The sequence below is a fragment of the Tamandua tetradactyla genome, chromosome 8, assembly GCF_023851605.1.
Source record: "Tamandua tetradactyla isolate mTamTet1 chromosome 8, mTamTet1.pri, whole genome shotgun sequence".
In the NCBI taxonomy this organism is placed as follows: Eukaryota; Metazoa; Chordata; class Mammalia; order Pilosa; family Myrmecophagidae; genus Tamandua; species Tamandua tetradactyla.
Window position 1 is genome coordinate 74054781 of NC_135334.1, and position 71713 is coordinate 74126493.

The window sequence follows — 71713 nt, forward strand, 5'->3', positions numbered from 1 at the left end:
CCTAAGAAATCCCGCAGGGCTAACCATAAAGATCCGAATCCCTCAGACCAGGGCCTGTGCCCTGGGACCCCTCACTCCCCGTCCCCGCAGCCCTTCCCGGCCAAGGGTAGGGGCCCTTCCCCCTCTCGGCCAAGTTCCCTGGCATCACTCCCCCTTGCCCGCAGGGCCAGCCTTGAGGGGTTCAGCAGTCCGAGACGAGGAGGCCCCTCCTTATCCCACTAGAAGAAAGTTCCCCCAAATCCCCGACCTCTCCCCAGAGACCCGGCCACCTCGCGCAGGCCCCCACCTCCGGGCTTCTCCGGTGCCCCTTCCCCGGGAAAGCGGCCCTGGACTCTCAGCGGCCACTTAAGATGGCCATCCGCCGCCGCCGCCGCCACAACCCCCCACCCCCCGCCTTCCGCCCCGCCCGCTGCCCCGCCCCCGCGGCTCTCGGCGGAGACTGTGGGTAGGACGCTCGCTCCGCCTCAGCCGGGTCGCGATCTCGGCCCCGGAGCCGCTGATCGAGTGACCTCGGGCAAGTCACCGCTCCTCTCCGAGACTCGGCTTCCAGCTCTTTAAAATAGGGAAACTGTTAGGAGCGCAGACTCAATGGGACGGTGCTTGTAAAGCTCTCGGCACAGGGCCTGGCACCCAGCAGGCGTTCCCGAGCGGCGGCTATTTTTATTATTAATTAAGGAGTAAAGAAGGTGACAGCTGTGTAAACTGTAAAGCGCGGCTGCGGAACGAACGGGTATTATTAGCACCCACCCCCACCCCGGCTACTCCCTCCAAGTCAATAAACTTGCTCCCCTGTGGGCCGAACGCCGAGCTGGTTGCACCCAGGACTCGGCACGCTCCGACGCCCCCCGACTTACCCGGCCCCCTCTGGCGGCGGGCTGGGGGAGAACGCGGCCGCCGGAGAGGGGGCGGGGCGTATAGGAGGGTCTAGCCCTCCCCTTCCCAAAAAAAGACCTAGCCTTTGGCGGCGTCTCAGGGGAGTCCGCTTCCTGCCCCGCCCCTCCTCCCCTGGCTCCTTAAAGGCGCAGGCACCCAGCCGCGTGCTCAGTAGCCAACTCCTTGTCCACCGAACCCTTCGACGTCTGAGAGAACTTTCCTGTTGCTAAATTAAACCTGTTGACGGAGTGCGGGTCAGTCCTGACAAGATCCTTCCTCCATTTCAAATATCCATTGGGTTAGACCCGCGGGAACAAAACCTGCGACGTGGAGGGAGCTTTGTGGAACCGTTCAGACCAGATAAATATGATAAAGTAAGAAATTTCCGCTCCCACCCAGCAATGTCTCCAGACCCCACCAATCAGTACCCGGCTTCCCTCGTCAGTCACCTCTTCATATGAGGAAAGGTGAGCCTGGTGTGCGGGGGCAAGAGACCTGGACTAGAAACGTGTGTCCTAAGATGGCCACTCACCTCAGCAGGTCCCTGCGCTCCACGGGGCCTCTTTTCCACCCATAGAACTGTGGTCAAGGTGTGGAGACAAAGACTTCCTCTGGGGAGAAAGGGAAATGGAAGTTCCAGAGACCAATTCAGGCCTAGCCCCTGGGGGCTGAGAAGAGACGCAGCAACTCTCCAAGACAGGTATATCTACAGAAACCAGAAGGGGAGAAGGTGTCCAGGAAGGAGGCCTTCCCAACTCTCTGGGAAGGACCTAGCAGGGCTGGACCAGTTCCAGACTCTTGAATATTCCCTCCGCAGTCCACTCTCTCCCTCCTCTGAAGGTCCCAAGCCCCAGCTCTGCCCCTTCAGTCTGTCTACATGTTGGGCAGTGTGAATTTTTTCACCACCACTGGGAGTTCAGATCCGTCCCTGGACTCCTATTCCCAGCTGTGCTATTGCAGACTGAGTGCAGGGCCAGGCTGACTAGGGTTGGGGGAAAGGAGAGGTTTTGGAACCAATATAAATAATGAAGCCTTCGTGCTGCAAGAGCGACAGAACAAGGACTAGGAATGTGCAGGCACTGGGCTCCCATGCTTTCTAGGCAGCAGCTCCTTTCCCTCTCTATTTCCCTCTCTATTTCCTATACCACAAGGAAATAGAACGATGACTTGACAAATTTTTTTTCTTTCTTTTTGAAATATTTTGTGTTTTGAAATATGACATACATACAAACAATAAGTTTCAAAGTACATTGTAACAAGTAGTTATAAAACAGATTTCAGAGTTTGATATGGGTTGCAGTTCTACAATTTTAGGTTTTTCTTTCTAGCTGCTCCAAGACACTGGAGACTAAAAGAACTATCAATATAATGATTCAGCAGTCATACTCATTTGTTAAATCCTATCTTCTCTGTTATAACACCTTCTTCTCCTTTGATCCTTCTCCCAGTTTTTAGGGGTATCTGGGCTCTGCCTATTCTTTTTCATGTTGGAAAGAGGTGTCAATAGTATGGGATAGGGGGATGAAACTAGTTGATGTTTTTGAAGAGGCTGGCCTCTCTGGGTTTCAGGATTAATCTGGCCTAGGAACCATTTGGAGGTTGTAGGTTTCTTGAAAGTAATTGTAGTATGTAAAACTTTTTACATACATAATGTAGTATGTAAAACTTTTTTGAGGAACCTCAGATAGAGCCCTAGGTGTTCTTGAGGGTTAACAGGAATGGTTTTCATTGGGGTTTGGCAAACCGTGGTAATTAGCGGTATCTAGCTGAAGCTTGCATAAGAGTAGCCTCCAGAATAGCCTTTTGACTCCATTTAAACTCTTAGCCAGATACCTTATTTTGTTGCATTTTCCCCCCTTTTAGTCAGGAAGGCGATGTCGATCCCACAGTTCCAGGGCCAAGCTCATCACTGGCAGTCATGTTCCACGTTGCCAGGGAGACCTGGATGACATGTCCCACGTAGGAGGGAGGGTAATTATTTTACTTACAGAGTTGGGCTTAGAGTGAGAGAGTCCACATCTGAGCAATAAAAGAGGTTTCTAGAAGTAACTTTTAGGCATAACTATAGGTAGGTTTAGCTTCTCCTCTGTAGGATTCGGCTTCATAGGAGCAAGCGCTCAACTTCGCCTATTGACTTGGGAGTGCCTAATGTTTGACACAGTATCAGGAGTTTCCCAGGTGGTAAAGTTTAATAGTTCAATATTTTTTCTCCAGTCCTTCAGGGTGCTTTGCCAGTCCTTTTTAATTATCTGCCCACCATAGTCTGAGATATATCAGGTATTACATTAAGCTACACAGAATTACAAGCCCTCATTCCCACTCTGGGCTCCGTGTGTTTGGGTTGTTTAAATGAGCTATCCAGACAAGTTGAGTTTGATTATATGCTACAGAAAATGTAGATATTGGACAGAATAAATCTCTCTTCCTTTGATCTTATACATTAGGTGTAGTTCTAAGTAATGCCATCCTTACCCCTGTATTCTGATTTACCTTAGTCCCAACCTGTTTGACTTTGTCCTTATCGCTAAGTGAAGCCTGATCTCTTTTTTGGTGTCTTTAACAGTTGTTTTATGTAGCCGTGTTGGCTTTTCAGAGCTGCCGAACTCCAACACTGAGTCTTAGGTGTCATACAGGTAGCCAAAGTTCCACGGAAATATTCCGTTATACACAGCATCTCGAAATCTAGGAATAACATTTATAGCTCCAGACTGAATGTAACTGCTATGTGAGCTTACAATGTAGGCCCCAATTTTCTTATCAGTATTTTCTAAAAAAGACCGTACAACATTTTTTCTTTTGTTTCTGGCTTATTTTGTACCACATTATGTCCCCAAGGTTCATTTATCTTGTTAGATGCCTCATGATGTTGTTGCTTTCTGTAGCTGTTCAATATTATATCATATGTTTATACCACAGTTCACCATTCTACTTCTCAATGAATGTATCCTTCAGCCCCTCCATCTATTGGGCATTGTGTATAATGTCCAAAGTCAACAATCCATGTCTCACATTATCCTCACTTAATTGTACAATCATCAACACTCTCAATTTTAGACAATTTTCATTGCTCCAAAGAGAAAAATAACTGAAAAACACACCCTCACCAAATAGAAAATCCGAATCTCCCCTTACCTCTTGTCCTTCCCCTGCCCCCAATTATTTACTCCTGGTTTTACTGTGGTACTGTTGATGTCTTCCTATTAAACATAGACCATAGCATGCAATAGTTGTTTTTCTCCATACCCCTCTATTATTGAGACTTTGTACAATATTCATACTTTTGAAGTAGTTCATTTATATTTGTGGTGTTAATCAGTAGGATACATGGTTCTATACAACCCCTCTCAATCATGTTCACCTTCAATATGGCAGTGTTACTTATAAACCCACTAATGAACTGCCTTCACTTCTATCCATTCCCTTATATTTAAGTTTAACCTCATTAGCTAACCTATTCACCCATCTCTAGCTTCTATGTATCTGTACTTCCCCTATTTTCTTTATCATGAGCCTCTGATTTTACCTTTACATAGTAGTGAAATCATAACAGTATCTCTCCCTTTGTATTTGGCTTATTTCACACGGCATTATGTCCTCAAGTTTTATCCATGTTGTCATATGCTTTAGGACCTCATTTTGCCTTACTACTGCATAATATTCCATCATATATATACATACCACATTTTGTTTATCCACTCGTCTGTTGATAGGCACATGTATTGTTTCCATCTTTTGGCAATTGTGAATAATGCTCTATGAACAGTGGTGTGCAAATATTTGTTTCTGTCACTATTTTCATCTCTTTTAGGTATAAACTAGTAGGGGTATTTCCAGGTCATAGGGCAACTAGATATTTAGTTTTCTAAGCAACTGCCAATCTGTCTTCCATATCAGCTGTACCATTATACATTCCCACCAGCAGTACATAAGTGTTCCCATTTTGCCACATCCCCTCTAACATTTGTAGTTTCTGTTTGTTTAATAGCAGCCATTCTTACAGGTGTGAGGTGATATCTCATTGTAGCCTTGATATGCATTTCCCTTATTGCTAATGAAAATGAGCATTTCTTCATGTGCTTTTTAGCCATCTGTATTTGCTCTTCAGAAAAAATGTCTATCATATCTTTAGCCATTTTATGATTTGGTTTTTGTTCTTTGTTGTTAAATTGTATGATTTCTTTATGATACAGGATATCAAACTTTTATCTGATATGTGATTTCCAAATACTTTCTCCCATTGAGTTGGCTGCCTCTTCACCTTTTTGAGAAAGTCCTTTGAGGCTCAGAAGCATTTGATTTTGAGGAGTTTCCATTTATCTACTTTTTCTTTTGTTGTTTGTGAGTTGGGTATAAAGTTTAGGAATCTACCTCCTATTACTAGGTCTTAAAGATGTTTCTCTGTATTTTCCTTGGGGAGTTTTATGATACTGGCTCTTATATTTAAGTGTTTGATCCACTTTGAGTTAATGTTTATATAGGGTCTGTTCCTGTTTGCTAGCTGTGGGAATGTGATATACCAGAAGTGGAAGGATTTTAAAAGGAGGAATTTATTAACTCTCAAGTTTACATGCTCTAAGGCCATGAAAATGTCCAAATTAAAGCAAGTCTATAGAAACGTCCAAAAATCTAAAGCATCCAGTGAAAGACACCTTGGTTCAAGAAGGCTGATAATGTTCAGGGTTTCTGTATCAACTGGAAAGGCACATGGTAAACATGGCCATATTGCTAGCTTTCTCTCAGAGCTTCTTGTTTCATTAAGATTCCCAGGGGGCGTTTTCCGTCTTCATCTCCAAAGGTCTCTGGCTGTGTGAGCTCTAATGCTTTTTCCAAAATGGTTCCCTCTTAAAATGCTCCAGTAAGTAACCCTACCTTGCATGGGTAGAGACACATCTCCAGGGAAACTATCTAAAAAGTTACCACCCACAATTGGATGGGTCACATCTCCATGGATAATAAAAAAAGCTTCCTTCCAGCAGTATTGAATGAGGATTAAAGAACATGGCTTTTTAGCAGGTTACAAGATCAACATTCAAAAATCTGTAGCATTTCTATACACTAGCAATGAACAAACTGAGGGGGAAATCAAGAAACGAATTCCATTTACAATTGCAACTAAAGGATAAAATACTTAGGAATAAATTTAACTAAAGAGACAAAAGACCTATACAAAGAAAACTACAAAAACTGTTAAAAGAAATCACAGAAGACCTAAATAGATGGAAGGGCATACGGTGTTCATGGATTGGAAGACTAAATATAGTTAAGATGTCAATTCTACCTAAATTGATTTACAGATTCAATGCAATACCAATCAAAATCCCAACAACTTATTTTTCAGAAATAGAAAAACCAATAAGCAAATTTATCTGGAAGGGCAGGGTTCCCCGAATTGCTAAAAGTACCTTGAGGGAAAAAAATGAAGCTGGAGGTCTCACGCTGCCAGACTTTAAGGCATATTATGAAGCCACAGTGGTCAAAACAGCATGGTACTGGCATAAAGATAGATATATCGACCAATGGAATCGAATAGAGTGCTCAGATATAGACCCTTTCATCTATGGACATTTGATCTTTGATAAGGCAGTCAAGCCAACTCACCTGGGACAGAACAGTCTCTTCAATAAATGGTGCCTAGAGAACTGGACATCCATATGCAAAAGAATGAAAGAGGACCCGTATCTCACACCCTATACAAAAGTTAACTCAAAATGGATCAAAGATCTAAACATTAGGTCTAAGACCATAAAACAGTTAGAGGAAAATGTAGGGAGATATCTTATGAATCTTACAATTGGAGGCGGTTTTATGGACCTTAAACCTAAAGCAAGAGCACTGAAGAAAGAAAGAAAGAAATGGGAGCTCTTCAAAATTAAACACTTTTGTGCATCAAAGAACTTCATCAAGAAAGTAGAAAGACAGTCTACACAATGGGAGACAATATTTGGAAATGACATATCAGATAAAGGTCTAGTATCCAGAATTTATAAAGAGATTGTTCAACTCAACAACAAAAAGACAGCCAACCCAATTACAAAATGGGAAAAAGACTTGAACAGATACCTCTCAGAAGAGGAAATACAAATGGCCAAAAGGCACATGAAGAGATGCTCAATGTCCCTGGCCATTAGAGAAATGCAAATCAAAACCACAATGAGATATCATCTCACACCCACCAGAATGGCCATTATCAACAAAACAGAAAATGACAAGTGCTGGAGAGGATGCGGAGAAAGAGGCACACTTATCCATTGTTGGTGGAAATGTCAAATGGTGCAACCACTGTGGAAGGCAGTTTGGCGGTTCCTCAAAAAGCTGAATATAGAATTGCCATACGACCCAGCAATACCATTGCTAGGTATCTACTCAGAGGACTTAAGGGCAAAGACACAAACGGACATTTGCACACCAGTGTTTGTAGCAGCATTATTTACAATTGCAAAGAGATGGAAACAGGCAAAATGTCCATCAACAGACGAGTGGCTAAACAAACTGTGGTATATACATACGATGGAATATTATGCAGCTTTAAGACAGAATAAACTTATGAAGCATGTAATAACATGGATGGACCTAGAGAACATTATGCTGAGTGAGACTAGCCAAAAACTAAAGGACAAATACTGTATGGTCCCACTGATGTGAACCGACATTCGAGAATAAACTTGGAATATGTCATTGGTAACAGAGACCATCAGGAGTTAGAAATAGGGTAAGATAATGGGTAATTGGAGCTGAAGGGGTACAGACTGTGCAACAGGACTGAATACAAAAACTCAAAAATGGACAGCACGATACTACCTAATTTTAATGTAATTATGTTAAAACACTGAATGAAGCTGCATCTGAGCTATAGTTTTTTTTGTTTATTTTTGTTTTTTTGTTTTTTTATATATTTTTGTATTTTTATTTTTATTTTTTCTCTATATTATCATTTTATTTCTTTTTCTGTTGTCTTGCTATTTCTTTTTCTAAATCGATGAAAATGTACTAAGAAATGATGATCATAAATCTATGTGATGATATTAAGAATCACTGATTGCATATGTAGAATGGAATGATTTCTAAATGTTGTGTTAGTTAATTTTTTTTAATAAAAAAAAAAGTGAAAGAAAAAAAAGAAAAACTGCTGTTAGGGTGGGCCACAGTGGCTCAGTGGCAGATTTCTCACCTGCCATGCTGGAGACCTGAGTTCAATTCCCAGTGCCTGCCTATGTTTAAAGAAAAACCTGCTGTTATTATTATTATTTATTTTGTATGATGCAGAGTGAGGGTCACATTTCATTCTTTTTCCATGTGAGTATCCCATCATTGCAACAGCGTTCGTTGGATTATTTTGTTTTGTTCTGTTTTTTTTTTTTGTTGGTTGGTTTGTTTTCTGGGGGAAGTGTATGGGCTGTGAATCGAACCTGGGTCTCCTACCTGGCAGGTGAGAATTCTACCATTGAACTACCTTCGCACCCTCTGCTGTTATTTTTTATCAGATGGACATAGAGATATACAGTGAGAGATACATATAGATAGGAAACCAGACAATAAACACAGACATGCAAAAAATAAAAAAAAATAATAAAAAAAAGAACATGGCTTTTCTGTGGTCTACAACAGATTTGAACCAGCACATTCCACCCTTTGGTTCCCCAAAAGACATGTTCTTTCCAGATGCAAAATACATTCATCCCATCACTGTATCAGAAAGCCTTAAACCATTTCTGTAACATTATGCAATACAAAGTCAGAAACAGTACAGAATCTCACCAAAATCAGCTACAGGCATGGTCTGTCCTAATTCCCAAATTCTCCTCTGGCCCTGGACCTTTAAAAGTCAGAACAAGTTATTTGCTGCTAACATATAACAAAAAGGGACAGTTATAACGTACATTTTCCCATTTTCATAGGGAGATATTGGAAGAAACACAGGGATTACCTGACCCAAGCAGTTTCGAAAAACTGCAGGGCAAAGTCCATTAGATTTCAAAGTCTGAGTGTCATTTATCTTCCGGGTTTTAGAAAGCAGCAGTCCCACCCTTTCCAAGGGCCTATGCAGCGACCCGCCTCTCTCTAAATGCAACCTTGGGGGACATTGGGGAGAATACCTTTGTGCTGGTTTGAAAGGATGTATGTCCCCTAGTAAGGCCATGTTTTAATCTAAACCCATTTCGGAAAGGCAGTATAATCCCTATTCAATACTGTATGTTTGAATCTGTAGTTAGATCATCTCCTTGGAGATGTAACCCAGTCAGGAGTGGTTGTTTAAACTGAATTGGAGGAAGTATGTCTCCACCCATTTGGGTGTGTCTTGATTAGTTTCTGAAGTCCTATAAAAGAGGAAACATTTTGGAGAATGAAGGATTCAGAGAGAGCAGAACAGAACGACATAGCCACGAGAAGCAGAGTCCACCAGCCAGCGACCTTTGGAGAAGGAAAAGGAAAATGCCTCCCAGGGAGCTTCATGAAACAGGAAGCCAGGAGAAGAAGCTAGCAGATGACGCTGTGCTCGCCATATGCCCTTCCAGCTGAGAGAGGAACCCTGACTGTGTTCACCATGTGCCTTTCCAGATGAAAGAGAGACTCTGGCTGTGTTTGCCATGTGCCCTTCCACTTGAGAGACAAACCCTGAACTTCACTGGCCTTCACTGGCATCTTTTACTGGATGCCTTAGATTGAACATTTCTATAGACTTGTTTTAATTGGGACATTTTCTCGGCCTTACAACTGTAAACTAGCAATTTATTAAATTCCCCTTTTTTAAAGTCATTCTGTTTCTGGTATATTGCATTCCGGCAGCTAGCAAACTAGAACAACCTTTTTCTCGGCTCCACCCTCTCCAAGTATGGGGCCACACCCAGGCCCTCTGCCATCTGTGGGGCACTTGCTCAACCCCTCCATGTGGTGGCAGCCAGGTTCTCCTTAATCCCCAAGGAATGTACTCCACCCTCTCCAAGGCTTGAGGCAGCACAACTCTTCTACTAAAAGGAGATGGAAGGCCCAGCCTCTGCCTTCTGGGCATATTCACCTCTCTAAATGCATGGGTGGGTCTGCTCTCCTGGCTCAAGTTCTTTTAACTTCAGACTTCAGAGTCCATAGTTCTGCCTCTGAAGTTATTTTACCTTTACTTTATCCCTTTCCCGGGACTTTTAGTTCAGACTGCAGTGGTTGCGTTTATACAGATCCCACAGCATTCTGTTGCCTTTCTGTGCAGTAGGCTTGGATCATGCCCATCAGACAAGGAGTTTCCACAGATCCTTCCTGGGTAACTCCATCTCCAGTCCTGGCTTTCTCTGAAATACAGCTAACTGGTTCCATATCCTCACGTGGAGCACCATTCTCTGGGGTCTCCCTATGTGGAAGCCCAGAATTTTCTAGAACATCACCTTCTGGTTTCTTTGTACCCAAGAGTTCAGTTCTCAGCTTATCTCTTTCCTATTGCATTTCACTATAAGCTGCAAGGAGAAACCAGGCCACACTTACCACATTTAATTTGGAAATATCTTCTGCTAAATATCCAAGTTCATGGCTTTTAAAATCTGCCTTCCAGACAAAGCCACTAGTCAATTTGGCCAGATTATCTGATATTTTAAAACAAGGATCACCTTCCTTCCAGTTTGCAATCACACAGGCCTCATTTTTGTGTAGAGCCTTGTCACTAAAGTATCTTTAGAACCCACATTTCTACTAACAGTCTCTTCAAAGCATTCAAGGCCTTCTCCATCCGGTTCCTCAAAAAGCTAAATATAGAATTGCCATATGTGCTGGCAATACCATTGATAGGTATCTACTCAGATGACATGAGGGCAAGGACACAAATGGACATTTGCACACCAATGTTTATAGCAGCATTATTTACAATTGTGAAGAGATGGAAACAGCCAAAATGTCCATCAACAGAAGAGTGGCTAAACAAACTGTGGTATATATATACGATGGAATATTATGCAGCTGTAAGGCAGAATTAAGTTATTAAGTATGTAACAACATAGATGGACCCTAAGGGCATTATGCTGAATGAGATTAGCCAGAAACAAAAGGACAAATACTGTATGGTCTCACTGATATGAACCGACATTAGGGAATAAACTTGGAGAATTTCGTTGGTAACAGAGACTATCAGGAGATAGAAATAGGGTAAGATATTGGGTAATTGGAGCTGAAGGGATACAGATTGTGCAACAGGACTGAATATAAAAACTCAGAAATGTACAGCACAATACTACCTAACTGTAATACAGTTATGTTAAAACACTGAATGAAGCTGAATATGAGAATGATAGAGGAAGGAGGGCTGGGGGCACAAATGAAACCAGAAAGAAAGAAATGGTAAAGATTGAGATGATATAATCTAGGAATGCCTAGAATGTATAATGATAGTGACTGAATGTACAAATTTTAAAAAATGCTTTTGCATGAGGAAGAACAAAGGAATGTCATTACTGCAGGGTGCTAAAAATAGATGGTAATTAATATTTTAAATTTTCAGCTTATGTGTGAGACTTAAAGCAAAAAATGTTTATTTGGTACACAATTTATATTTTGACTAGTGCGTTTCCTGATATAATTTATGTATACAGCTTAATTGAACACCATGAGTACATGGAACCTTGAGTAGGACATGAGATTTTGTTGGTTTGTCCAGAGAGATGCCCCCATAAATCCCAGAGTGATTTGAACAATGAACAAAAAAGTATTTGCAGAGTCCCCTTCGGGGAGTGGTGAGAACGACGGAAAATTCAACTTCCCCAAGTTGAATTCTTGATATTCTCACAAGCAGTGTGGATAACCAAAGCTATAGGCTGAGCCCCCAGTCTTGGGTTTGTTCATACGAAACTTAACCCCACAAAGGATAGGTCAAGCCTACAAAATTAGGCCTAAGAGTCACCCCCAAGAGAGCCTCTTTAGTTGCTCAGATGTGGCCTCTCTCTCCAGCCAACACAACAAGCAAACTCACCACCCTCCCCCTGTCTGCATAGGACATGACTCCCAGGGGTGTGGACCTTCCTGGCAACGTGGGACAGAAATCCTAGAATGAGCTGAGATTCAGCATCAAGGGATTGAGAAAAACCCTAGAATGAGCTGAGACTCAGCATCAAGGGATTGAGAAAACCTTCTTGACCCAAAGGGGGAAGAGTGAAATGAGACAAAATAAAGTGTCACTGGCTGAGAGATTCCAGAGTTGAGAGGTTATCCTGGAGGTTATTCGTATGCATTAAGTAGATATCACCTTGTTATTCGAGATGTAATGGAGAGGCTGGAGGGAAGTGCCTGAAAATGTGGAGCTGTGTTCCAGTAGCCATGTTTCTTGAAGATGATTGAATAATGATATAGCTTTCACAATGTGACTGTGTGATTGTGAAAACCTTGTGTCTGATGCTCCTTTTATCTACCTTGTCAACAGACGAGTAAAACATATGGAATAAAAATAAATAATAGGGGGAACAAATGTTAAAATAAATTTAGTTTGAAATGTTAGTGATCAATGAATGGGAAGGGTAAGAGGTATGGTATATATAATTTTTTTTCTGTTTTCGTTTTATTTCTTTTTCTGAATAGATGCAAATGTTCCAAGAAATGATCATGATGATGAATATACAACTGTGTGACGATATCGTGAATCACTGATTATATATGTAGAACGGAATGATCAAAATAGGAATGTTTGCATTTGCTTGGTGTTTTTTGGTATTTAAAAACATAAAATAAAAAAAAAATTTTTAAAAAAGGCCTTCTCCATCAAGCTCCTCACAACTCTTCCAGAATCGTCCCCTTATCCCTTTAAAAAGCCATCCCAACATGTTTAGTATTTGAAAACCACAACAGCACCCCACTCTGAGTACCAAAATCTGCTCAAGTTTGGAAGATGTTGGAATGTGATATACCAGAGACGGAATGGCTTTTTAAAAAGGGGAATTTATTAAGTCTCAAGTTTACATGCTCTAAGGCCATGAAAATGTCCAAATTAAAGCAAGGCTATAGAAATGTCCAATCTAAGACAACCAGGGAAAGATACCTTGGTTCAAGAAGGCCGATGATGTTCAGGGTTTCTCTCTCAACTGGAAAGGTGCATGGCAGACATGGTGATATCTGCTAAATTTCTCTCAGAGCTTCTTGTTTCATTAAGCTCCCCAGGGGAGCTTCTTCATCCCCAAAGGTGTCTGGCTGTGTGGGCTCTAAAGCTTTTCCCAGAATGGTTCCCTCTTAAAGTGCTCCAGTAAGCAAACCCACCTTGAATGGGTGGAGACACATCTCCAGGGAAACCATCTAATCAAAAGTTGCCACCCATAATTGGGTGGGTCACATCTCCATGGATAATCAAAAAGTTCCCACTCAGCAATATTGAATAAGGATTAAAGGACATGATTTTTCTGAGGTCCGTAACAGATTTGAACTGGCACAGGGTTTAAGGTAAAGGGTCCTTTTTCCTTCTTTTGACTATTGATATCCAGTTCTCCCATGCCCATTTATTGAAAAGACGATTCTATCCCAGTTCAGTGGATTTGGGGACCTTGTCAAAAATGAATTGACCATGAGATTTTTTAGGTTTGTCCAGAGTGATGCCTCGATAAATCCCAGAGTGAGTTGAACAGTGAATGAAAAAGTATTTGCAAAGACCCCTTGGGGGAATGGCGAGAAAGGGGGAAAATTCAACTTCCCCATGTGGAGAATTCCTGATATTCTCACAAGCAGTGGGGACAACCAAAGCAATAGGCCAAGCCCTCAATCTTGGGGTTTGTTCATATGAAACTTATCCCCAGAAAGGATAGGCTCAGTCTATTTAAAATTAGGCCCAAGAGTCACCCCCAGAGAGCCTCTTTTGTTGCTCATAAGTATGATGGAGTTAGGTTCCAGATTTAGGAAGTCATAGATAGGTTTTTCATTCATAGTTTCAGCAAATATTTTTGAGGCCCTTCTATGTGTCTGATACTGGCCTAGCCCTGGGGGACACAGATCCTAATACATGCCCAGAAGAATAACTGTATTCAACATAAATTACTACATGGATCACTCCTTCCCCCCTTTAAGACTTTGCTTGTGTGATTGTGAAAACCTTGTATCTGATGCTCCTTCTATCTACCTTATCAACAGACGAGTAAAACATATGGATTAAAAATAAATAAATAATAGGTGGACAAATGTTAGAATAAATTTAGTCTTTTGAAATGCTAGTGATCAATGAAAGGGAGGGGTAAGGGGTATGGTATGCATGAATTTTTTTCTTTTTCTGAACTTATGCAAATGTTCTAAGAAATTATCATGATGATGGATATACAACTATGTGATGATATTGTGAGTTATTAATTATATACCAAGAATGGAATGATCATATGGTAAGAATGTTCATGTTTGTATATTGTTATGTTTAAAAAAATTTTTTAATTAAAATACATATATATATTTAAAAAAATAGAATACCAAATCCAAATTAAAAAAATCAATTGACCATAGTTTTGGTGATCTTTCTCCACCCTCTCAATTTGATTTCATTGGTCAATACTTCTATTTCTGTGCCAGTACCATGCTGTTTTGACCACTTTGGCTTTGTAATAGTTTAAAATCAGGACATGTTAATCCTCCTACTTTGTTCTTTTATTTATAGCTATTAGAAGTCTCTTTCCTTTCCACATGAATTTCTTTTTTCTTTTCTTTTTTCTTTTTTTTTTTCTGGCATGTGCAGGCTCCGAGAATCAAACCTGGGTCTTCAGCATGGCAGGTGAAACTCTACTACTGAGCTATCCTTGCACTGCCCCTTACAAATGAATTTTGGGGGCATGGGAAGGGACCAGGAACCAAACCCCCAAATGAATTTTGTAACTAGCTTTTACAAATCTTCAAAGTAGGTGTTGGAATTTTTATTGGTATTGTGTTGAATTGGTAGATCAATTTGGGTAGAATTGACATCTTAACTACACTTAACCTTCCTATCCATGAGCAGGGAAGGTCTTTCCACCTATTTAGATCTTCTTTCATTTCTTTTAGCAATGTTTTGTATTTTTCTGTGTACACCTTTACATCCCTAGTTAAGTTTATTCCTAGATACTTGATTACTTTAGTTGCTACTTTAAATGGAATTTTTTCCTTAGTTGTCTCCTCAATTAGGCCATTACTTGTGTATGGAATGACTATTTCACTTTCGCATGATAAGTAAGATCTGGATTCATACCCAGATCTAGTTACTCTAATCTGAAGAAATCCAAAAGCGATGGAATCTGTCCCTCACCCACCCACAGACTCACACCAAAACAATTCATTGGACATAAGGATGCCTCAATCTATTTATTAGAACTGGCTATCAGAGCAACCCCTAGTCCCATGGAGCAAGAACTGGGTGATGGAAGAGTGGGGTGAGTAATGGGCAGAGGTATACATAAGGCTCCCTCATTGGTGAGAGCTGAGCTAAGCCCAGTTTACTCACCCAGGCAGGCAGAGGGGAGGGCCAGGCCAGGCTGTTCTCAGACAGAGAGCCAGAGTAACAGCATCTGAGCCAGGCTGAGCAGGAGAGGCTGGGTCCAAAGGAACACAGCCCCAGCACTCACTGCTGCAACCTTTATATTAGCTGCATAGAACTTGGCCACCTCCTCGTTGGGGTTGCCATGGGCTGGGTCGAACCACATCTGGATGCAGCGGCCACTCCCTCGGCTGTAGTTGCTGACCTTGTAGGAGTTACTCCAGATACCCTCACACAGGGCGGTAGGTGTGGGGAAGTAGGACTCAAATGTGCGGCAGGTAGCCGTGGCTGGACACTTGTTGATTCCTGCAAGGGGAGAAAATAGTGGACATAGACCTTTAGCCCCTAGGCCCCAAAACTCATTGCTGGTACCCCTAGAAATTCTCACCCAATTCTAAATCCTCAAAGCCCGTTTTTGAAACCTAACCTCTCCCTAACATCTCCCCCTCCCCAGGCTCTCACCTGAGGTCCAGTCCCAGCCCTTGTGCCAGTTGCTTTTGCAGGTGGAGGAGGTGCGGCAGTCCTCCCACCACAGCTCACAGTCCTCTTTGCACAGGGGCACATTCAGGATCCGCTCTTTGCGCCAGCTCTCGTTCGCCTGGGTGGGAGGCGGAAAGGAAGGGCTCCTCTCAGCCAGGGATGTTGGCAGCCAGCCTTGAAGGGGACTGAGCTGGAGGCACCCTGCTGGGGCAGGGTAAGGGAGATACCAGTACCTGCTGGATCCAAGGCCCCAGGTTGGGGGAGCACTCGTAGAGACAGTTGTCCTGAATGAAGTGGCGCTTACAAACAGGCTCCATCCTGCCGCAGTGTTCCCAGTCGAAGTTATACAGGGCAGAGGTGTCCTTGTGCAGTTCCTGGCTGGTGCTGACTGAGCAGCAGGCCTTCTTCCTCCAAGGTATGCACTTGAGGGAGGGGGACGGACACAGGAATAACTTTCCCTCACCGCAGCTGTCTGACACCTCCAGCCTCTCCCCATTTGGTTCTTGCTCCCCACCCATCCCCCAAGTAGGTGTTTCCGAGGAATGCTCACTGTGAGAGCCTCCAGGAACCCCATCTCAGGGGAAACATAGTCACAACGGTATGGTCAGGGGGCTGTGGGAGCCCAGAGAGAGCCCTGTCTTGGGGGCAATAGCAATCATTTATATGGTACTTCACACTTCTAAAAAGTTATATTTATTTATTTGTAAAAAAAAATAATAATAATTGCATGCTTACTGTATGCCAGGCAGTGTTCTAGATGCTGAGAATACAGTAGAGAATGAAACAGACAGAAATACATTATAGTCAGGGAAAACAGACAATAAAACACTAAAAGAAGAGCATGATATGTCAAGGTAAGATAAATGATATGGAGAAAATTAAAGCAGGGAGTGGGAGATTGTTGAAATTTTAAATTGGGTGATTGGGAAAAGCCTTACTGAAAGATGACATTTAAGCAAAGTCTTAAAGGGGGAGAAGGAGTGATCCATGTAGTAATGTATGTCGAATACAGTTATTCTTCTGGGCAAGTATTAGGATCTGTGTCCCCCAGGGCTAGGCCAGTATCAGACACATAGAAGGGCCTCAAAAATGTTTGCTGAAAATATGAATGAAAAACCTATCTATGACTTCCTAAATCTGGAACCTAACTCCATCATACATATAGACATACCATATTTTAGCAAGTTTTTAAATATAGACTGGAATTCCAGGACTACAAAGTCTATACTATATGTTTTGTATGACTGAAATTATTCACTGTTTCAGAAAATCATGTCATCAGTGGCCATACTCCTTACAGTATCTTACAATATTTAAGATGTGAGTGGAATACACTTGTATCAATCTTCATTTGTAGCTGCCCCCTTCATAGTGATTTTGCAAATAAAAGGAAGTATGTGCTATTTCATGTTTTCTCATGTAATCACACCAGAGAATTTACATATTGAAATATACATTCTTTTATTACAAATTACTTTCTGTTTGCTTCTCCTCTGCATTGCAGATAGAATATAATGTTGATATTTTTTAATTGCATGTGCAGATTGGTTATATTAGCTTTGAATTTCATTCCCAGATAGTAAAGATAGTATAAAAATATTTGTCATAAAAGGAGACACTGAGTCTCATAGGGTTGCAATCCACAGGCATAAATTTTTATAGAATGTGTGAATGTAAAAACACTATACCCTTTATCACAGTCATAAGGGACTTTATCTTCTTCTAGTCCCGGCACTCCATGGGGCTGGCACATCATGAACAGAGAAATGGCCATCTTCCCCCACAGTTTCTCAATCTTCAAATCCCTACAGAAGCCCTTCCCAGCCCTACTACAAGGGCTGGTCATGTCCAATTCCTCTGAGTGCTTCTCTGGGCCTCAGTTTCCTCATTTGTGTCATATGGAGGAGAACTGTATCTACAACAGAGCACCACTGGGAATATGAAATCACGTACAGAAAACATAGTACCTAGTGGCACTCACAAATAACCACATATTATTGGTGGCATGGTGTCTTTTTCAAGGGGAGCACTAGGGTCACTTCAGCCTCCCCCCACCCCACCTCACCTTTATTTTCTCCCACAGCAATAACTCAGGATCTTACTGCGTCAAACATTAGGGACACCCAAATCACCTAATCTTGATCTGAGGCTTGCTCTTGTGAAGCTTATGTATGTAGCAGAGAAGCTTTGCCTACCTATAGGCATGCCTAAGGGTCACCTCTGAAGGACCTCTTTTGTTGCTCAGATATGGCCTCCCTCTCTCTAAGCCCAACTTTGCAAGTGAAACTATTGCCTTCCCCCCTACGTGGGACATGACATCCAGAGGTGAAAGTCTCCCTGGCAGCATGGGAGATGACCCCCAGGGATGAGCCTGGCCCTGGCACTGTGGGATCAACAATGCCATCCTAATCAAAAGGGGGAAAAGAAGTGTAACAAATGAGGTATCAGTGGCTGAGAGAGTTCAAATAGAGTCAAGAGGTTACTCTGGAGGTCACTCTTATGCAAGCTTCAGCTAGACATTGCTACCTATCATATTTGCCAAATCCCAACCAAAACCATTCCTGTCCATCCTAAAGAATACCTAAGGTATTATAAAGGATTCTACAAAGGTTCCATGCACTCAGGTAACTTTCTAGTAACCAACAACCTCCAGATGAGTCCCTGGACCAGATAAGTCTTGAAATGCAGTGGGGCCAGCCTCTCCAGAACATTAATTAGTTCCATCCCCCTATCCCATATTAGTGACAGCCTTTCCAATATGAAAAATTAAGAATGGCCATAGACCAAATACCCCTAAAGAGTGAGAGAAAGGCCAGAGATGATGGTAGAGTTATACAGAGAAGGTAGGGTTTAGCAGATGAGTATGAATGAATCATTACACTGATTTTTCTTTTTGCCTCCAGTACTTTAGAGAACCTAGAAATGAAAACCTAAAATCATGGAACTGTAACCCATACCAAATGTTAAAATCTGTTCTATAACTACTTGTTAAAATGTACTTGGAAATTTATTGCTTTTTTGTATATATGCTATTTTTCACAATTAAAAAAAACTGTTAAAATATAATAACTCAGGAAGTGTCTGACCCTTTGACCCCTCCTCAACCACCCTGACTTCCTCTTCCCTGTCAGCTGCCTCCTTGACCCAGAGCCACACTCCAGCCACACCTGGTCATGCAGCTTGTCCTCAGGGCCAGGCTTTGTCTTGTGGTGCTTGGCATCCATGCAGACGTTTAGCAGGTCTGTGCTGTCCTTGGCACTGCACGTGGCGACTACCCAGGCCAGAAGCAGCACAAGCGGTGTCAGTTTCCAGGCCATGACTCCTGTGCCTGCAGGAGGAGCTGTGGTTAGGGTGTGCAAGACCTAAGGGAAAAGAGCCACGCACAGGGGCCCCACTTCACTGCCTGCCTCAGTCTCTCCAGCTCCACTGTGATGGATGGGATCAAACCCTGAGGCTCCCTGAGGCTGAGGTAGAGAAGGCTGGCAAAGCAGGGTCTCCTATCCTCTCAAAAGGGAAATTGGGTGGGTTGGTGGGCAATAGTCCCAAGCTGGAGGAGATCCCTTTTGTCCACACCTTCCTTCTGGACTTCATCTATGAAAAGTAATTCAATAGTTCAGGCCCATCCCTCCTCCCCTGGAGCGGGAACTCACAGTGTCCTCATCCTGTGCCCCAGGAAGTCCCCTGTGATTAGATCCTGGAATACCTGGTTCCCATGCCCGTTTAGAAATCCTGTTAGCCCCAGGAAAGGTAGCAACTTAGCTCTGCTGAATTCTCCACACTATTCAGAGGATCAAATGAGATTATACACAGGATACCATTTAGTTAAATGATATAGAAATAGGAAAAAAGAGAAACAGTTTTGTTTCCTCTTTTTCATTCCCTAGTCTCTGAAATCCATTCCGCCTTCTCATCCTGTCCTAACGCTGACCTCCTCAGCCTCTCTGGGGTAATGCAGCAGCTCCCTATCCTATCTTCCAAAAAACAAATGCAGAGACCCTTGGGCCAGACAGATAGCATAAAAGTCCTCCACAGTGGAGCAGCCAACCAAACGCTTGGAGTCATGGGAGACACCCGAAGAAAAGGGATGGCCCCCTTCTCTATTCATTACCATCCCTCATCCCCATTCCTGTCATTACAGATCTGTTCCTTTGGGTTCTCTCAATATAGTACCAAGAGCTGAAAATGGAAACCCTTTCTCTCCCTCACCATTACCCACATGCAGTTGGTCAACAAGCCCTGCCAAAGATCCCTCCAAAAATCTTTTTGGAAATAACTTCCCATGGCCCTGTTTGAGCTCAGGTCTTTCCTCCTCCAATTCCTTCCCCTTCAGATCACCTTCCCCACAGGAGTCAGAGTGATCTTTCTAAAGAAAAATATGCTCCTCTCCTATGCACAAACCTGCTGATTTTCCCCATTGCGCGTGTCACACACACCCCCCATCCCCCACCCTACTCCTCAGCCCCGCTTAAGGCATCTTGCCTGGACTTCCTTTGCTGTCTTGAGCCTGCTCAGCTGTGTCTGGGTTGATCTCTCTCCAGGCTGGCAACAACTCCAGGCTCCTGGGCTGTCCCCACTGGTCTGTCCTCAGCAGCACAAGCAGTGTCAGCTGTGACCACAGAATGTTAAATCCCTACTCAGCTCTTCTGTTCTTCCTTCCCTAAACTGCTTCTTCAAGGTCAGCATATTCATTCCTGTTTTAATCTATCCTTTTACTTGTTAATTCCCTCATTCCAGGATCCACTCATTCAATAGTCATCAAAATTTTAGGGACTCATTCATTCTTCAAGGGGAAATCTGCATTTTTAAGGTACCTCAAGTGGTTCTTAGGATAAGGCTAGCTTGGTAGAGATATGATCCGGTGGAGAAGAACCCAGGCTTTAGTTTCAGGTGAACAAGACCCAGTGATTACTCCATCCCTTTCATGACTGGGAAAAACTATTGAACCTTGATAGGTTTTGGTTTCTTTGCCAGAAAATCATTGAACATTACGTATGGAAAAGCCTGATACATACTGAGTGGGCTTAAATGATAACTGTTAGGTTAATTCGTGAGCAGCCAAGAGGACAGAGGTGGAAGTTGAGGTAAAGAAGTCAAGAGTTTTGTTGAGGATCACAGAGCAAAAAAGTTGTCTCTAATCTGATAAATGTCAATATCTCATTCCCCAGCATTTCTGAAAACATAATTAAGCAATTTTTGTGGCCTGTTTTAAATAGAACTTTTTTTATGTTTGAAGTTTCTACCCATTGGTAGCACCATATATCATCAAATCTGAGTCACTGTCTATTGAAAGATGTACCATTATTTTTTTAATTTAAAGAAATTTTATTGATATAATATTATATATTCACATACCATGTAATTATCCAAAGTATACAATCGATGGTTCACAGTATCATCTTATGGCTGTGTATTTATCATTACAATTGACTTTTGTGTGTGTGTGTGTGAAAAATAACATATATACAAAGAAGCAATAAATTTGAAAGCATACCACAACAATTAGTTGTGGAACAGATTTCAGAGTTTGGTATGAATTACAATTCCAGAATTTTAGGTTTTTAATTCTAACTGCTCCAAGACACTGGAGACTAAAAGAAATATCAATATACTGATTCAGCACTCATAATCATTTGTTAAACCCAACCTTCTCTGTATAACTCCACCATCGCCTTTGATTTTTCTCCTATTCGTTAGGGGTATTTGAGCCCATTCTAACTTTTTCATGTTGGAAGGGGCTGTCACTAATATGGGATAGGGGATGGAACCAATTGATGTTCTGGAGAGGTTTGCCCCTTTGCATTTCAAGACTTATCTGGTCTGGGGACACATCTGGAGGTTGTAGGTTACTAGAAAGTTACCCCGGTGCATGGAACCTTTGTAGAATCTTATATAATGCCCTAGATGTTCTTTAGGATTGGCAGGAATGGTTTTGGTTGGGGTTTGGCAAATTATGATAGGTAACAATGTCTAACTAAAGCTTGCATAAGAGTAACCTCCAGGGTGGGCCACGGTGGCTCAACAGGCAGAGTTACTGTCTGCCATACCGGAGACCCGTGTTAGCTTCCCGGTGCCTGCCCATGCGAAAAAAAAAACCAACAAAAAAGAGTGACCTCCAGAGTAGCCTCTTGACTCTGCTTGAATTCTCTCAGCCACTGATATCTTATTTGTTACACTTCTTTTCCCCTTTTGGTCAGGATGGCATTGTTGATTCAACGATGCTAGGGCCAGGCTCATCCCTGGGAGTCATGTCCCACACTGCCAGGGAGATTTTACCCCCGGATGTCATGTCCGATGTAACTGGAAAGGATGCACCTTTATGTAATGTACCACAAAGAATGACCAGAAAAAAAAATTTCTGCCAATTAAATCACCTTTTTTATTACACTGATTATAAGATGCATACCAATTTTAGCAGATAAAACGTGAAAAAATGTACATCTTAGAATGACTAAAATATTAATCTGATTAACAGCCCAGCCTCTAAAGATCAGTTCAGGCCATTTAAACGTCCTTTATTCTGATTAGGACATCTTGCTACCTGAGTTGAAAAATTTAAGGGGCGTTTTGAGTTCCTAGAAAACTAGGTATCCTTATGATGGGGTCACCATGGTGACACATCCCTACAAGGTAAGGATCTGTAGCAGTTATTTGACATCAGCCTCACCATTTAGGGACTTGGGAGATGGTTGTGTTACCAAAGATGATTTACGACTGAGAGATTATGAACGCTCCAGGACGTGGAATAGAGTGTCAACTTGCAGGTGTCTGTCAGTATTCTGGGGTCCAGGAACTATGAAATTCCGTGGGTGGAAGGCAGATTCATAGCTCATAGACATTTGTCTTTGTTACATGTCTGAGAGATTATTAAAGTACCTAGAGGACAAAAACAAGCTAGATAAGCAGATAACCGTTGCAAAATTGTGATGACCTGTATTTGTCTTCTACCTACAGGAGGAAATTTTCTGCTATTTGGCCATTGTGCTGTGTTCACGATCATAGCTGCTTCATCTTCCTGGGTTTCTGAGCGACTATGAGGAATGAAACTCCCAGCCAACCCACAATGTCCAGGAAGCATCAGTGAGAAGGAAACTTTTGTTCTTTAAGCCACTAAGATTTGGGATTTGTTGTTGTCGTTATTGTTGTTGCCACACATACCCTTGGCAATTCTGAGTGATAAATCAAGTAATATTAAAACCTGATGCGTATTTGTCAAAAGTCTTAAGATAGAAGGTGTATGCGTGTGATATAGGTAATACAGCGATAATCCTAAATAGCTTAAAGCAATAAGGTTTTTGTTTTGGTTTGGTTTTGCTTACTCTAAACAACTGGGGACCTAGACCATGTCTCTCTACTCTGAAATCCAAACTGGAGGAGTAGCCACCATTTTTAATGTTGCCTGGTCACCATGGCAGGGAGGAACGAGAGTTCTGAAGAGACTAGTGATTAAATTCTCTGCAATGGAAGTGATTTTTGAAATTTGCTTTAAAATATTTCAGAAAGAGAAAAGAAAGGCCTCAATGAGATAAGTATGTCAAACCATAATAATGATTTTATTAGTATTAGTATTAGTATCAGTGTATTAAGCTCACTATTTTTTTGGGGTGGTGGTGGTGCATGGTCCAGGAATATTCTCATTACTTTTATGTATTGAAATTTTAAAACCTACTTTTTCAAGTACTTGGTAGCCACAGAAAAGTTTTTATTTACATACTCCTGTCTGTATATACATATTTATTCTTCATAACACTCAACAGGGTCAAACAAGGTAGTAACATTGTATTATAGGATGTTTGATACAAAAATAATTTCATTCTTTATGACAGTTTTACTGAGATATAATTCACATTCTATAGGACCTATTTTATTAAAATGTACAGTTCAGTGACTTTTAGTGCATTCACACAGTGGTGCAACTGTTACCAGCAAGTAATATTAGTTTTATCCTCTGCCCATTAACAATCACTCCTCATTACATCCTTCTCCCAACCCCTGACAACCACTAATCTACTTTCTGTCTCTATGGATTTTCCTATTCTAGATATTTCATATAAGTGGAATTATTCAACATGTGGTATTTTGTGACTGACTTCTTTTACTTAGCATGTTTCCAAGATTCATCCATGCTGTAGCAGGTATCAGTACTTTTTGCCAAATGGTACTCCACTGTATGGATTTACCAAATTTAGTTATCCATTCATCTGTTTGAAGGACATTTGTGCTGTTTCCACTTTTTGACTGTTATGAATAATACTGCTATGTACATTCATATAAGGATTTGTGTGGACATTTGTTTTCATGTCTCTTAGGCACATACCTAGGATAGAATTGCTAGGTCATATGGATAGACTATGTTTAACTTTTTTTTCCTTATTAGAGAAGTTGTGGGTGTACAAAACAATCATGAATAAAACACAGGATTCCCATATACCACCCTATTATCTTTCTCCTATTTTCTTTTCTTTGGAGAAAATACTTTCTCCAAAGAAGATAAACAAATGGCCAGTAAATGCTCAACATCATTAGCCATCATGGAAAGGCTAACCAAAACCGAATGAAATATTACTTCATATCCCCTAGGACTGCTATAATCAAAGGCTGGACAATAAAAGGAGTTGGTGAGGAGAAACTGGAAGCCCCCATATACTGCTAGTGGGGTTGTAAAATGGTGTAGCCACTTTGGAAAACAGTTTGGGAGTTTCTCAAAACGTTAGACATAAACCCTAAATTAAGCCATGGACTGTAGACGATATTTTTGAGTGCATAGGCTGGAAATTTAACCCTTGTCTCCCACATGGCAGGCTAGAATTCTACCAGTGAACTACACATGCACCCTCAATATAATTTTAAAAAGGTGTAGAAAACATTTTTTTTGCATTTAGATAAGCATTTTAAAATATAAGGTAAGACTACAATGTAGTGACAGGTATTCTGTTACTTGTAAACTGTTAGAATTCCAGAAATGTTCTAAACAAGTGAAGCACAAATAGAAATATTTTAATTTACACTCAGGATAAACTGCATTCAACTAGGAATTAAAGGATCTGGATTCTAGTCACCATCTTGCATTGTGCGATCTTAAGTCTCTCAACCTCTGGAAACTAGAATCTCCATCCTAAAATGAAAGGGGTAAACTGAGGTCATCTTGGATTTCCTTTCCAGCTCTGTAATTCTGGTGTGCCATGAGATCATAGTTACATGCTCCAAGCTGTTTTGGGTCAGGAATTTTAAGCCCTATAATCAGTGTATAGTACTTTAAAAATTTTTAGTTTTGTTCTTAATAAATAACTATATCCATATCTATATATGTATATTTTCTTTCTCTGCACTTAAATACGTTTTCCTATTTAACAGCCTCTTCATTGGTAGCAGTAAAAATGTTTCTCAAGGATGTATGTTTCATTTCTGGCCTCTATTTGTCTTCAGCTTGCTTTTTAAATTTCTCTAAGATCTCTTCTGAAGTTGTGGGGACCAAAAGCTTCACCATCTTCTCACGAGATTTACCACCCTTATCCAAAACCACATCACTCTTCCTGAGTTCTAAGACCTTGGAAAGGTATTGACAGAGCTCTGCATTAGCCTCTCTTTCTGAGGGAGGTGATGCAATAGCTACATTTATGGCTTCAGGTGTCAAATCTGTCATAGCATGCTGCTTGGAGCCGGGTTTGGCATGGATGGCTATGGTGACACAACCTTTAGGATCAACTGCCACAGGACCAGAGCGAGAAAGTGGTCTCTCTGGTTCCTTACCCTGGCTTTTACCCTTGTTCGTCGCACCAGCTTTCTTAGGCATCTCTACACCAAAAAGGAGCTGAAGGGTGGTACAAATACCGGGTCACACCGGAAGCCGCCTCAACCCGCAGCTGAAGCGCAGTGTCCCCCTGGACAATTTCTGTTCTCAAGTTCCAGATTCTTTCTTCTGCCAGGTGAAATCTGCTGTTGAACCCCTCTTGTAAATTTTTAACTTGTCTGCTTTTCAACTCTAGAATTTCTTTGGTCGTTTTAAATAATTTCTCCTTAATGATATTTTATTTTTGGTGAGACATCATTTTCATATTTTCCTTTAACTCTTTGGGCATAGTCTTCTTTAGTTTTTATTTATAGTACAATAGCTTATTTAAAGTCTTTGTCCAGCAAGTCCAACATTTGAGCTTCCCAGGAACTGTTTCTATTGACTGCTTTTTTCCCTGTATGTGGGCTGTACTTTCCTGTTTTTTCACATATCTCACAATTCTTTTTTAAGACTGAATATTATAAATAATATAACATGACAACTCTGGGAATGAGATCCCCCACCCTTCCAGGGTTTGTTGTTTTTGCTGTATATTGTTGTTGTTGCCACTGCTGTTTGTTTGTTTAGTTACTTACATGGACTAATTCTTTTAAGTCTGTTTTGTTTGTTGCATTAAGCCACCAAAATCTCTTCCCAGTTACCTTAGTGATCAGCTAATGATTGGGCAAAGGTTTCCTTAAATGCCTTGAACCAATAAGTCTCCCACTTCTTGTAGAGAGGCCCTATGTATTAACTGGTCTAAGCCTTCAATCCTCTGGCAGTTTACTTTGCTATAGTCTTACTTCATTCTAATGCAGGGTTTCAAGATCATCAGAGTTGAGAGATTGGGGTCTTCTCAAATATTTTTTGGGCATAACACAGCCCTGCCCTTGTGTGTAGACTCCTACATAGATCTTCAGGAATATGTTAGACCTTTTCAAAGCCCCTTGTGAATGTCTCACTCCACATATATCCCTTTATTTAAGTTTTTTTGCCAGCATCTTGTTTGCCCAGATTTGTTTTCCCACCTCAGGCAGCTGTGATGTTAAATTGCTACTAATTGTTTAGACAAACATCCTGAGGGTAGAGTTTCTCACTGAACAGTTCTGAGTCAGGTCAATAAAAGACTAGACTTGTGGTTGGGCTCTTACAGGAAGCTGCCAGATAGATCAAAGAACGACACTTCTCTAAGGATGGAACCCATACAGCCCTTCCAGTGGCTACCAGGCTGCTGGCTTTCATATGTGCTGTAGTTGTGAAAGTGCTGACATTGAAGACAACCAAGAAGGTGTGGGGAGGAGGATGGAAGCGAAACAAGTTAAAATGCTACAAAGCTCACTGCTCTTACTGGTATTTGGGCATTTTTCTTGAATAAATGCTCCTCAGATTGTTAAAAGCCTTTGGTTGGTTCCCAGGTTGTGGAAAAGTTTGACAACTTTGCAGTGTTCTTATTGCTTTTAGGGGGGAGCAGATATTCAGATATCCTTATTTTTCCATTCCAGAATTGCTTCTTCAGATGACTTCTATTTTAAGAAGTAGGGTTTAAAGTTTAAATAATGTTGGGGTACTGTATTAGTTTCCTAAGGCTGCCATAACAAATTACCACAAACTGGGTGGTTTGAAATGGTAGGAATCTATTTTCTCATAGTTCTGGAAGTCTGTAATCAAATTGTCAACAAGGTTCTTTCTGGAGGCTCCTAAAGGAATATCTGTTCCTTGCCTCTCTCCTAGCTTTTGGTGGTCATGAGAAAAATGGTCTTTAAATACACAGTCTGTTCTTAATACAAAGTAGTAATAGTGTTTTAAGTTGGCTAAAAAGACTAACTCTTCCTATCCCCCTCTCCTGCCTCAGGTTCTAATAATATGTTCTCCTCAAAGCAGTCATCAACTGAGACCTAAAAAAAAACTGAGCAGTCACCAATAAGTCTGTGCTATAATGTATTACACTCCAACAAAAATTAATCTGTCTTTCATTTTGCTATTGAAGTTATACAGTAATAGAGAGACCAGACCAGTTGGGACTATCAACAGGTTATTTCTAGTCTCTCCTCTTGTTTGCCTAAGGTTTCCTACCATAATTTACTGACAGGAAATAGACTCATGAATCTGACATTGTCATCATAAATTAACATTTGGATGATTAAACCTATGAGAAGTTGATAGGAATTTCCAGAAACTTCCAGCCCTAAAGCAGAAGATGTCTATGGAGGGAAATGCTAACCCAAGAGAATGAAATTAGAAATTATTTTAAAGGAATGAGGGTACTTACTGGGAAAGATCTGATTGTGGTTATTTGTCTTGGTATTTTGGGTAATGTACTTCATGTTCTTTTTATAAATATTAATATGGTCTCTAACCCTCACTTTAGCAGATCATGCTTGTGCCAACTGGACAAAATTCTCTCTCTGAAAAAACCTTAGTCAATAGGCCATGCTCCTAAATGTTTCTACTGGCATTGTCAACATCTACACCAAGAACAGGCTCCCTTCTTTCTTGCCATGTTGTTCTAACCAGTCTCTCCAAGTTCATGGTGGAATAGAATTTATCTCGGATGGTATATTTCTAAATTGATATATATTATATATTCACATACCATGTATTCATCCAAAGTGTACAATCAATGGCTCACAATATCATCTTATACCTTTGAATTTATCATCACAATCAACTTTCCTTTTCTGTGAAAAATAACATATATACAAAATAGCAATAAATTTCAAAGCACATTGCAACTATTAGTTGCAGAACAGATTTCAGAGTTTGGTATGGGTTACAACTCCACAATTTTAGGTTTTTCCTTCTAGCTGTTCTAACGTATTGGAGACTAAAAGAAATATCAATATAATGATTCAGCAATCATACTCATTTGTTAAACCCAACCTTCTCTGTATAACTCCACCATCACCTTTGATCCTTCTCCCACTCTTTAGGGTTATTTGGGCTATGCCCATTCTAACTTTTTCATGTTGGAAGGGGCTGTCACTAATATGGGATGGGGGGTGGAACCAATTGATGTTCTGGAGAGGTTTGCCCCTTTGCATTTCAAGACTTATCTGGTCTGGGGACACATCTGGAGGTTGTAGGTTACTAGAAAGTTACCCCAGTGCATGGAACCTTTGTAGAATCTTATATAATGCCCTAGATGTTCTTTAGGATTGGCAGGAATGGTTTTGGTTGGGGGTTGGCAAATTATGATAGGTAGCAGAGAAGGCTCTCAACTGTATGTGAACTCTCTCAGCCACTGATACCTTATTTGTTATACTTCTTTTCCCCATTTTGGTCAGGATGGCATTGTTGATCCCATGGTGCCAGGGCCAGACTCATCCCTGGGAGTCATGTCCCACGCTGCCAGGGAGACTTTACCCCTGGATGTCATGTCCCACATAGTGGGGAGGGCAATGATTTTTCTTACAGAGTTGGATTTAGAGAGAGAGAGGCTACATCTGAGCAACAAAAGAGGTCCTCTGGAGGTAACTCTTAAGACATACCTATAGGTAGGCTAAGCTTCTCTGCTAAATACATAAACCTTAAAAAAAAGCCTCAAGATCAAGGGCTTGCAACATGACAAGCAGTCTCACCACCCTCCCCCTCTCTGCATGGGACATGACTCCCAGGGGTGTGGACCTTCCTGGCAACATGGGACAGAGATTTGGGAAGGAGCTGAGACTCAGCATCAAGGGATTGAGAAAAACCCTAGATGAGCTGAGACTTAACATCAAGGGATTGAGAGAACCTTCTCAACCAAAAGGGGGAAGACTGAAATGAGACTAAGTGTCAATGGCTGAGAGATTCCAAACAGAGTCGAGAGGTTATCTTGGAGGTTATTCTTACGCATTAAGTAGATATCACCTTGTTGTTCAAGATGTAGCGGAGAGGCTGGAGGGAACTGCCTGAAAATGTAGAGCTGTGTTCCAGTAGCCATGTTTCTTGATGATGATTGTATACTGATATAGCTTTCACAATGTGACTCTGTGATTGTGAAAACCTTGTGTCTGATGCTCCTTTTATCTACCATATCAACAGACGAGTAGAACATATGGAATAAAAATAAATAATAGGGGGAACAAATGTTAAAATAAATTTAGTTTGAGATGCTAGTGATAAATGAAAGCGAGGGGTAAGGCGTATAGTATGTATAATCTTTTTTTTTCTGTTATCATTTTATTTCTTATTCTCTTGTCTTTTTATTTCTTTTTCTAAATCGATGCAAATGTTCTAAGAAATTATGAATATGCAACTTTATGATGATATTAAGAATTACTGATTATATATGTAGAATGGAATGATATGTTAATGTTTTTGTTTGTTGTTAATTTTTTTAATAAATAAATAAATAAAAAGATCAAGGGCTTGGCCTATTGATTTGAGCGTCCCTTATTATTATTTTTTTTTCCAGATTATACTATCTCATTCTTTATCATCTATCTTTCTTTGTGATTTCATTTATGCCCCCAGCCCTCCTCCCTCTATCATTCTCACATTCAGCTTCATTCAGTGTTGTAACATAATTGTATTATTATGGTAGTATTGTGCTGTCCATTTCTGAGTTTTTATATTCAGTCCTGTTGCACAATCTGTATCCCTTCAGCTCCAATTATCCAATATCTTACCCTATTTCTATCTCCTGATGTCTCTGTTACCAACGAAATATTCCAAGTTTGTTCACTAATGTCAGTTCATATCAGTGAGACCATACAGTATTGTCCTTTTGTTTCTGGCTAATCTCACTCAGCATAATGTCCTTAAGGTCCATCCATACTTCATGACTTTATTCTGTCTTACAACTGCATAATATTCCATCGTACGTATACGCCACAGTTTGTTTAGCCACCCATCTGTTGATGGACATTTTGGCTGTTTCCATCTCTTGGTAATTGTAAATAATGCTGCTATAAACATTGGTGTGCAAATGTCCGTTTGTGTCCTTGCCCTCATGTCCTTTGAGTAGAGACAGCATATAGATGGGTCCTGTTTTTTAATCCATTCTGCCAGTCTATGTTTTTTGATTGGGGAGTTTAATCCATTAACATTTCGTATTATTACTGCACTGGTAGTACTTTCTTCTACCATTTTGCTTTTTGGTTTTTATATGTCATATCTAATTTTATATGTCATATCTAATTTTCCTTCTTTTTACCTTTACTCATAGTCATCCTTTCTACACTCTTCTCCACACCTCTCTCATCTGTCTTTTTGTACCTGTCTCTAGTGTTCGCTTTAGTATTTCTTGCAGAGATGGTCTCTGGGTCACAAATTCTCTCAGTGGTTTTTTGTGTGAAAATGTTTTAATTTTTCCCTCATTTTTGAAGGACATATTTGTTGGATATAGAATTCTTGGTTGGCAGTTTTTCTCTTTTAATTTAAATATATCATCCCACTGTCTTCTCGCCTCCATGGTTTCTGCTGAGAGCTCTATGCATAATTTTATTGGGCTTCCGTTGTATGTAATGGATTGCTTTTCTCTTGCTGCTTTCAAGATTCTCTCTTTCTCTTTGACCTCTGACATTCTGATTAGTAAATGTCTTGGAGAACGTCTATTTGGATCTATTCTTTTTGGGGTACGCGCCACTTCTTGGATCTGTAATTTTAAGTCTTTCATAAGAGTTGGGAGATTTTCAGTGATAATTTCCTCCAGTAGTTTTTCTCCTCCTTTTCCCTTCTCTTCTCCTTCTGGGATACCCACAACATGTATATTCATGTGCTTCATATTGTCATTCAATTCCCTGAGTCCCTGCTCATATTTTTCCATTATTTTCCCTATATTTTCTTTTTCTTGTCAGATTTCAGATGTTCCGTCCTCCAGTTCACTAATCCTATGTTCTGCTCTTGAAATCTACCATTGTAGGTTTCCATTGTTTATTTCATCTCTTCTACCATGCCTTTCATTCCCATAAGTTCTGTGATTTGTTTTTTCAGACTTTCAATTTCTTCTTTTTGTTCATTCCTTGCCTTCTTTATATCCTCCCTCAAGTCATTGATTTGGTTTTTGATGAGGTTTTCCATGTCTGTTCGTATAGTCTGAATTAATTGTTTCAGCTCCTTTGTCTCATTTGAATTGTTGGTTTGTTCCTTTGACTGGGCCATATCTTCAATTTTCCTAGTGTGATTTGTTATTTTTTGCTGGCATCTAGGCATTTAGTTACCTTAATTAGTTTATTCTAGAGATTGCTTTCACTTCTTTTACCTAGGGTTTTCTTGCTGGATGAATTTTTTGTCTATCTTTTCTTTGACCTTCAGTTCAGCTTTTTCTGGACCTCTAGCTTAGGTTTTGTTTAACAGAGGAGAATTTTTCAGTTCTTGTTTTCTTGTTTCTTGCCCTGCGTGTATGGTGTCTTTTTCCCCCCACCCTTAGGAGGATCTACTTAGGTATTATAGACCCCAGCCAGATTTTCCCAGACCAAACTGGCCTCCTTTCAGGAGGAAAGAGTCACCTGTGTCGGTCTTCCCTGAGGGTGAGACCCAGCAGGTTGAAAGACTTTCCTGTGAAGTCTCTGGGTTCTGTTTTTCTTATCTTGCCCAGTATGTGGTGCTTGTCTGCTTGCAGGTCCCACCAGCGTAAGTTATGTGGCCCCTTAACTTTGGAAGACTCTCCCTGCTGGGGACATGATTTTAATGGCTTCAAATTACCAAGCCTTGGTGTCTGACTTCCTTGAGAGAGGAATTCCACCTGAGTTGGGCTTCACCCCTCCCCTGGGGAAGGCACAGCCTCCAGACAAGTCCTCGAATAAGCTTGTTTCTGCCTATGCCTCGGGCAGTTGCAGCCTGAGAAGCCCTCCTGCTATATCCAAAGGCAGTCAAGCCTTTGTAGAAACATAGCCACAAAAACCTCTGTTTCCTTTTTTTTCATCTTTTTCCATCAGCCCTGCCCCCTTGGTACCAGGGCAAAAATGACCAACCTCTGCTTTGACCAGGTTCACCTGAGCTGGGGACCTATTTTTAGAAGTCAGAATTTGTGAATTCCACAATTGGCGTTTAGTTGGGCACAGCCCCTGCTGTTAATAAATTCCCTTTCCTTTCCCCTCTAGGAAGCAGCCTGTGGGAGAGGGATGCCAGCCACTGTAGCTTGGGGAACTCACGGTTCTGGGGGGGCTCGCAGCCAGTCCAGCTGGTTCAGACTGGGGTATGCTGTGTGTCCGGTCACTGACATGGCCCCAGGAACTGTTCTGTACTGTTTCTGGTTATTTAATAGTTGCTCTGGAGGATGAACTAAAATGCGCACATTGCTAAGCTGCCATCTTGGCCCGGAAGTCCCCTTATTATTTTTTATAAGGGGTTTCCCCAGTGGTAAAGTTTGATAGTTTCATATGTTTTCTCCCATCCCTCAAGGGACTTTGCTAGTACTTTTTTTTTTGCTAATACTTTTTGATTATCTGCTTAATATACTCTGGGATGTATCCAGGCATTACATTAAGCTATACAAGATTAAAGGCCCTCATTCTTATTCTGGGCTTCCTGTGTTTGTATTGTTTAAATGATCTACAGATGATAGATTTTTATGAAGTTATATACTACATTCTTTAAAATACTTTCCCTCATGTGTACACTGGAACTTCATAATCATATTGTGATTCAGAGTCATAGAAATTCAGAATCATAAAAAATTCCCTACAAGCTAACATGGCAAGGGAGAGTATCCTATAGGCAATATTCTTTTATCTTATTTAACATACCGTAAAATTCAATGATTTCATCAAATGGTATGAACTTACCATAAATCAGTTTTAGAACATTTTCATCCCCTCATATGATCCCTCATACTCATATACAATTAATCCCTATTCCTATTCCTATCACCAGACAACCACTAATCTATTTTCCATTTCTATGAATTTCCCTTTTCTGGAAATTTCATATAAGTGGAATCATACCATATGTGGTCATTTGTGTCACACTTCTTTCACTTAGCATAATGTCTTTGAAATTTGTCTGTGGTGTAGCATTTGTTAGCAGGTCATTACTTTTTTATTGTTGAAAAGTATTACATTTTATGGATATACTACATTTTGTCTATCCACTCATCAGTTGATGGATGTTTAATTTTTTTCCAGATTTTTGGCTATTATGAATGATGCTGCTCTGAACATTCACGGGCAAGTCTTTATGGACATATATTTTCATTTCTCTTGGGCTGATATGTAGAAGTTAAATTGCTGGCTTATATGGCATTTTTACATTTAACTTTTTGAGAACCCGTTTACGTTCCCACCAGCAATATATAAGGACTCCAATTTCTCTGCATCCTTGCCAACATTTGTTATTGTTTTATTTACTTTATATCTATTCCAGTGATTGTAGAACGGTATCTCATTGTATTTCCTAATGATTAACAATGTTTTCATGTATTTATTAGCTAGCTATTTGCATACCTTGTTTGATGAAATAACTGTTTAGTTCTTTTGCCCACTTATGATTTTTTTCTTATTAAATTATAAGTTCTTTGTATATTATGGATGTTTATTGGTTGAGATTTAAGGTTACATGTTTTTTATCCAAAGTGTTTTGGAAATATTTTCTCCGTTTGTCTTTTCATTTTTTTGATGGTATCTTTTTGAGGTGGGGAGAGAGGTGCATGATCTGGAATCAAACCTGGGTTTCCCACATTTGATGGTATCTTTTTAAGTGCAAAATTATGAATTTTGCAATTTAATTTTCATTTTGGTTACATATATAAACATCAAAAATCCCACTTTAACCACTTTTAGGTATACTATTCAGTGGTGGTAATTACATTCACAATGTTGAGCTACCATCAACACCATTCATTACCAAGACTTCTATCACCCCAAGCAAAAGTTTGAATTTTAATGATATCCAGTTTATCAGTGTTTTCATTTATGGACTGCACTTTTGGTCTAAAACAGAAATAAGCAATGGATGCAGGCTTTAATTTAAGAAATACTTGCTTAACACAATGCCTCTGGAAGATGATTTTTTTTCTTCTAAAAGTTTTATTGTCTTGATCTTACATTTAATGGTCTATGATCCATTTTCATTTTGAGTTAATTTTTGTGAATTACATGAGTTAAGTTCATCTTTTTACAAATGGGTAATCAGTTGTCCCAATACTATTTGTTAAACTGACCATACTTTCCTCAATGAATTGCCTTAGCTCTTTTGTTAAAAATCAGTTGAATATATATATATATATATATATATATATAATATTATTTCTAGACCCTCAGTTCTCTCCCATTGATCTGTATGTCTGTTCTTATGACAGTATCAGTGTTGTAGGTATAACATTCTTATTAGATTTTTATTAGAAAAATTGTGGGTTTACAGAAAAATCATGCATAAAATGCGGGATTTCCATATACCACCTGTTCTAGCTTGAAAGCTGCTGGAATGCGATATACCAGAAACAGAACAGCTTTTAAAAAGGGGAATTTATTAAGTTGCAAGTTTACAGTTCTAAGGCTGTGAAAATGTCCAAATTAAGGCAAGCTATGAAAATGCCCATCTAAGGCATCCAGGGAAAGATACCTTGGCTCAAGAAGGCCGATGACATTCAGGGTTTCCCTCTCAGCTGGAAGGGCACATAGGAAGATCTGCTAGCTTTCTCTTCGACAGCTTCCCTGGGGCTCTGTCTGTTCTGTTGGCTCTGTCAGTTCAGGTGGCTCTCATGGCACTCGTGGCTCTAAAGCTTTTTCCAAAATTATTCCCTCTTAAAGGGCTCCAGGAAGCAACCCCACGTTGAATGGGTGGAGACACATCTCCATGGAAACCATCTAATCAAAAGTTACCACCCACAATTGGGTGGGTCACATCATCATGGAAACGATAAAAGAAGATACCACCCAGGAATATTGAATGAGGATTAAAGGACATGGCTTTTCTGGGATACACAACAGATTCAAATCAGCACACCACTGTACTATTAACACCTTGCATTGATTGTGGTACATTTGTTATGATTGGTGAAAGCGCATTTTTATAATTGTACTGTGTCCATCGTTTAACTTACAGTTCACTGTTTGTATAGTAAGTTTCATGAATTAAAAAAAAATTTTATCCTATTATCATATATACAATATAACATTTCCCCTTTTAGCCACACTCAGATGTATATTTCAGTGATGTTAATTATGTTTACAATATTGTGCTACCATCACTCCCATCCATTACCAAAACATAGCTCAGTATGTCAGAATTTAGAAAAACAGTTACAACTCAAGAATAGATGTGACTGCTGTAAGAGTTTATAATCTAGTAACCTTTACAATAGTTTATAATCTAGTAACCTTTACAATAGGCCCCAACCTGATAATTTATGCTTTTGTCCCCAGTTTATTGACATTTAGCTTTGGCATATTACCCTTGTTACATTCAATGGAAACATATTACAATGTTACTGTTAACTATAGACACTAGTTTGCATTGATTATATTCCCAACACCCCACATAACATCCCATTTTAAACACCTTGCAATGTTGACGTTCATTTGTTCTCCCTCATGCAAAAATATTTTTATATCTGTACGTTTAATCACCCTCATTGTTCATTCTAGGCATCGCTAAGTTACATGGTCCCAGTCTTTCTCATCTATCTTTCCTCCTGGTGTTATGAATGCCCCCAGCCCTCCTCCCTCAATCACATTCAGACTTGGTGACTTAGTTTAGATTTAGTTCCCCTATACTTGGAATATTGTGCTGCCATCAGATAATATTGTGTTACCCATTTCTAGATCTTTACAATAAATCCTGTTGAACATTCTGTACTCGATCAGCATCAAATGCCCATTTTCTACCCTCTTTCTATCTCCTGTTAACCTGTGTTCTCAACTTTAACTCTCAAAGTTTACTCATTAGTGTTAGTTCATATTAATGAAGCCATACAATATTTTTAGTATGTTTCTCGCTAATTTCACTCAGCATGTTCTCAAGATTCATCCATGTTGTTACATACTACATGATTTTATTCTGTCTTACAGCTGCATAATAATATTCCATCATATATATATATACCACAGTTTGTTTAGCCACTTGTTTGTTGATGGACATTTGGGCTGTTTCCATTTCTTAGTGAATAATGCCACTATAAACATTGATGTGCAATGTCTGTTTGTGTCCTTGCCTTCAATTTCTCCAAATAAATACCTAGTAATGGGATTGCTGGATCGTATATCAATTCTATACTTAGCTTCCTGAGGAACAGCCAAACTACCTTCCAGAGCAGTTCCACCATTCTGCATTCCCTTCAACAGTACATAAGTGTGCCTGTCTCTCCACATCCTCTCTGGCACTTGTGGTTTTCTTTTGTTTTTAAAATACTAGCCATTCTAGTAGGTATGAGTTGTTATCTCACTGTGTTTTATTTTGTTTTGTTTTCTCTTGTTTTGCATGGGCAGGCACTGGGAATCAAACCTGGGTCTCTGTATGGCAAGCAAGAACTCTGCCTGCTGAGCCACTGTGGCCCACCCTCATTGTGGTTTTGATTGGCATTTTTCTAATACCCAGTGAAGCTGAGCATCTTTTCATATGTTCTTGAGTCATATGTATTTTCTCTTTGGAAAGTGTCTGTTAATGTCTTTTGCCCATTTTTTAATTGGATTGTCTTTTTGTTTGTTGAGTTGTAGAATCTCTTTTTATTCTGGATATTAAACCTGTAGGTGCTCTTAATATAGAAAATTATTAATACTTTCTACAAGCTAATGACTTCTCAACTTGAGGATGACAACTACAAAAAAAATGGCATTCAGATAAGTACTTTTATAAATGGTTCAGAAATAGCACATCAGGCCTTTGAATAGGTAAGTTGGATTGAGACAGCATTAATCTTAAATTTCACTAATTCTAATATATCTGTAAACAAGTCGTATTTGTAAATAGTGCCACTGACTTCATAGGAGAATATACCCTATCAACTGGCTTCTCAATTGGCCTTGTTTGCAAGGCTACCTAGGATGGTGGCCAGTGGACTGCTTCATTTTCCATGTTGTATCATGTGTATAGTCTAAATGATTTGGTCTTCCTTCTGACTACAATCTAAATGAAAAATGTATAAGCATGGCCATTCCATAAATATGAACTGACCCTAAGTTAACAAGGTCTCTGTAGTAGTTGTTAGGTTGGTAAAGTATTCCAGTTCTCCCCTCCTTCCAGGCACATGATGTGATTGAATTTTCCTGGTCTTCTTGGAGTTAGGCATGGCTATGACTTGGTTTGGGCAATGAAATCCATGGAATTTTTTTTTTTTTTAATTAACGGAAAAAAAGAAATTAACCCAACATTTAAAATCATACCATTCTACATATGCAATCAGTAATTCTTAACATCATCACATAGATGCATGATCATCGTTTCTTAGCCATGGAATTTTTAAGAGTCCATATGAAATTCATCAAGGTCCCTTTTCCTGTCTCAGGGAAGTGTGTGATAAAAGGGAGCCTCCATCAGCCTGGGACCCTGAGGGAGAAGCAAAATCCCACTAATAACCCACATTAAACACTGTAGCTTGAACAAAAAGAAACACTTGTTATATTAAGCCACTGAGATATTAGCCTAGCTTATTCCAGTGGTTATAAACTATACTTAATGTGGTATCAATGCCTTTAAAAAACCTCTCAGATCACTAGTTTGAGATCCATTCTAGGAGTCAAGGTTAGGGTTCCAGTCCTAGCTCTGTCAGAAGCCAGCTCAGCCTTAGTCAAAGGAAAAGAGCTTCCTCTTGACTCAGTCAAGCTCTTAAGAGCCAGACCATCTGGAGTGGAATCCCAGTTCTTAAGGAGGGGGCAGCTTTGGCCAAATTTCTTAACGTTTGTGCCAATTCCACATATGTAAAGTGCAGATAACAATATCTAACCTCATAGGAATAAATATACTTTATAAGCTTTTTAAAACACTATCTAAATGCTTAAATATAACGCTTTGTGGTATCAGCTGTTAGTGGAGTATGGCTCTTGCTGGCCCCCTTCCAAAACATGTTGGGTACTTCCATTCCCATCCCTTCTATTGTGGAGCTGAGCACATAGTCAACATTGGAAGACTTGGGATCAATTTTGCATCATAATATCCAGGGCCTGTTCCTAGATTAGTGCTACAGGGAAAAATGAAGTTGTGAGCTATGAATGTACCCTAAGTCAGAAGGCTAGTGAAGTGTTTGGCTTAAGTTCACACAAGTGTCAGAACTGGGAATCAACTTAATCTGACTGGCTTCAACCACTGGGATCTGTGAAGCAAAACAGTCACATTCCTATTTACTCCCAAATAATTCACAAGATGTATACGAAGTGTCTTGAGTGTTTATTTAAACAGGTTGTCAGAGGCCCCACCATGCAGCAGGACCTGAGTACCTAGGAGATGTGAGACTGAATAGGTCTGGGATGTGTAGATATCACAAGGTAGAACGAACTCAGCTGAGCAGCCAGAGCATCACCAGGGATAAAATGAACAGGAGAGACCATGTCCTATGGCACCCAGCCCTACTCATGGTCTCAGCATAGAACCTCGCCACCTCCTCGTTGGGATTGCCCTGGGCCGGGTCAAACCACATCTGAATGCAGCGGCCACTCCCTCGGCTGTAGTTGCTGAACTCATAGGAGTGACTCCAGATTTCATTGCACAGAGCAGCAGGTGTGGGGAAATAGAAACTGAAAGGGTGGCAGGCAGCTTTCACTGGGCATTGGTTATATCCTGTAGAGAGGAAGGAAGATCAGCTATTGGACCCAGAACTGTCTATAGCTCTACCAGACCCCAAACCCCAAATCTTCACATGCTCATCCCACACCCTAACACTTCCACCTTCTCTACCTCCAAACACTCCCCTGGTTCTCACCTGAGGTCCAGTTCCAGCCCTTGTGCCAGTTGCTCTTGCAAGTGTAGGAGGTGCGGCAGTCCTCCCACCACAGCTCACAATCCTCTTTGCACAGGGGCACATTCAAGACCCGCTCTTTGCGCCAGCTCTGGTCCACCTGGGGGGATGTTTGTTGAGAAGAAGGGCTTAGGCTCAAGAATCTCGATAGTCCCAACCTGAATAGAACTAGAGCTGGGGAGAGAAGGGGCAGACTACAGAGATGTCTGGAGAGATCCTCTGCTGGGTTGGGGGCACACGGGCAGACATTCGTACCTTCTGGATCCAGGGTCCCAAGTTGGGGGAGCATTCATAGAGACAGGTATCCTGAATGAAATGCCGTTTGCAGGCAGATGACATCTCTCCACAGTGGTCCCAGTTGAATCTATACAGGTAGGAAATATCCTTATGGGCTTCCAGGCTGGTATTGACAGAGCAGCAGGCTTTGTTCTTCCAGGGACTGCACTGAATGGGAGAAGACATAGAGACTAACTCTCAGGCCCACCACAGCCAGTATATTCCCACATGAAACCTCTCCCCATCTAGTTCTTGTTCCCCTTCCCCAAGGTCTTTCAGGGAAATCCTTGTTGTTGGGGCCCTCTTTGGGGAGGGCACTCTCAGAGACAGTGGGAGCACAGGAGGCAGACACTGCCTAGAGGGAGCAGCTGCTCAGAAATGCAGTCATTACAACATCCATTAATGCAATTCATTAATTCCTACTTACACTTAGCCAAGCATTTTTCTAGGAATTAGAGAAATAACAGTGAAAACTTATCACAGTCCTCTTAGCCCTGAAACACTCAGACCAAAGCATATCTGTATACTTGTCTACTGACTCATGGGCCATCATCAGTGGCTTAGCAGCCTGGTTAGGTTCATGGAACTAAAGGTTCTCCAGTGTGGGGGAGAGACCTACGGTAACAGTTGGTGGCATGGAAAGGCACCATCTGTATTACCCATGTTGATGCACACGGCAAGGGCCCATATCACAATGAACATCAGTTCAATGACCTAGCCAATAAAGGATGCATTGAGCTGCTTTTCACACCAGATGAGATTGGAGACTCTCCTGGAGCAGAGGCAGAGGATGAGCCCTGCCGGAAGGATGAAGACAACAAATCTACCCTTGGCAACATCCATGAAATAGCTGAATTTCCTATGGATGCTGCTGGGTAGACTCATCACCAAACTGGACATGGAAATTACAAAACTGTGAAATTGTGGGCCCAGGAACACAGAGTAGCTCTTTTGTTAAAAGAGGCCCCATCTGCCATTTACTGATGTGAGTGATGTCAACTACAAGCCATAGCCCGAAAAGGGCATTTACAAGCTATTTCCAGAGGGGCCACACCAGGCCACTCGTGGCAAGTGTTCTACATCAGCCCTCTCCTATCATCCCAAGGCATATCCTATGCCTCAGTTGTGATAGACACACATTCAGGTTATAGTCTTGCGTTTCCAGCTTGTGCAGATGCTTACATACATGGATACCTTGGAAAAGCAGTTTTGCCACCCCTTCAGGTACCCAGATGATATCTCCTCTGACCAAGGACACCCCCCCCCCCCCTTACTACACAATCCACTCAACAATGGGTCCAGGCTCACGGAATTAGGTGGATCTTCCATGTTACCCACCACTCACAGGCAGCCAGCATTGTGGAGAACTTTAATGACCATCTGAAAAAGGAGCTACGACATCTACACCCTGACTGGATGAAATCGTCTGTCTTACTTGGGCCCTCTGGAAGCTGAACTCAGCAGTTCTCCAGAAGGGAAACATCACCTTCTCCTGCTTCCTAACACAGGGAGGGACTAAGGTGGGGGAGGAACCTAGGCCTTGCTATGTGTCCACCCTTACACCCATGAGGACTAGCCACAAAAGGGGGTCCAAGAGCACACCACTTGGAATTCTCCTTTCTAGCTAGTGTCAGGGGATTACCCTTTTTTTTTTTTTATCCCATTATATCCTTCACATGATTCCCAGGGTGGTGGGAGGTTAGGGTCACCAGGCAGAGGGTTGGGATGAGGGAAACAGACCTAGAAGTGCTTAATACACAAGGGGTAACAAGCCAGTAGGCAGGACCTGACGCTTGCATATTGGAAGATAGTAGGTGATGCCTACCCCGATTGGTCCTCCAGTCCCCTTGGGAATGATCATGGGACACCTTCAAGAAGTCCTGCAACTCCTGTCTATCAGGAAGGATGGAAGTAGGCTGGAAGATATGGGTAAAGTACCCAGATCAATGGAAAAGGGGTGAAGTTATAGCTCAAGACAAGAGGCAGACAGACTGGGTAAGCTTAGAAGGAAAAGATGTTACTGAAAATAGGCCAAGAAAAGTATATCCCACTGGAAGTTGTTGCATGACCACCCTGTCAGGACTGGTTACTGCTCCTTTCTCCATATTGACCCACCAGCAACCTGGAAGGAAAATACCTTTGTCCAGCTGACCACAGACACCATGACAGCAGAGAACTCAACCGACCACTGGATCTGCCATCTCACTCCCTTTCTCTTCTTTGCCAAGTCCAGATTGACACTAAAGAAACTGATCTTCCCTGCCTCATATTTGAACCAATACCAGGAAGTCTTTCATTTATGCCCTGCGACAAAGATAACAGCACAGCCACTCTTCTCCTTCATACCCCTGGACAACTTGTCAGGATGCAACAACTCCTGATGCAATGAAACTGGCAAATGACTCAGTCATCTTTCCAATTTATTCAGCAATGAATACAATAAGCAATCTGTGAGCCACCTTGGCTGACATTGCTGATTCACAGTATGAGCCTCTCAAGCTCAGCAAAAAACATAGATTCTCTAGCCAAAGTAGTGTCTGATAATTACATTGCCTTAGATTCCTCCTAGCCTGACAAGGAGGCATATTTGCTATTGCTAACACCTCCTGATGTAGTGGTTGATACCGCAGGGGAGGTGAAACAGTGACTGAAATCCAACATCAAGCCCATTGCCTGCAAAGTATACAAACAAATTCTCTGTGGGACCTGTTCTGCTGTCTCCTTGGGCATAGGAGAGTATGGATGCACCCATTAATCCAACAGGACTGATTACCTTGCTTGGAGTAATAGTTGCATAGGTGAAGCTGCTGGTGTTCCCAGACTTTTACTGCCAACATTGTTGAGACCCAGAGGCCAACAGACCTGGCCCATCTCTGACTTCATGTCAAAGGTGAGAGGTGGACTTATGTGGTGGAAAATGATGCAATATAGGCTAGGCCTGGTTGAGAGGCTGAGGGGTGGACTGCTGGGGAAGTCATGAACACACACTCAGCAGCCACCTCCCAGCCCTTGCCTAACCCCCACCTCCTCTTCAATTGTGAGATGTTTCAGTCTGTTTCCATTCCACAACTCTAGGGGAGAAGATGTCTAATGAAAAGGCCTGACCAGACCTTAAACCTGGAGACCAGATGCTTATGAGGGCAGGAATTCTCAGTGGCAGGACCCCCTCACCCTGGGTAGATAACTGCTCCACCCTTGAACAGCATAAATTCGTCTCTCCTCCAACGCGAAGTGGGGTGTGAGGAGCTGCCATCTATCAACTTGAGAGACCCTTCCTGGGAGACCAGACAAGATGGGATCTTTTCCCCTGCTCTTTTGGACTCTGTGCCGTGTTAGTAATAAAGTAGTCATTTGCTGAAAGTTTTGGTTGTGCCCAGTGCCTGTGTTCCCACCATGTGGGAACTCGCTCCACGTTGTGGTCTCCTCGGACAGCCTCTCAGCTTCCACCTTTCTCCTGATAGCAATACCCATGTAGGGGGGTTTTGCACTTGGATCTCCTACCTTTGTCTTCCCAAGTCAGCTCCTCTGCACCCCAAAGCCCCGCTTGGCCTACCTGCTCATGCAACTTGTCCTCGGGGCTTGGCTTTTCCTTCTGGTGCCTGGCATTCATGCAGACGTTGAGAAGTTCAGTTCTGGCCCGCTTAGTCCCCAGCTGGGCACCCCATACAGTGGCCACTGACACCAGAAGCAGCAGCAGCTGTGTTGTCATCAGTGAGGCCATGTCTGTCCCTGAAGGAAGAGCTGTGGTCAGTGGCATCAAGGAATAAGTGAGCTTCAAGGTGTGGGAAGAGCCCCAAGTAGGAGGAGCCTGGACAGTGAAGCCTGGAACAGTTCCTGCACCATCTAGCCACAGGGAGGCATAGGATTAGACACTGCCTTCATTGTGGGTGCTCTGAGGATCCTCGAGGCTAGGGGAGGCTCAGGAAAGTTAGCAAATGGGGCTCCCTACCCCCTCCCCTGAGACCACTGGGGTCCTCCTTTGGGTTTAGGGGAAGACCCTGTCAATAAAACTGTGTACCCATCTCCAGAAGAGGCTCAGCTTCCTATCAAGTGCACTGCCATGGGTGATTGTTTCTATTCCTGCTGGCTCAGCCTCTTGCTGGGCCCTCACTACTTCTCCAGGTGGTCTTGAGGACCAAATGATGCAACTAAGGGATGGGGTTTGGGTAAAGGCAGAAATAGTAAGGAGATTGCTACAGTCCACAATCCTTTAATTGAAATCCTTGGAGCCAGATATTTTAGGGTAAAATAAATCTTTAGGATTTTTTAAAAGGCATTATAAAAAAGGGAATATGATTCACTTGTACCCACCAATCAAGCAAACGTGCTGTGGTGAAATATTTACACTAGTAGGATAAATCACCCTGAAAACAACTTAAATATAACCAATCAGCTACTGCCAACTCCCTATTCTTACGCCAGCTAACTTCCTCATTGCTAAGCAACTGCCTGCATTAATGCTACTAGGAAACGTAGTTGCATTAGCCAATAAAAATTCTCTCCCATGTATTCCCTTGTTCCTCTATAAAAGCCTGTTGCTCTTTTTGTTAGCAGAACTCCTCTCTACCTTGCAGCAATTGAAATCTTCCCAATTGGTGAATTGTTTCAGTAAACTCTGATATCCAACCAAATTTTGCTCAATGTTTTATATAACACTAGTTAAAAATCCTGGTCAGAAAAAATTGTCTACTCCATTAAATGCCTTGAAGGGACACTGTGATCTGGGACGTGGCACAGGCGGAGGCTCCAGGGCATGGGACAGCCCTTGGGGCTCCCTACCAAAGAACTGCCTTGCCCTAGGCAGTCATGGCACCTTAATCCTTTGACTTGTGGGAGGTGATCTGTCTCTCACACCACTTGTCACCTGGTGTACCTCCTAAAATGCTTGGAATTCACTTCCCACAGTTCCTCTCAGTCTCCCTCCCCCTAACCCATTCTCCACCCAAGAGCTGTGAACGTTTCTGTGCCCTCTCTGCCTCCACAGGGCCCCCATCACCCTCAGGGCCCTTGGCTGCTAGGCCTGAGCTGTTCACCACAGGGCTCAGAGAAGCCTGGACTTGAATTTCCTCCCACCTCTTCTCCCTTCCATTCCCTGCACTACCTTTCCAGAAGCCATTATTATGCAACCCCATTTATCCCAGTGTTCATTCATTCTCTCACATGCTAATTCCTTCATTCCAGGACTCAATCATCCCTTCCTTATCCCAATCACTCACTAATCTCCAAAGAGAGGGAGGGAAGTAGGCTCAGAGTGAGTCTGTTCTGGATCCCAGCCTGCATCTGCCTCCTGCTTGACCTCGGCGGGGGGGGGGGGGGGGGGGGGAGGCTCAAACCACCTTGAGGCTTAGTTTCCTCCTCTGAGGAGTAAATGTAGAGAAATGACAAATGACAGCCAGCTTAATCTGTGTTATCAGCTGGACACTGATTGAGGGATGTGCCTGGAGCCACATAGCAGAGACCACCTAAGTCTGACTGCAGACCCTCAAGTTCAATGCTCCTTCAACTTTTCCCCCCTGCACCTTACTGTGCTGAGTGAGACTGGATGAAGAGGAACTGTGGGAAATGAATTCCAAGCATTTAGGAGGGCGGAGAAGACCCACCACCTTGGGTCCCGGTAGATCACACCCCATGCGGGGGATAGTCTGTCTTGCGGAGGATGATTTCTAGGGCCAGAGTTTTCTCCCTTTCCTTGTGACCTACATCACTTTGCAACGTCCCTCCCCAGCTTCCTAGTCTCACCTTCAAATCATGGTCCAGCTATGACTGCCCCCTTAAACAACCCTCTTTCCCCCCACTCCCCCATCCCACCACCTCACAGCCCAGACTGAAAAAGCAAAGAACTCAATGCTGGCTGAAAACGCAATAGGCCTGCTTAGGGACTAATGTACAGTTTTACCTTCAGCAGGCCATGCTCCCAGTCTGGGCCTCAGTTTGCCCTCCTATATATTCTGGGGTTTTGGCAAACAGAGGAGCCTCTCAGCTCAGCAGTGCTTTAAAAACACATGCCATAGGATGGAGGGGGTGGGGAGTAGCCTACCTGGGAGAGGAGGTGGCTCAGTCTGATTCAGACTTCTGCTCTGCAGCACTTTCCTTTCCTTATTCCAAGAGACAACCGTGATTTAGTGGCCTTGGAGACGGGCAGTGAAGCAAGCAGCGGGAATGGAGCCTGGAGTGGAGCCTAGGATCGGGCGAAGGCCGCTCAGCAGTTAATTATTGCACATGGGCACCAGCCAGGCCTTAATGGGGGGTGGATTAATACTGCAGGGCTAAGGCCAGTCCCCAATCCCACTTACTGTGTTGTATTCCAAAAGCGCAGGTCTGGTAAAATTGTGCAGCCTGAGCTGTTAAGATCCTTTGAGATAATCTAGTCCACTTTCAACACCTCTCCTCCAGTCAAACAGGTGAGGATGAGACCCAGAGAAACAGGGCAGAGCCAATTGCAGGGCAAGAGTTGGGAATCAGACTTCCACCTTCCCAGTCAGATAATAGAGAACAAGGAATTCCCAAGTCCCCAAGATAGAGCCACCAACTCTTCCAACTCCACCAGCACCATGTCACCCACCTCTGCCAGTGAAGTCACAAACCTGTCAAATCTTTTCACCAGGGTCTTGATTGTTCTAAGGCAACACACACCTCCTGCACCACCCCCACCTTGGCTCCCCTTCATTCCCCATACAGGTAATCCTTTCTACAGCATCTGGCCGGAACCTGATCTAATTTATACTCCCTCCAGTCATCCCCTCCCCTGTGCCAAGAACAGAAGCCCTAAGACCATGGTGAACCTCTGGTGGGAAAAGGAGAAATGGGGAGGAGGAGCAGATTTTGGCAGGATGAAACATGGAGTTCCATTTTGTTGAGAGGCCTGTATGAGCCCTGGGGGGAGATGGCTGTAGAGGTTAAAATTTAGGGGAAGAGGCTTGGGATCAAGATAACCAAGATGGCAGCTTAGTGAGGTGTGGGATTTAGTTCGTCCTCCAGAGCAGCTAGTAAATAGCCAGGAACAGTATAGAACAACTGCTGGGGCCACATCAGTGACTGGACACATAGCGTAACCCAGTCTGAACCAGCTGGACCGGCTGCGAACCCACCCAGAACTGTGAGTTCCTCAAACCGGGGTGGCTGGCGCCCCTCCCCCACAGGCTGCTTCCCAGAGGGGAAAGGAAAGAGAGTTTACCAGAAGCAGATGCTGAGCTCAACCAATCTCCAATTGTGCAATTAATTAACAAATTCTGACTACTAAAAATAGGCCCCCAGCTCAGCTGAACCTCGAGTCAAAGCGGAGGTCGCTGGTTTTTTGCCCCAGTGCAGAGGGGGCAGGGCTGTTGGAAAAAGAAACAGAATTTTTTTATCAGATAGCACATACTATTTCTAAGGGTCTGGGCCCTGAAGGAAAGGAGGGGACACATAAGGGCCTGAAGATACACAAAGCAACATACCAACTTAAGCTCTTGATTGGCAAACCCGAGGAACGGGGGGGGGTCCTGCTTTGAAAAGGATTTTTCTTTTTCTTTTCTGTGGCTGTGTTCCTATGGCTTGACTACTCTTTGAATACAGCTACAAGGCTTCTCAGGCTCCAACTGCCCCCAGGCATAGGCAGAATTAAGCTTGTTTGAGTGTTTGTCTGGAGACTGCCTTCCACAGGAGAAGGGTGGGGCCCAGCTCAAGTGGATTCTCTCCCTCAAGGAATTCAGACCCTATCTGAAAAAGTGAAGCCATTAAAGCCAGCATACAACCTCTCCTCTATCTCAACCACACCCCCAGCAGAGAGAGTCTGCTGAACTTAAAGGTACCACATCACCTTATGCTGGTGGGACCCATAGGCAGAAAAGCACCACATACTGGGCAGGAGAGGAAAAAGCACAGAATCCAAAGGCTTCACAGGAAAGCCTTTTAATCTGCTGGGTCTCACCCTCAGGGAAAACTGATGCAGGCAACTCTTTCCTCCTGAGAGGAGGCCAGTTTGGTCTGGGAAAATCTGGCTAGGGTCTATAATACCTAAGTGGACCGTCCCAAGGGGAAAAAGAGACATCATGCAAGCAGGGCAAGAAACAAGAAAACAAGAACTGAAAAATTCTGATCTGTTAAACAAAACCTAAGCTAGAGGTCAGGAATAAACTGAACTGGATGTTAAAGAACAGATAGACCACAAAGTCATCCAGCAAGAAAATCACAGGTAAAAACAGCAGAAACAATCTCCAGAAAAAACTAATTGAGGAAATTAAATGCCTAGATGCCAGCAAAAATTAATGAATTATACTAGGAAAATTGAAGATATGGCCCAGTCAAAGGAACAAACCAACAACTCAAATGAGATACAGGAGTTGAAACAATTAATTCAGAATGTTCAAACAGACATGGAAAACCTCATCAAAAATCAAATCAATGAATTGAGGGAGGATATAAAGAAGGCAAGGAATGAACAAAAAGAAGTCAAAAGTCTGAAAAAACAAATCAAGTAGAACTTATGGGAATGAAAGGCACAGTAGAAGAGATGAAATAAACAATGGAAACCTACAATGTCAGATTTCAAGAGGCAGAAGATAGGATTAGTGAACTAGAGGACGGGACATCTGAAATCCAACAAGCAAAGGAAAATATAGGGAAAAGAATGGGAAAATATGAGCAGGGACTCAGGGAATTGAATGACAACATGAAGTGCATGAATATATGTGTGTGGGTGTCCCAGAAGGAGAAGAGAAAGGAAAAGGTGCAGAAAAAGTAATGGAGGAAATTATCACTGAAAACTTCCCAACTCTTATGAAAGACTTAAAATTACAGATCCAAGAAGTGCAGCATACCCGAAACAGAATAGATCCAAATAGACATACTCCAAGACAGTTACTAAGCAGAATGTAGGATGTCAAAGACAGAGAACCTTGAAAGCAGCAAGAGAAAAGCAATCCATCACATACAAGGGAAGCCCAATAAGACTATAATTAGATTTCTCAACAGAAACCATGGAGGCAAAAAGACAATGGGATGATATATTTAAGTTGCTAAAAGAGAAAAACTACTAACCAAGAATTCTATATCCAGCAAAATTGTCCTTCAAAAATGAGGGAGAAATTAAAAAATGAGAGAATTTGTGACCAAGAGACCAGCTCTGCAAGAAAGATTAAAGGGAGCACTAGAGACACATAGGAAAAGACAGGAGAGAGAGGTGTGGAGAAGAGTGTAGAAATGTAGACTATCAGTAAAGGTAAAAAGAAGAAAAATTAGACATGACATATAAAATCCAAAAGGCAAAATGGCAGAAGAAAGTACTGCCTGTACAGTAATAACACTAAATGTTAATGGATTAAACTCCCTAATCAAAAGACATAGACTGGCAGAATGGATTAAAAAACAGGATGCATCTATATGCTGTCTGTAGGAAACACATCTTAGAACCAAGGATAAACTAGGTTGAAAGTGAAAGGTTGGGAAAAGATATTCTATGCAAATAACAATCAGAAAAGAGCATGAGTAGCTATACTAATATGCAACAAGTTAGACTTCAAATGTAAAACAGTTAAAAGAGATGAAGAAGGACACTATGTATTAATAAAAGGAACAATTCAACAAGAAGACATAACAATCATAAATATTTATGTACCAAACCAGAATGCTCCAAAATATATGAGGCAAATACTGAAAAGAGAAATAGACACATCTACCATAATAGTTGGACACTTCAATTCCCTGCTCTCATCAATGGACAGAGCATCTAGACAGAGGATCAATAAAGAAGCAGAGAATTTGAATAAAACAATAAATGAGCTAGACTTAACAGATATTTATAGAACATTACATCCCACAACAGCAGGATATACCTTTTTCTCAAGTGTCAAGGATAGACCATATGCTGGGTCACAAAGCAAGTCTCAATAAATTTAAAAAGATTGAAATCATACAAAACTGTTTCTCAGATCATAAAAGAATGACGTTGGAAATCAATAATAGGCAGAGTGCCAGAAAATCCACAAATATATGGAGGCTCAACAACACCTCTTAAACAACCAGTGGGTCAAGGAAGAAATTACAAGAGAAATCAGTAAATTTCTCAAGGCAAATGAAAATGAAAACACAACATATCAAAATTTATGGGATGCAATAGAGGCAGTGCTAAGAGGGAAATTTATTGCCCTAGATGCCTATATCAAAAAAGAAGAAAGAGCAAAAATTGAGGAATTAACTGTCTACTTGGAAGAACTAGAGAAAGAACAGCAAACTAACCCCAAAGCAAGCAAAAGGAAAGAAATAACAAAGATTAGAGCAGAAATAAATTAAATTGAGAATGTGAAAACAATCAAGAAAATCAACAAAACCAGGAGTTGGTTCTATGAGAAAATCAATAAGATTGATGGACCCTTAGCAAGGTTGACAAAAAGAAGAGAGAGGATGCAAATAAATAAAATCAGAAATGGAAGAGGAAACATAACCACTGACCCCACCGGAATAAAGGAAGCAATGAGAGGATACTATGAACAACTTTATGCTAATGAACTAGACAATGTAGATGAAATGGACAACTTCCTAGAAAGGCATGAACAACCAACATTGACTCAAGAAGAAATAGACGACCTCAACAAACCAATCACAAGTAAAGAAATTGAATCAGACATTAAGAAGCTCCCCCAAAAGAAAAGTCCAGGACCAGATGGCTTCACATGTGAATTCTACCAAACATTCAAGAAAGAATTAATACCAATCCTGTGAAAACTCTTCAAAAAAAATGTAAAGGGAAAGCTACCTAACTCATTCTATGAAGCCAACATCACCCTCATACCAAAACCAGAGAAAGATATTACAAGAAAAGAAAACTACAGATCAATCTTTCTATGAATATAGACACAAAATTCCTAAGCAAAATTCTAGCAAATCGAATCCAGCTACACATTGAAAGAATTATACACCATGACCCAGTAGGATTCATCCCAGATATGCAAGGATGGTTCAACATAAGAAAATCAATTAATGTAATACACCATATCAACAAACAGAGCAGAAAAACCACATGATCAACTCGGTTGATGCAGAAAAGGCAACAGACAAAATTCAACATCCTTTTCTGTTGAAAACACTTCAGATGATAAGAATAGAAGGGAACTTCCTCAACATGCTAAAGGAAATATATGAAAAAGCCACAGATAATATCATCCTCAATGGGAAAAACTGAAAACTTTCCCCCTAAAATCAGGAACAAGACAAGGATGTCTACTATCACCACTGTTATTCAACATTGTGTTGGAAGTTCTAGCCATTGCAATTAGACAAGAAAAAGAAATACAAGGCATCAAAATTGGAAAGGAAGAAGTAAAACTCTCACTGTTTGCAGATGATATGATACTACATGTCCAAAACCCCGAAAAATCCACAACAAAGTTACTAGAGCCCATAAATGAGTACAGCAAAGTGGCAGGTTACAAGATCAACACTCAAAAATCTGTAGTGTTTCTATACACTAGTAATGAAAAATCTGAGGGGGAAATCAAGAAAAAAATATTCCATTTATAATTGCAACCAAAAGAATAAAATATTTAGGAATAAACTTATCTAAAGAGACAAAAAACCTATACAAAGAAAACTACAAGAAATTGTCAAAAGGAATCACAGAAGACCTAAATAAATGAAAGGGCATACCGTGTTCGTGGATTGGAAGACTAAATAGTTAAGATGTCAATTCTACCTAAACTGATTTACAGATTCAATGCAATACCAATTAAAATCCAAAAAACTTACTTTTCAGAAACAGAAAAACCAATAGCCAAATTTATCTGGAAGGGCAGAGTGCCCCGAATAGCTTAAAGTATCCTGAGAAGGAAAAATGAAGTCAGAGGTCTCACACTACCTGACTTTAAGGCATATTATGAAGCTACAGTAGTCAAAACAGCATGGCACTGGCATAATGATAGATATATTGACCAATGGAATTGAATAGAGTGTTTAGATATAGACCCTCTCATCTATGACAATTGATCTTTGATAAGGCAGTCAAACCAACTCACCTGGGACAGAACAGTCTCTTCAATAAATGGGGCCTAGAGAACTGGATATCCACATGCAAAAGAATGAAAGAGGATCCATATCTCACACCCTGTACAAAATTTAACTCAAAATGGATCAAAGACCTAAACATTAGACCTAAGATCATAAAACAGAAGAAAATGTAGGAAAATATCCTATAAATCTTAGAATAGGAGGCGGTTTCCTAGACCTTACACCCAAAGCACAAGCGTTGAAGAAAGAAAGAAAGAAATGGGAACTCCTCAAAATTAAACACTTTTGTGCATCAAAGAACTTTGTCAAGAAAGTAAAAAGACTACACAATGCGAGACAATATTTGGAAATGGTATATCAGATAAGGGTCTAGTATCCAGAATATATAAAGAGATTGTCCAACTCAACAACAAAAAGACAGACAACCCAATTACAAAATGGGCAGAAGACTTGAACAGATACTTCTTAGAAGAGGAAATACAAATGGCCAAAAGGCACATGAAAAGATGCTCAACTTCTCTGGCTATTAGGGAAATGCAAATCAAAACCACAAGGAGATATCATCTCATACCCACCAGAATGGCCATTATTAACAAAGCAGAAAATGACAAGTGCTAGAGAGGATGTGGAGAAAGACGCGCACTTATCCACTGTTGGTGGGAATGTCAAATGGTACAACTGCTGTGGAAGGCAGTTTGGCGGGTTCTCAGGAAGCTAAGTACAGAATTGCCATATGACCCAGCAATACCGTTGCTAGGTAGCTACTTAGAGGACATGAAGGCAAGGACACAAACGGACATTTGCACACCAATGTTTATAGCTGCATTATTTACATTTGCCAAGAGATGGAAACAGCCCAAATGTCCATCAACAGAAGTATGGCTAAACAAGCTGTGGTATATACATATGATGGACTATTATGCAGCTGTAAGACAGAATAAAGTTATGAAGTATGTAGCAACATGGATGGATCTTAAGGACATTAATCTGAGTGAGATTAGCCAGAAACAAAAGGACAAATACTGTATGGTCTCACTGATATGAACTGGCAGTAGTGAATGAACTTGGAAAACTTCAGTTGGTAACAGAGACCATCAGGAGATAGAAATAGGGTAGATACAGGGTAATTGGAGCTGAAGGGATACAGATTGTGCAACAGGACTGATTTTAAAAATTCAGAAATAGATAGCACAACACTACCTAACTGTAATACAACAATGTAAGAACACTGAATGAAGATGAATGTGAGAATGATAGAGGAAGGACACCTGGGGGCACAAATGAAATCAGAAGGAAAGATAGAAAATAAAGACTGAGATGATATAATCTAGAAATGCCTAGAGTGTATAACGATAGTGACCAAATACACAAATTTAAAAATGTTTTTTGCATGAGGAAGAACAGAGGAATGTCAATACTGCGGGGTGTTGAAAATAGATGGTAATTAATATTTTAAAACTTTAACTTATGTGTGAGACTAAAGCAAAAAATGTTTATTTGGTACAAAATTTGTATTTTGACTAGTGCATTTCCTAATATAACTTATGTGGACAGCTTAATTGAATACCATATTACATGGAACCTTGCGTAGGGCATGAGATTTTGTAGGTTTGTCCACAGTGATGCCCTGATAAATCCCAGAGTGATTTGACAGTGAATAAAAAAGTATTTGTAAAGTCCCCTTAGGGGAATGGTGAGGAAGGGGGAAAATTCAACTTCCCCAAGTGGAGAAATCTTGATATTCTCACAAGTAGTGGGAATAACTAAAGCAATAGGCTGAGCCCCCAGTTTTGGTGTTTGTTCATATGAAACTTAACCCCACAAAGGATAGGCTAAGCCTATTTAAAATTAGGCCTAAGAGTCACCCCCAAGAGAACCTCTTTTGTTGCTCAGATGTGGCCTCTCTCTCTCAGCCAACATGACAAACAAAGTCACTGCCCTCCCCCTGTCTACATGAGACATGACTCCCAGGGGTTTGGACCTTCCTGGCAATATGGGACAGAAATCCTAGAATGAGCTGGGACTCAGCATCAAGGGATTGAGAAAACCTTCTTGACCAAAAGGGGGAAGAGTGAAATGAGACAAAATAAAGTGTCAATGGCGGAGTGATTCCAAACAGAGTTGAGAGGTTATCCTGGAGGTTATTTTTACACATTATATAGATACCACCTTTTTAGTATAATGGAGAGGCTGGAGGGACGTGCCTGAAAATGTAGAGCTGTGTTCCAGTACCCATGTTTCTTGAAGATGATTGTATAATGATATAGCTTTCACAATGTGACTGTGTGATTGTGAAAACCTTGTGTTTGATGCTCCTTTTATCTACCTTATCAACAGATGAGTAAAACATATGGATTAAAAATAAATAAACAATTGGGGGAACAAATGTTAAAATAAACTTAGTAGATTGAAATGCTAGTGATCAATGAACAGGAGGGATAAGGGGTATGGTATATGTGAATTTTTTCTGTTTTCTTATTATTTCTTTTTCTGAATTGATGCAAATGTTCTAAGAAGTGATCATGATGATGAATATACAACTATGTGATGAAAAAACATATGGATTAAAAATAAATAAACAATAGGGGGAACAAATGTTAAAATAAATTTAGTAGATTGAAATGGTAGTGATCAGTGAAAAGGAGGGGTAAAGGGTATGGTATATATGAATTTTTTTCTGTTGTCTTTTTATTTCTTTTTCTGAATTGATGCAAATGTTCTAAGAAATGATCACAATGAATATACAACTATGTGATGGTATTGTGAGTTACTGATTACATATATAGAATGGAATGATCATATGGTAAGAAGTTTTGTGTTTGTATGTTGGTATGTTTAATAAAAAAAAAGAAAATTTAGGGGAAGTGTCTGGTATGGGCTCCGATGTGGGAGCGTTAGCCTATGTACAGATGGCAGTGGAAGTGCAGAGAAGGTAGGGGACACAATGCTCTGGGGATGCCACAGGCCTGGACCCATGGAACCATGTTGGGGAGTGGATCTGTGTATGGACTGGGAGCTAGAGAAGAGAGTTGTGTCACTGCAGGAAAATCAGCCAAGAAGGAAGGCTCTAAAGGGCTTTCAAGGAAACCCACTCCCAGGAGAACCCCCCCGACCCCTACCCCGCCCCAGCTCGTGCCCGGCTTTCCCTCTGCCTCTGCACTGAGACTTACTTGAATCCTGTGACAAACTGGAGTGGTGAAGTCCTTGGAAGGTCTGAGATGTTAGAGAATCTTGAGAACTCTCACACCTCCCTCCTCTCTTTTAATCCCGCCTCAGCCTGTTGATTGGAAAAAGGTGGGTCAGGTATCTAAGAATGCCGGAAGGGTAGCAACTTCCCTAGCTGGGATCCGCCCACCCACCCCCCACCCCCCCCCTCATCCCAATCCTCAGGCCCTAGGGGCTGATCTTTAACTGGTTGGGGTTTTTTTTGCCCCTCGCTAAGGCTGAGGTTTATCTCCTGAGCCAGATCCCCAGACCCGGAAGGCAAGTGACTTGCAAGTGGGAGGCCAAGTTTTGATCCTCAGGTGAGTACCTGCTCCCTGTTGAGTTTCAAGGCCCTGTTCTGTAGGTGTCATTCCCCACCTTGTCTAGCCATCCTGCCACCAGAGACCAGCAGAGTCAGGCAACCACTTTGGAGCCCGTGTGGAGAGTATCTGCCCTGGAAGCATAACAGCAACAGGATTAGCGATTGGGATCTCTTCAGGCGCAGATAACATAAAGGTGTTTGACCTGCAAGGGTGGGAGTTCTGGGTTGCAGGGAGCTTCATCTTAGTGTCAGCCCTTTGAGTATGCTGTCTCATATCAGTCACCTACACAGATGTGAAAACTGCGGCTCCCAGGCTACAGCAAGTGGAAGGGCTAAGATTTGGATCTGAGTCTGATTCTAAGCCTGGTTTCTTTCAAGTAGCAGTGAGGCCGGCAAAACCCATGATGAGGCCAGTGGCCCCTCCCGCACCCAAACTAAATGTTGAATTCTCTTTATTCAGCCAACTGAAGATGAGGATGGAAAAACAATCAAAAACAGCAATCAGGGGTGGTGTGATGGTGACTCAGTGGCAGAATTCTCACCTGCCATGCTGGAGACCCGGGTTCGATTCCCAGTGCCTGCCCATGCAAAAAAACCAAAAAACAAACAGCCATCAGACCCCATCCTGACCAAAAGGGGGGAAAGAAATGTAACAAATGTCTTGGGGCAGCTATAAGGAAAAACCTGAAATTTTGGAATTGTAACCCATACCAGACTTTGAAATCTGTCCTATAACTACTTGTCATAATGTACTTTGAAATTTATTGCTTTTTTTTGTATATATCTTATATTTCACAATTTAAAAAAATGTTAAAAACCAAAAATAAAAAAACAGCCGTCAGCATCCAGGGGTCACAGTCAGGGAATCCTGGTCAAGAACTATAACTGCAAGGCCAGTTCAAACCAAACTTCAGAGCAAGCACAGAAAGGACTACCTGTCCTAAAATAAACTTTGGCTCATCATCTCTAGGAGGAGTTTAGATGTCTTATGCATATGTGTACAAGATATAGTGATAAGCAAATGTGTGGTGACCTGGGGAGGAGAGAAGGTAATGGAGTATAAGTGGGGAAGTAGAACTGAGCTAGGGGAGTTAATGGGTTGCAGCATTAGGCTCAGCCCCTGGCCCCTTTCCTCTCAGATGCAAATAATAAAGCTGCTTACCTCACGTCTGTGATTGACTCCCTTTGTTAATGGCGCAATGAGAGCCCCCTGCTCAGGTCTGGTTTCCCCGGTTACAGCAGCTGCAGGAGGGAACCTCTGGGAGGGGGTCCTCATATTACAAACTAAAGGATTGCAGATCCAGTGTTACTTCCGTGGCCTCATCTTCTGCCCATACCCCCTCGAAACTTCTATCTCAGCCACCCAGAAATTCTGCTTGTGCTCACATTACTTCTAAGCCTTTGTACTTGCTGACCTTCTCTATGGAATGTTATTTTCTGCTTGGAAGCGTTTTTCCCTGACCTCTTTGGGTTTCCACAGAATACTATATTCTGTATTTCCCTCTATCAAAGCCTCATCTCATTGTTCTATGAGTTGTCGATTCACAAATCTGTTTGCCCCCAACAGACTGTGGCAAGGGGCCCAATTCCTTCATGTCCCTGAGTCCAGTAGGAGCCAGCAAACTGTGTGCTCAGAAAGTACTTGTTGACTGACAGAATGAGTGCCTATATTTCCTTAACTTATTGAGCCCCTGCTCTGTGCCAGGTGCTGCCTTAGACGTTGGGGTTCTGGCACTAAACTACATAGACATGGCCCTTGCCCTCAGGAGTGTGCATTTTATTAGTGAAAAGCCAGACGATAAATATAGTAGGTAGATACATGTGAAAGGGGACCAGAATGATGTGCTAGAAACCACACAGATGGCTTCTTTAGGTTGGGTGGTCAGGAATTTTAGGGGGTTATGCTGGTTTGAAATTGTTATATACCGCAGAAAAGCTATGTTTTGTTTCCTAATCCGATCTTGTAGGGGCAGACCTATTGTTTAGGGTGGAAACTTTGAATTGTTTCCATGGAGATGTGACACACCCAGTTGTGCGTTTGGCCTTTTGATTAGATGGAGATGTGACTGCCCATTCAAGGTAGGTCATGATTAGTTTACTGGAGTCCTTTAGAAGACACTTTGGAGAAAACACAGTTGCTTAGAGCCTCCAGAGATGCAGACATTAGGAGATGCTTGGAATGCCGCCAGAGAGAGCTGTTACCTGGGCATGAACATTTGGACATGCAGAGCCCAGCAGACATCACTGTGTGCCTTCCTATGAGATACTAAGCAAGCCAGAACCCAGAGTTGTGTCCTGGAGGAACTAAATGAAGGCCAATACAGACTTAGAGAGGAAACCACTGGCATCAGAAGCTGGAAGCAACAGAACCAGAAACAAGGACCAGCAGATGCCAGTCACACACCTTCCCATGTGACAGACATCAGCTTTTCTTGAGTCAAGGTATCTTTCCCTGGATGCCCTAGTTTGGGCATTTTTATAGCCTTAGTACTGTGAATTTGTAACTTAATAAATTCCCTTTTCTAAGAGCCATTCCTTTTCTGGTATATTGCATTCTGGTAGCATTTAGCAAACCAAAACGGGTGATTTTAAATTGAGGTCTAAGTGGTTACAAGGAGCCATCCAGCCTGTGGAAGATGAAGGAAGAACATTCCAGGCACATTCTAGGAAAGGGAATTGCTTGAGCAAATGTTCCAAGAAGGAAAGAATGATTGGAATGGAGCTCATATATGAGAATCAGACTGGAGGCTTGATTTCATGTGAGGTCAGAGAAGTGGTACAGGTTCTTTTATGCCACTGAAGGAGTTTGATTTTCATAACAAATACCATGGGAAAGTATTGAAGGATTGAAGAGGGGATTGTCACATAAGGTATTTTGGCTTTTGTTTTTAAACTAAAAAAAATTGCCCATCAGATAGTGAAACATGGGTAAAAGTTTGATCATGGACAGGATGTCTACTGTACTCAAAGTATCACGCTACAAAATACTTAATAATTATAAAAAGTAGTGGAGAAATCTGGCAGCCACTATCTCAACCAAAAGATCAAAGTTATTGCCAGGAACTGGAAAACTTGGCACCATATGCTTCCATTAGGATGTACCGAGAAGGACACAATGTTATTTTTGGAGTATTTCTGCTAAAAATGCATAACTTAAATCCAATCATAACGGAACTGATAAAGCCAAACTGTGGGATATTATGCAAAATATCTGGTCTGTGTTTTTCAAAGATGTCAAGGTCATAAGAGAATCTCCCCTCCCCCCCAAAATTCACCAATTGGAGACTGAATAAGATGTAACATATATGTAGATGGATTTCCCAGTAATCAAAAAAATAAACTAGACCTCAATAGATTAATATGGAAAGATTTCAAAAGTAGTGTTCTTCTGTAACCCATATCAAACTCTGAAATCTGTTCTGTAAATGCTTGTTACATGTAATGCACCTAGAAATTTATTGCTTTTTTGTATACATATTTCACAATAAAAAATGTTAAAAAGTAAAAATGCCTGGACCCTACCCCTGATTTACAAATCAGAATTTCTGGTAGTGGGGTCCAGGTGTCTATTTAAAAAAAAAAGCTGTGTTCTCATATATGACATATGGCAAATGAAGGCTACACTGAAATGCCTTTCTTCCTCACCTATCAGCTTAGCAGAAAACCAAAAATTTGACACTACTAAGTTGACAAACCTATAGGGAAACAGACACTTTCATATATTGCTGGTGGGAGGCCAAATTGTTGCAACTCCGTAAAGTTGCAACTATCAAAATTATAAATCTATTTACTCCTTGAATTATTTTCCAAGACCTGCCATAACAAATTATAACAAACTGGGTGGCTTAAAACAATAGAAATTCATTCTCTCACAGTTCTGGAATTCTGAAATCAAGGTGTCATCAGGGTTCGAAGTCTCTAGAGGAGTGTGCTGGTTTGAAAGTATCTACCCCAGAAAAGCCACGTTTTCTTTCCTAATCCATTCTTGTGGGGGCAGATCTATTTTTAGGGTGGAACCTTTGATTGGATTGTTTTCATGGAGATGTGACACGTCCAATTGTGAGTGTAAACTTTTGATTAGATGGAGATGTGACTCTGCCCATTCAAGGTGATCCTTGATTAGTTTACTGGAGTCCTTTAAAAGGGGAGACATTTTGGAGAAAGCTCAGAGATGGAAGTGCAGACATTTGGAGATGTTTGGAGTGCCGACAGAGAGATCAGATGCCTAGAGATGGGTATTTTGAGATGCAGAGCCCAGTAGACGTTGCCATGTGCCTTCCCATGAAATGCTAAGCAAGCCAGAACTCAGATTGTATCCGGGAGGAGCTAAGTGAAGGCCCAAAGATGCTTAGAGAAGAACCACTGGCAATAGAAGCCAGAAGCAACAGAACCAGGAGCAAGGATGAGTAGACACCAGCCATGTGCCTTCTCTTGTGACAGACATCAGCCTTTCTCGAGTCAAGATATCTTTCTCTAGATGCCTTAGTTTGGACATTTTTATGACCTTAGAACTGTAAACTTGTAGTTTAATAAATTTAAAAAAAAACAACCATTTCTGTTATATTGCATTCCAGCAGCATTAACAAACTAAAACAAGGAGGTATCCTTCCTTGCCTGTCCCAGCTTCTGGTGGCTCCAGGTATTCTTTGGCTTGTAGAAATGTAGCTCCAATCTCTGTCTCTATCTTCACATGACCATTTTTCTCCCTGTATGTCTCTCCTCTTATTATAAAGACACCAGTCATATTGGACTAAGGGACCAACTTACTCCAGTATGACCTCATCTTAATTAATTATATTTGCAACGAACCCTATTTCCAAATAAGGCCACATTCTGAGGTGCTTGGTGTAGGACTTCAACATATCTTTTTGGAGGATACAACTCAACCCCTAACATTCCTTGATGCAGCAGCCCCTCTTGCCAGAATTTACCTTTCAAGTATAACATTCCACTATGTACAAGATTGCTCATTGCAGCATTATATCTAATTTTTTTTTAAAGGAAACAATGCAAGTGTTCATCTCAAATCTTCACACCAGTATCTCCACTTCACATCTAGTAGAGGAAAGGGCTTAAAGAAATATTCTTCACCAGGAACCAAGCAACTCATCTACCAGCCTTCCCTTCATCAGTCCCTTTATGGTGTGGACTGATGACTTTAGCACAAGGGGGAAGCCTCATGCAGGAGAGTAAGAACCCCAGGCTAAGGGATCAGGAACCTCGATTCTTATTAAGTTTCTACCCCCTACTTGCTGATAAACCTTGGGCTAGTCCCAGCCCTTCTTTAGGCCTTTCAGTTGGAATGAAAAAGCAATGAAGCATTCCCTACCCCAACCTATTCATCCCCAAATTATTTACAAGATACACATGGATCTGTTTATCAAAATGCATTGTCACAGGAACCACAGGGCCCCCAGCTTGAATCAGGAACCAAAGACCAGGGCATTGGCTGAATTTGTTGTAAGATCCCATCATTTGAGAAAGCTGAGCTGAACCCCAGTCACCTAGGTTGGGTGCAGGGTAAAGTTGAAATCTGGGCTCTCCTGTTAGATGTCCAAACATCAGCAGTAGGAGCCAGCTCAGCAAAGAAGGCATAGCAGCATCAGGGCCAAGCTGAGCAGGAGAGGCCAACTCTCAAGAATACAGTCCTGGCATTCACTGCCACAGCCTTTATATTTGCTGCATAGAACTTGGCCACCTCCTTGTTGGGGTTGCCCTGGGCCAGGTCGAACCACATGTGGATGCAGCGGCCACTCCCTCGGCTGTACTTGCTGACCTTGTAAGAGTTACTCCACATACCCTCACATAGGGAGGCAGGCATGGGGAAGTAGGACTCAAATATGTGGTAGGTAGCCCTGGCTGGACACTCATTAATTCCTGATGGAGAACATAGGACATTTAGCTACTGGACTTGACCTCATCACTTTGAACCCCAATCCCTACTCCCATCCCATCTCCTGATGCCAAGGCCCTCACCTGAGGTCCAGTTCCAGCCCTTGTGCCAGTTGCAATTGCAGGTGTAGGAGATGTGGAAGTCCTCCCACCAGTGATCACAGTCTTCTTTGCACAGGGGCACATTCAGGATCTGTTCTTTTTACCAGATCTGGTTGACAGGTGAGAGATGGAAAGGTAGGGCTCCACCCAGCCAGGCATGTTGGCAGCCAGCCTTGAAAGGGACCAGAGTTGAGGGAAGAGATAGTGCCTTTGCTACCCTCAGAGAGAACCCCTGGACCAACCTCTTCCTGCAAGGCCCTGCCCTCTGCTGGGGTACACATTTGTGGGGACAGCAGCCATACCTGCTGGATCCAGTGCCTTAGGTTGGGTGAATACTAATAGAGACAGGTGTCCTGGCTGAGATGGTGCTTACAAGCAGGCTCCATCTTGCAACAGTGGTTCCAGTTGAATTTGTAGATGGCGGAGGCAACCTTGTGCAACTCCTGGCTGGTGTTGAACAAGCAGCAGGAATCATTCTTCCAGGGACTGCACTGGTGAGGGGGGCGGGGTGGCAGCTAAGACACAGGGCTAAGGCTGTTTCTTACCACAACCATCTTCTCCATAAAATTTTGGCTCCATAGCCCCATTAGGTCATCCAGAGGAACACCTGCTGGGGAGAACCCCTCTATATCTGGCACTAGAGGAGCCCCTACTGGGAGGAGAATTGGCTTTTAATGGACAGTAGCACAGGGGCTGTGGAAGACCAGGGGAGCAATTATTATTTATACATCACTTAGCAGCTTACAGTTAATTTTATATTATTTGGGTTATTTATATTATTCATTTTGCAGCTAGGTAATATAAATTGATTATTTATTTTATACATCAGGTACTTTGCTAGGCACTGGGAATAGTGCAGTGACCAAATCAGATAGAAATCTCTGCCTTCATGGAACTTATGTTTCTGGTCAAGGGTAGAAGGGAGATCAACATTGTAGGCTCAGATAACAGCAGGTACAAAGGCCCTGGGCTTTTGTGCTTTGTCCTCTCAAAGAGAAAAAGAAAAGAAAAAAATCATCACTGTCCAGCTTAATTGAATACCATAGTACACAGAAACTTGAGAAGGCCATGAGATTTTGTAGGTTTGTCCAGAGTGATGCCCCAATAAATCCCAGAGTGATTTGAACAGTGAATAAAAAAGTGTTTGCAAAGTCCCCTTTGGGGAATGGCGAGAAAGGGGGAAAATTCAACTTCCCCAAGTAGAGAATTCTTGATATTCTCACAAACAGTGGGGACAACCAAAGCAATAGGCTGAGCCCCCAATCCTGAGTTTGTTCATATGAAACTTAACCCTGCAAAGGATAGGCTAAGCCTACTTAAAATTAGGCCTAAGAGTCACCCCCAGAGAACCTCTTTTGTTGCTCAGATGTGGCCTCTCTCTCTCTGCCAACACAGCAAGCAAACTCATTGCCTTTCCCCTGTCTACGTGGGACATGACTCCCAGGGGTGTGGACCTTCCTGGCAACATGGAACAGAAATCCTAGAATGAGCTGGGACTCAGCATCAAGGGATTGAGAAAACCTTCTCAACCAAAGGAGGGAAAAGTGAAATGAGACAAAATAAAGTGTCAATGGCTGAGAGATTCCAAACAGAGTCGAGAGGTTATCCTGGAGGTTATTCTTACACACTAAATAGATATCACCTTGTTAGTTAAGGTGTAATGGAGAGGGAGGAGGAGCCAAGATGGTGGTTAGCCAGGTGTGGGATTTAGTTTGTCCTCCAGAGCAGCTAATAAATAGCCAGGAACAGTACAGAACAACTGCTGGGGCCATGTCAGTGACTGACCCACAGCATACCCCAGTCTGGACCAGCTGGACCTGCTGTGATCCCACCCTGAACGTGAGTTCCCCAAGCCATGGTGGCTGGCACCCCTCCCCAACAGGCTGCTTCCAAGAGGGGAAGGGAAAAGGACTTTACTAGCAGCAGGGGCTGAGCACAACCAAACACCAATTGTGGAATTAACAGATTCTGACTACTAAAAATAGGCCCCCAGCTCAGCTGAACCTCGAGTAAAAGCGGAGGTCGCTGGTTTTTGCCCCGGCACAGATGGGGCAGGGCTGACAGAAAAAGAAAAAAGAAAAAAAACAGGTTTTTTTGGATCTGAAAAGGTCTGGTCCCTGCAGGAAAGGAGAGGGCACATAGGACCTGGAGATACACAGAGCAACATACCAACTTAAGCTCTCCATTGGCAAACCCGAGGAATAGGGTCCTGCTCTGAAAAGGATTATTCTTTTTCTCTTTTGTGGCTGTGTTTCTAAGGATTTATTACTCTTTGGATACAGCAGCAAGGCTTCTAGGGCTCCACTGCCCCAGGCATAGGCAGAAACAGGCTTGTTTGAGAGCTTGTCTGGAGACTGTGCCTTCCCCAGGAGAGGGGTGGGGCCCAGCTCAGGTGGAATCCCTCCCTCAAGGGATTCAGACCCCAGGGTCTGGAAAAGGGAAGCAATTCAAGCCAGCCTACAACCCCTCCTCTGTCTCCACCACGCCCCCAGCAGGGAGACTCTGCTGAAGTTAAAGGTATCACATCACCTTATGCTGGTAGGACCTGCAGGCAGAAAAGTGCCACATACTGGGCAGGATAGGAAAAATGCAGAGACCACGGACTTCACAGGAAAGTCTTTTAATCAGCTGGGTCTCATGCTCAGGGAAAACTGATGCAGTTGACTATTTCCTCCTGAGAGAAGACCTGCTTGGTCTTGGAAAATCTGACTGGGGTCTATAACACCTAATTAGACCCTCCTAAGGGGTGGGGAAAGGCACTATACAGGCAGGGCAGGAAACAAACAAACAAAAAGAACTGAAAAATTCTGATCTATTAAACAATACCTAAACTAGAGGACTAGAATAAGCTGAAGTGAATTGACAAAGAACAGACAGACAACAAAGTCATCCAGCAAGAAAATCATAGGGGGAAAATAAGTGGAAATGATCGCCAGAATAAACTAATTAAGGTAATTAAATGCCTAGATGCCAGCAAAAAATAATGAATCACACTAGGAAAATTGAAGAAATGGCCCAGTCAAAGGAACACACCAAAAATTCAAGTGAGGTACAGGAGTTGAAACGATTAATTCAGAATGTTCAAACAGACATGGAAAACCTCACCAAAAATCAAATCAATGAATTGAGGGAGGATATAAAGAAGGCAAGGAATGAACAAAAAGAAGAAATCAAAAGTCTGAAAAAACAAATCACAGAATTTATGGGAATAAAAGGCACAGTAGAAGAGATGAAAAAAAACAATGGAAACCTACAATGTCAGATTTCAAGAGGCAAAGATAGGATTAGTGAACTGGAAGACAGGATATCTGAAATCCCACAAGCAAAACAAAATATAGGGGAAAGAATGGAAAAATGTGAGCAGGGACTCAGGGATTTGAATGACAACATGAAGTGCATGAATATATGTGCTGTGGGTGTCCCATAAGGAGAAGAGAAGGGAAAAGGGGGAGAAAAACTAATGGAGGAAATTATCACTGAAAATTTCCCAACTCTTATGAAAGACTTAAAATTACAGATGCAAGAAATACACTGTACCCCAAACAGAATAGATCCAAATAGCTGTACTCCAAGACACCTACTAATCAGAATGTCACATGTCAAAGAGAAAGAGAATCCTGAAAGCAGCAAGAGAAAAGCAACCCATCACATACAAGGGAAGCCCAATAAGACTATGTGTAGATTTCTCAGCAGAAACCATGGAGGCAAAAAGACAATGGGATGATATGTTTAGGGTACTAAATGAGAAAAACTGGCAACCAAGAATTCTGTATTCAGTAAAACTGTCCCTCAAAAATTAGGGGGAAATTAAAACATTTTCAGACAAAAATTCACTGAGAGAATTTGTGACCAAGAGACTGGCTCTGTAAGAAATACCTAAGGGAGAACTAGAGACAGATAAGAAAAGGCAGGAGAAAGTGATGTGGAGAAGACTATAGAAATGAAGACTATCATTAAAGATAAAAAGAAGAAAAATTAGATATGATATATAAAATCCAAAAGGCAAAATGGTATAAGAAAGTACTGCACATACAGTAATAACACTATATGTTAATGGATTAAATTCCCTAGTTAAAATACATTGACTGGCAGAATGGATTAAAAAACAGGACCCATCTATATGCTGTCTACAGGAAACACATCTTGGACCCAAGGATAAACATAGTTTGAAAGTGAAAGGTTGGGAAAAGATATTCCATGCAAATAACAATCAGAAAAGAGCAGGATTAGCTATACTAATATCCAACAAATTAGACTTCAAATTAAAACAGTTAAAAGAGACAAAGAAGGACAGTATGTATTAATAAAAGGAGCAATTCAACAAGAAGACATAACAATCATAAATATTTATTCACCGAGCCAGAAAGCTCCAAAATACACGAGGCAAAAACTGAAAAGAGAAATAGACACATCTACCATAATAGTTGGAGACTTCAATTCCCCACTCATCAGTGGACAGAACATCTAGATAGAGGATCAATAAAGAAACAGAGAATATGAATAATGCAATAAATGAGCTAGACTTAACAGACATATATAGAACATTACACTCCATAACAGCAGGATACACATTTTTCTCAAGTGCTCATGGATCATTCTCAAGGATAGACCATATGCTGGGTCACAAGGCAAGTCTCAATAAATTTTAAAAGATTGAAATCATACAAAACACTTTCTCAGATCATAAAGGAATGAAGTTGGAAATCAATAACAGGCAGAGTGCCAGAAAATTCACAAATATGTGGAGGCTCAACAACACACTCTTAAACAACCAGTGGGTCAAGGAAGAAATTACAAGAGAAATCAGTAAAATTTCTTCAGACAAATGAAAGTGAAAATACAAATGTCAAAATTTATGGGATGCAGCAAAGGCAGCGTGAAGAGGGAAATTTATTGCCCTAAATGCCTATATCAAAAAAGAAGAAAGAACAAAAATTGAGGAATTAACTGTACACTTGGAAAAACTAGAGAAAAACAGCAAATTAACCTCAAAGCAAGCAAAAGGAAAGAAACAATAAAAATTAGAGCAGAAATAAATGAAATTGAGAACATGAAAACAATTGAGAAAATCAACAAAACCAAGAGTTGATTCTATGAGAAAATCAATAAGATTGATGGACCCTTAGAGAGGTTGACAAAAAGGTTTTCACAATCACATAGTCACATTGTGAAAACTATATCATTATACAGTCATCTTCTAGAAACATGGCTACTGGAATACAGCTCTACATTTTCAGGCACGTCCCTCCAGCCTCTCCATTAACCTTAACTAAAAAGGTGGTATCTATATAATGTGTAAGAATAACCTCTAGGATAACCGTTTGACTCTGTTTGGAATCGCTCAGCAATTGACATTTTATTTTGTCTCATTTCACTCTTCCCCCTTTTGGTCGAGAAGGTTTTCCTGATCCCTTGATTCTGAGTCCCAGCTCATTCTAGGATTTCTGTCCCACATTGCCAGGAAGGTCCAAACCCCTGGGAGTCATGTCTCATGTAGACAGGGGGAGGGCAGTGACTTTGTTTGTCATGTTGGCTGAGAGAGAGAGGCCACATCTGAGCAACAAAAGAGGTTCTCTTGGGGGTGACTCTTAGGCCTAATTTTAAATAGGCTTAGCCTATCCTTTGTGGGGTTAAGTTTCGTATGAACAGACCCCAAGCCTGGGGGCTCAGGTATAGTGTTGGTTGTCCACACTGCTTGTGAGAAATCAAGAATTCAACTTGGGGAAGTTGAATTTTGCCCCTTTCTCACCATTCCCCTAAGGGGACTTTGCAAATACTTTTTTATTCACTGCTCAAATCACTCTGGAATTTACCAGGGCATCACTCTGGACAAACCCACAAAATCTCATGTCCTACTCAAGGTTCCATGTACTTATGGTGTTCAATTAAGCTGTCTACATAAGTTATATTAGGAAATGCACTAGTCAAAAAGTGTTTTTGCATGAGGAAGAACAAAGGAATGTCAATAATGCAGGGTGTTGAAAATAGATGGTAATTAATATTTTAAAACTTTAACATATGTGTGAGACAAGCAAAAAATGTTTATTTGGTACAAAATTTATATTTTGACTAGTGCATTTCCTAATATATCTTATGTGATATCAAACACTAATCGAACACCATAGTACATGGAACGTTGCGTAGGGCATGAAATTTTGTAGGTTTGTCCAGAGTGATGCCCAGATAAATTTCAGAGCGATTTGAAGAGTGAATAAGGAAGTATTTGCAAAGTCCCCCAGGGGGAATGGTGAGAAAGGGGGAAAATTCAGCTTCCCCAAGTGGAGAATTCTTTTTTTTTTCTTTTTAGCACTTTTTAAATTGTGAAATATAATGCAGATACAAAAAAGTCATAAATTTCAATGTACATTTTAACAAATAATTTTAGAATAAACGTCAGAATATGGTGTATGTTACAGTTCCCTTATTTCATGTGTTTCTAGCTGCTCTAAGAGACTGGAGATTAAAAAGAAATATCATCATAATAATTCAGTAGTCATACCATTTGTTAAATCCTGTCTTCTCTGATACCAGTCCTCCTTTCTTAAATTTTTTTTTTTCTTTTTTTTTTTTGCATTGGCAGGCACCAGGAATTGAACCCGGGTCTCTGGCATGGCAGGCAAGAACTCTGCCTGCTGAACCAAGTGTAGAATTCTTGCTACTCTCTCAGGCAGTGGGGACAGCCAAGGCAATGGACCGAGCCTCCAGTCTTGGGGTTTCTTCATATGAAACTTAATCACACAAAGGATAGGCTAAGCCTATTTAAAATTAGGACTTAGAGTCACCCCCAAGAGAACCTCTTTTGTTGCCCAGATGTGGCCTCTCTCACTTGGCCAACACAGCAAGCAAACTCACTGCCCTCCCCCTCTCTATGTGGGACATGACTCCTAGGGGTGTGGACCTTCCTGGCAACGTGGGACAGAAATCCTAGAATGAGCTGGGACTCAGCATTAAGGGACTGAGAAAATCTTCTCAACTGAAAGGGGGAAGAGTGAAATGAGACAAAATGATGTGTCAGTGGCTGAGAGATTCCAAATAGAATCAAGAGGTTATCCTGGAGGTTATTCTTACACATTAAATAGATATCACCTTGTTAGTCAAGATGTAATGGAGAGGCTGGAGGGAACTGTCTGAAAATGTGGAGCTGTGCTCTGGTGGTCATGTTTCTTGAAGATAATTTTATGATGATATGGCTGTCGCAGTGTGACTGTGTGGTTGTGAGAACATTGTGTCTGATGCTCCTTTTTCTACCTTATCGACGGACAAGTAAAACATATGGATTAAAAATAAATAAATAATAGGGGGAACAAATGTTAAAATAAATTTAGTAGATTGAAATGCTGGTGATCCGTGAAGGGGAGGGGTAAGGGGTATGGTATATATGAATTTTTTTCTGTCTTCTTTTTATTGCTTTTTCTGAATTGATGCAGATGTTATAAGAAATGATCATTATGATGAATATACAACTATGTGATGATAGTGTGTGTTATTGATTATATAACAAGAACGGAACGATCATATAAGGATGCTGTGTTTGTATGTGGTTATGCATCAAAATAAAAAATAAATAAATTTGAAAAAAGAAAGAGAGGAGTAAAGGGTATGGTATGTACGAATTTTTTCTGTTGTCTTTTTGTTTCTCTGAATTGATGCAAATGTTCTACGAAATGATCATGATGAAGAATATGCAACTATGTGATGATATTGTGAATTACTGATTATATATGTAGAACGGAATGATCATTTGCTAAGAATGTGTTTCTTTGTTGTCATATATTTTTTTTAATTTGAAAATTAAAAAAAAAAACATGTAATGGAGAGGCTAGAAGGAACTGCCTGAAAATGCATAGCTGTGTTCCAGTAGCCATGTTTCTTCAAGATGATTGTATAATGATAATAGCTTTCACAATGTAACTGTGTGATTGTGAAAAACTTGTGTCTGATGCTCCTTTTATCTATCTTATCGACAGACGAGTAATACATATGGAATAAAATAAATAATAGGGGGAACAAATGTTAAAATAAATTTAGTAGGTTGAAATGCTAGTGATCAATGAAAGGGAGGGGTAAGGGGTGTGGTATGTATGAATTTTTTCTTTTTTCTTTTTATTTCTTTTTCTGAATTGATGCAAATGTTCTAAGAAGTGATCATGATGATGAATATATAACTATGTGATGATATTGTGAGTTGTTGATTACAGATCACAAATGGAATGATCACATGGTAAGAACATTTGTGTTTGCATGTGGTTATGTTTAATATATAAATTTTTAATGTTTGTAATAATATGAAAAAAAGTCATCATTGTCCAAATTTGCAGGGTTTAAGTAAGCTATATCCCTGATAAAGGGTAGAGGTAAGATTTTAACTCAGGACAGGGAGGAGAGGATGCTGTCCCCAGGTTCTGGTGGGAGGTGGAAGCCAAAGGGGCAGGTCTTCCTCTCTCAGGGTTTGGCACGGTTATTCCAGAAGGGAAAATTCAAGGCAGATAAGGGTGGAAATGGTGGAGGTGTCTGTTTAGAAATCACTCTAGGCTGAGACCCAGGAGAGGTGAAGTGTGGGGTGATCATGAGCCAAGTGCTTACACTCTCTGAGATGAACTCTAGCACCCAGGGTCAAGTGGAAGGGCAGATATGGCAGGTCTGGGCATCCAGAAGAAACTGTAAGGAAAATCCATTTGGATGGGCCAAATCTATCCCTCTCCAACAACCTAGCCCACTCCTGGCGCTGGCTGGCACAGAGCTTGCTCCCAGGCCTCCCCACTTTGTGCATGCTCTTCCTTGGAGGCCCATCCTGCCAGATCTCATCCACATTGTCCTTAACCTGCAAGCTAGGTCAGTGGTGCCTGCCTCCAAAAGTTAATCAATAAAGTGCAAAGAACTAAACCGCTCCCTGGTCTATGATAGGGACTTGACAAAAATATCCCATGCCGCTCAGAAGTATAATCATCCCACCTCCCTCAAAGGTCTGTATTTGTGCCATCTTGTGGCTTAGAGAAATTACTCCAGAGATTTCTAAAAAGCAAACAAAATGTTGGAATTGACTCAGAAATCTTGTGCTGCTTGGGCTGCTCTCTCTTCACATCCAGCCCCTGGTGTCTCTCTCTGGGAACATCAGTATCTTCTGACAATGTGAAAGCTTGTGGGGAGCAGAGGAGAACAGAAGGAATGAAATGCCAGTGTCTCTCAAGAACCCAGTGTTCAAATTCAAGTTCACATTCTCTGAGCTGCTTCAGTGGTCCTGCCTGAAAAATGCGAACACTGGCCTCACTTTTCCCTCTTCTCTGTGGTCAGTGGCATCCTTGGCTCTGGCCGCATTAGACTTCCTGCCACTGCTGGTGCTCTCTCTCTCTCGTATGAACATGCTGTCCTCTGTCAGGCTGCCCTGGCCTGATTTGTCTTCCTGGAAAATTCTTACTCATCCTTCAAGGCCAAGGTCAATGTCTGCTTTCCTAGGGAAACTTTGCAGTGTCTCTTCACTACTTGATGGGGGTGGGGAATCCATTTCCCAATTGACTTTGCCTTTGAGCACCTTGGGCTGTTTCTCAAACCATAATTAAGGTTTGGTAAGGTATCACCAGGCCCTTTCCTAGCTCCTGCTAATGACTGGCCTTTCAATTCCTTCACGTACCTGTGTCTGCTCTGGACCTCAGTTTCCCTCATTTGTATAAGTAGAGAACATCACCTACCTACAAGCAGACCCTTTGGACATATTCATTAACACAGTAGAAGGGAAGCATTTGGCTCTTAGTGGGTGCTAGACAAATGGTCCCTTTGTTATTGTAGATTTGGTGGTCTCCTGGTAGGGAGGCTCTTCAGAATCACCCCAGCCATCCTGCCTCCATCTCCCCTGACAGCTGGCCCCAAACTTCTTTGTTGTCAGGGTCAGCTCCTCTCCCCCACCCCAGACTCCACTCCCTCCTCACCTATTCATGCAGCCTGTCCTCAGGGCTTGGCTGGTTTTCTGGTACTTGGCATCCATGTAGACATTGAGCAGGTCCATCCTGGCCCGAGGAATCCTGGGCTGGTTGTTCCATGCAGTGACCACCAAAGCCAAAAGCAACAGCTGTGCTATCTGCCAGGACATGTCCTTCTGTTCCTGTGGGGAAGCCACAGTCAGAGCAGAGCAAGGCTTGGGGGAGTGGCAGCAAGCCCTCGAGTCTTGCCCAGGTCTCCTGACCCCCTCCCAAGCCCAGATATTCTGCCCTCCCGACTCTATTTTCACTGATGTTAAGAGAGATGCCCACAGGTAGCTGAGTCAAGGACTGAGGGGTGGATAGAAGTGAGAGCAAGCTCTTCCAAGAGTCACAGCCCAGCCCTCCTCCAGGATCTGGCAGCAGGAATTTTGGCATCCCCTTTAGCTGTTTCCAGCCAGGCTTTGACTCTAGCTGGCTCTGTGACTTTGCCAGGGGTCACAACCTCTTCTCTGGACCTCCCTTCTGGATTTCACCAGTATTTTATCCACAACCTGAGGGTCCCATTAGCTTGCCAAATTCTCTCAAATCTGCTTAAGAAGGAAGTACAGGTGTGCCACTGATAGTATGGAATGAGGAGAAGAGGCAGCTCTGTTTT

At 41.6% G+C, this 71713-nt stretch overlaps 2 protein-coding genes, 1 long non-coding RNA gene and 1 pseudogene across 10 annotated transcripts in view; 1 reads left to right on the forward strand and 3 right to left on the reverse strand.

Moving 5' to 3' along the window:
* Nucleotides 1-1066: 1066 nt before the first annotated feature.
* LOC143643469 (uncharacterized) lies at nt 1067-22995 on the forward strand. The gene is made up of 3 exons (XR_013156293.1): nt 1067-1340; nt 1451-1573; nt 22742-22995. It is a non-coding gene; the product is annotated as an uncharacterized LOC143643469 (long non-coding RNA).
* On the reverse strand, nt 15113-20398 carry FOLR2 (folate receptor beta). Its single transcript, XM_077112088.1, has 5 exons — nt 20270-20398; nt 18958-19118; nt 16024-16212; nt 15773-15908; nt 15113-15616 (listed from the first exon to the last, which is right to left on the reverse strand). The coding sequence occupies exons 2-5, from the start codon at nt 19105-19107 to the stop codon at nt 15315-15317; spliced, it is 777 nt and encodes a 258-aa protein (XP_076968203.1). The 5' UTR covers nt 19108-19118; nt 20270-20398; the 3' UTR covers nt 15113-15314.
* A 15794-nt stretch (nt 22996-38789) lies between the features above and the next one.
* LOC143643470 (folate receptor alpha-like) lies at nt 38790-55238 on the reverse strand. 7 transcript variants are annotated; one of them, XM_077112093.1, is made up of 7 exons: nt 55157-55238; nt 54795-54901; nt 45683-45823; nt 43199-43374; nt 39625-39813; nt 39334-39469; nt 38790-39191 (listed from the first exon to the last, which is right to left on the reverse strand). In XM_077112093.1, exons 4-7 carry the CDS (start codon nt 43364-43366, stop codon nt 38911-38913), a joined length of 774 nt encoding a protein of 257 aa, XP_076968208.1. In that variant the 5' UTR covers nt 43367-43374; nt 45683-45823; nt 54795-54901; nt 55157-55238; the 3' UTR covers nt 38790-38910. The 7 variants fall into 7 exon arrangements, with proteins under 7 accessions (XP_076968208.1, XP_076968209.1, XP_076968207.1 ...); XM_077112094.1 differs by lacking the exons at nt 54795-54901; nt 55157-55238 and adding an exon at nt 47082-47228 and having other exon boundaries at nt 45683-45740; XM_077112092.1 differs by lacking the exons at nt 54795-54901; nt 55157-55238 and adding an exon at nt 47082-47228.
* Nucleotides 55239-60752: 5514 nt separating this feature from the next.
* The window catches only part of LOC143645134 (folate receptor gamma-like), a 31938-nt pseudogene continuing 20977 nt past the window's right edge, over nt 60753-71713 (reverse strand). Inside the window, exons 4-7 of the transcript XR_013157018.1 lie at nt 71068-71240; nt 61447-61635; nt 61127-61253; nt 60753-61027 (exon numbers count right to left, since the gene is read on the reverse strand). The product of XR_013157018.1 is annotated as a folate receptor gamma-like (transcript). The remainder of the gene's footprint in view (nt 61028-61126; nt 61254-61446; nt 61636-71067; nt 71241-71713) is intronic.

What these genes read in the sequence shown, in the direction of transcription:
- LOC143643470 (XM_077112089.1), bottom strand. Translation starts at nt 43,402, where the DNA reads ATGCCACTGACCACAGCTCTTCCTTCAGGGACAGACATGGCCTCACTG. An exon ending in AGGACAAGTTGCATGAGCAG is followed by an intron (nt 39,814 to 43,198) that starts GTAGGCCAAGCG and finishes TCTCCCATTCAG; the next exon opens with TGCAGTCCCTGGAAGAACAA. An exon ending in GGGCTGGAACTGGACCTCAG is followed by an intron (nt 39,192 to 39,333) that starts GTGAGAACCAGG and finishes TCCTCTCTACAG; the next exon opens with GATATAACCAATGCCCAGTG.
- FOLR2 (XM_077112088.1), bottom strand. Translation starts at nt 19,107, where the DNA reads ATGGCCTGGAAACTGACACCGCTTGTGCTGCTTCTGGCCTGGGTAGTC. An exon ending in TGGGGCCTTGGATCCAGCAG is followed by an intron (nt 15,909 to 16,023) that starts GTACTGGTATCT and finishes CCTCCCACCCAG; the next exon opens with GCGAACGAGAGCTGGCGCAA. An exon ending in GGGCTGGGACTGGACCTCAG is followed by an intron (nt 15,617 to 15,772) that starts GTGAGAGCCTGG and finishes CTCCCCTTGCAG; the next exon opens with GAATCAACAAGTGTCCAGCC.